Here is a 71,686-nt window from a genome sequence, read left to right as displayed (position 1 = left end):
AATTAACAACAACACAAAACAATACATAATTTAAAAACACGCAACAATCATACCATTTGAGATAGGGGCAACGGTTCTTTAGCCCCAGGCCTGTCAGAACAGCCAGGTTTTAAGGGCTTTGCGGAAGGCCTGGAGGGTGGTGAGGGTGCGAATCTCCACGGGGAGTTCGTTCCAGAGGGTCAGAGCAGCCACAGAGAAGGGTCTCCTCCGGGTAGTCGCCAGTCGACACTGGCCGGCGGATGGGATTCGGAGGAGGCCTAGTCTGTGGGATCTAATCGGTCTGGTGGAGGTAATCGGCAGCAGGCGGTCTCTCAAGTACCCAGGTCCAATACCATGAAGGGCTTTATAAGTGACGACTAGCGCCTTGAAGCGTATCCGGAGACCAATAGGCAGCCAGTGCAGCTCGCGGAGGATAGGTGTTACGTGGGTGAATCGAGGTGCACCCACGATCGCTCGCGCGGCTGCATTCTGGACAAGCTGAAGTCGCCGAATGCTCTTCAAGGGCTGCCCCATGTAGAGCACGTTGCAGTAGTGCACGACACCCCCCCCCCAAGCTTCGTTTTCACTGGCGGAGGCTCTGTGGGCCACTCCTCTGCTGTTTCTAGGGTGGCCCCATGGACCAGATCTAAGCACCTTGTGGGCCAGATCTGGCCCCTGGGCCTTATGTTTGACCGTCGTGATTTAGAGAGTTGCACTATTTTAACCATGGGCGTAGTGGCAGGCAACATATTAAAAATATGTGCTTTCTTGTATTTGAAAAAGATGAATGTATGGAGACATATGCTTGGAAAAAAAATCCATCTTGATTCAAAGCAGATCCCAGATCATTCAGTGTTAAGGGTGTTGTTGTTGTGTCCTCTTGTGCAGGCTGGTATCTATTGGTATTTGTGACTGGAATAATTCCTGTGGTTCTGATCATCCTACTACCCAAACTATCTGAAACTCCTAGATACCTAATGATCCAAAGGGAGGATGAAGATACAGCAAGGAATGGTAAAATTACTCCAAAGTGTACTGAACAGAATTAAGAGCTCAAATGTAATTTCACACATTGTGGGTCAACGTGGAAGACAATGAGAAATGGGAAAAACAGAGGGAGCCCTTTCTCAGCAACTGTTAACAGACTGTTCTTATTTCAGTCTTGTTGATCCCATGCATCAACATTAGTGTCAGTACTGATGTTTCAGATACACAACATACAATCATATATATTTTACATAGAAATGGGATGTCTTACATTGAGATGGAATGTGTGCTGATAGTAAGAAGGATTACCAAAGAGAAAGAAGAGGACAAGTAAAATCAACTGCAGATGTTTGTCCTGACGAGAATTTCCCATCTTTTTTCAACACATTATACAAAGGGGTCCGCACTTTTACTGTTCAACACCAAATTTTGTTAAATGTGAGTGTCAGTGAAGCATGTGGATCTAAATTGATCAAAGGACTATTATTTTTCTCAAAGGAATTAACCGTATTTTTTGGAGTATAAGACACACCAAGGTTTTGGACAGGCAATTTTTTTTTTTTTAAATAAAAGCTTTTGCACTTTGCAAACCTCCCCCAAACGGCCTATTTTTCATGAAAACAGGCCCGTTTCCCCCCAAAAAAAGTCATAAATAGCCTTTAGGGGGCTTGCAGAGTGCTCCTGGGGGTGCCCCACCAAATGAGCAAAAATAGCCCATTTTTCATGAAAACAGGCCCATTTTCTGTCAAAATAATTGCATGCATAGTTTTTAGGAGGCTCATACAGTACTCCTGGGGGCTGGGGAGGGCAAAATTGAGCAAAGCCCGGCCTGTTTTTCATTCATTTCTGCCCTCCCCAGTCCGCAGGAGCTCCCCATAAAGCTATGCATGGCCATTTTGGGGAAGGGGCGGGGCTTTGGGAGGCAAAAATGGTGTATTCAGTGTATAAGATGCACCCAGATTTTCAGCCTCTTTTCTGAGGGAAAAAGGTGCATGTTATACTCCACAAAATACAGTATGTGGTACCTTGCTCAATAGTGGTGATTGTGAGAGGGATCTTGGAGTCCTAGTGGACAACCATTTAAATATGAGCCAGCAGTGTGCAGCAGCTGCCCAAAAAGCCAACACAGTTCTAGGCTGCATCAACAGAGGGATAGAATCAAGATCGCGTGAAGTGTTCATACCACTTTATAAGGCCTTGGTAAGGCCACACTCGGAATACTGCGTTCAGTTTTGGTCGCCACGATGTAGAAAAGACATGATTAGGGGACTGGTGGCCAAAATATATAAAGAACAGTTGCAGGAATTGGGAAGCTCTAGTTTAATGAAAAGAAGGAGTGGGAGTGACATGATAGCACTGTTTCCATATCGCCACACTTGGAATCCTGCATTCAGTTTTGGTCACCATGATGTAGAAAAGATGTGGGGACTCTAGAAAAAGTGCAGAGAAGAGCAACAAAGAGGATTAGGGGACTGGAGGCTAAAACATATGAAGAACGGTTGCAGGAACTGGGTATGTCTAGTTTAATGAAAAGACTTCCGGGGAGTGGTCTGTCGCCGTCGGCAGCTTAACAGAGCTGCCCCCAGAATTCAGGTTCGTTATCTACTCAATATCAAGAAGATAACTCTTTTTTCAGACAAGAAAAAAGCAGTGAGGAATCTCAGCTGGTAAGAATCTTCTTTGAAGTTCACAGTTTGTTTCTTTGTGAGCTGTGGACGGAGGGGGAGGATCAACCCAAAGCTGAGTCATTCAACTCCGACCTGAACTTCGCAGCTGTTATTCTCAGCACTAGACAGGACCCCTCCCCCTCAGGACAATCTCTAGTTTAATGAAAAGAAGGACTAGGGGAGACAGGATAGCAGTGTTCGAATATCTCAGGGGTTGCCACAAAGAAGAGGGAGTCAAACTATTCTCCAAAGCACCCGAGGGCAGGACAAGAAGCAATGGGTGAAGACTAATCAAGGAGAGAAGCAGCCTAGACGTAAGGAGAAATTTCCTGACAGAGCAGTGAATCAGTGGAACAACTTGCCTCCAGAGGTTGTGAATGCTCCAACACTGGAAATTTTTAAGAAGAGGTTGGACAACCATTTCTCTGGTGTAGGGTTTCCTGCCTAAGCAGGGTGGAAAATCAACATGTAGTAGATCGTAGTAATTGGTTGTGGTATGAAATGTGGGGCATGAGCCATTCCTTTTTGCAAAGACTGAACTGAAGAGAATGCTGAAGAGGTTAGCCTTCATGGTTTCATCATTACAGTCTTTCCCATTTGTCCCTTTTAGTGGTAAAAAGGATCTTGATTCTTTAAGTTTGTTGTTTACAAAATTATAGAAGGCCCAGGTAGATTTCGTGTGCAGTAGGTTTTCCTCTTGTTTGTGGTGATAACTGATACATTCTGCCTTTAAATGTCGGCATAAGGTTATGTAGCGAGAAAATGAAGGAGCAAGAAATGGGTGGGACCTGAAAGTCATTTCTTCACTTCCATCTCAGAGCTTTTCTTCTTCTTCTTCTTCTTCTTCTTCTTCTTCTTCTTCTTCTTCTTCTTCTTCTTCTTCTTCTTCTTCTTCTTTTTCCTCTTCCTCTTCCTCTTCCTCTTCCTCTTCCTCTTCCTCTTCTTCTTCTTCTTCTTCTTCTTCTTCTTCTTCTTCTTCTTCTTCTTCTTCTTCTTCTTTTTCCCCATTCAGTCTTGTCGAGGTTAACGGTGTCTGGAAACGTGGAAGAAGACATTGAAGAACTTCGGCAAGAGAGACTCTTAGAGGAGGAAGAGAAGAAGAGCAATAAAATTAAATTGGGCACAATCTCAAGCCACTCACAGAGCCTCTTCAGCGTGATTTTCATAATGGCCGGGTCACAGATTGTTGGCTTTCATGAAGTAAGTCAGACACAGGAGTGAAATCTGGTAGGTTCTGGAGAACCGGTAGCGGAAATTTTGAGTGGTTCAGAGAACCAGTAGCAGGAATTTTGAGTAGTTTGGAGAACCGGCAAATGCCACTTCTGGCTGTTCCCAGACCGGGATGGGAATGGAGATTTTTGCAGTATCTTTCCCCTGCCACACCCACCAAGCCATGGCCACAGAACCGGTAGTAAAAAAAAAAATGAATTTCACCATCAACTTTTGCAGCCTTTCATCCATTGTGGGAATCCAAGTATTCTTCCATGTTTGTGCATTAAGCATTCTTGTTGCCATCTTTTTTTTAATCTGTTGTTGTTTTGGTTCCTTTTTGTGGGGAGAGGGGAGGAGAAAGCCCTTTACTTTTGAAGAAGTGTTCTGGGAAGATGTCATGATTTAGTCTGCAAATTTGGGGAAATGAATCTAATAGGAATAGCAGTAGCACTTAGATTTACATACCACTTCATAATGCTTTACAGCCCTCTCTAAGCAGTTTACACATTCAACCTCTTTCCCCCAACAATCTGGGTCCTCATTTTACCCACCTCGGAAGGATGGAAGGCTGAGTCAGCCTTGAGCCTGGTGAGATTTGAACTGCCAAACTACAGGCAGCTGGTGATCACCAGAAGTAGCCTGCAACACTGCACTCTAACTACTGCACCACTGACCTCTAAAACACTTGTCTTCTACTTGATAGCTTCCAGATGTGTAGCCTCTTAGTCCTAGAAATCAGGGTAGAAATTCGTTCTCTGAGCTTGGGAGTTGGTTTCCAAACATTTCATTACCAGGCTGGGTAACATCTTCAGTGCAGTTTGGGGAATGTTGATGTTGGTGTTTTTCTGCTTATCAGAGCTTCCTGTGAACAGTAGACCCTATGATGGAAGGGTCATGTCAGGTGAAGGTCTTATAACGGGTCTTGTAAGAGACTTGTGAGGAGTCAGGTGTGAGTCACATCAGGTGAGGACCTTGAGATGGGTCTTGTGTTGGGCAGGTAACATCAAGTGAGGGTCATTGGGAGATGAAGTTCTGGTGGAACGGTTGCATAGGTTGACTATAACTCCCTGCCGATTGCTGGTTGCTTGTGTGGTGGATTTGAATTCTCAAGGCCTCGTAGGCTGGTTGTAGGTCGAAGCCTGGCACTCTGCAAGCAATTCCATCCACAGAAACATCAACCCACAACCAACCTATGATTCTCTAAGAACTCAAATCCACCACACAACCAACCAGCGAAATCTCTGAGGGAACAGATGGGAGTTATCCACACAATAGTTTACCACATCTGGAGAAATCTAGGATATGGAAGGCTGGTTTCAGACAAACAATATTCTCTAGGAAATAAAGATACTCAAAAGGCAGCTGACCCTCCTGTTTCAACTGGTTTACCAGGTTCTCAAAATATTCATATTAGAAGTAGACATGGGGTAGCATTGAAGATTCTGCTGAACTCCCAGTACCCCTTAATTTTAATCTATTCTTCCTCGGCAGGGAGTTATAGTTTAGAAACATCTTGAGTTCTGTCAGTTTTCTACCAAAGCATTAAAGCTTCAGTAGATTCTTCCATTATTTATTTATTTATTTATTTATTTATTTGTTTGTTTGTTTGTTTGTTTGTTTGTTTGTTTGTTTGTCTTGTATGCCGCCCACTCCCGGAGGACTCTGGGCGGCTCACAAAAGACAAGGGAAAGGGGGGGGGAACGAGACAAAGACAACATATTAAAAACAAAACCAACATTCACAATTTCCGTGGAGGTAGATGCTTCTCAGCTCCCCCCAGCCTGATGGAACAGACAGGACTTGGTGGCTTTGCGGAAGGCCGGGAGGGTAGTAAGGGTCTGGATCTCAACCGGGAGCTCGTTCCAGAGGGCTGGAGCTGCAACAGAGAAGGCCCTCCCCCGGGGAGTCGCCAGCCGACATTGGCTGGCAGATGGAATCCGGAGGAGACCCAACCTGTGCGATCTAATTGGTCTGAGAGAGGTAATTGGCAGGAGGTGGTCTCTCAGGTACCCAGGTCCGATGCCATGTAGGGCTTTATAGGTAGCGACCAGCACCTTGAAGCGGATTCGGAGACTAATAGGTAGCCAGTGTAGCTCGTGGAGGATAGGTGTAACGTGCGTGTACGTTGGTGCACCCACAATCGCTCGCGCGGCTGCATTCTGGACTAATTGGAGTCTTCGAACACTCTTCAAGGGCAGCCCCAAGTAGAGCGCATTACAATAATCCAATCTTGAGGTCACAAGGGCGTGAGTGACTGTCTGAAGGGCCTCCCAATCCAGGTAGGGTCGCAATTGGTGCACCAGGCGAACCTGGGCAAAGGTCCCCCTGGTCATAGCCGACAGATGATGTTCTAGAGTCAGCTGTGAGTCCAGGAGGACTCCCAAATTGCGAACCCTCTCTAAGGGGCATATAATTTCGCCCCCCAGCCTGAGAGATGGAACAGTTGGACAATCTTTTGGAGGGATCATCAGAAGCCACTCGGTCTTGTCTGGATTGAGTGTCAACTTGTTTGCTCCCATCCAGACTCTAACAGCCTCCAGGCACTGGCACATCACTTCTACTGCTTCGCTGAGTTGGCACGGGGCAGACAGATACAGCTGCGTATCATTTGCATATTGGTGATACTTAATCCCGTGCCGGCATATGATCTCATCCAGCGGCTTCATGTAGATGTTAAATAGGAGGGGGGACAGGACCGAACCCTGCAGCACCCCATACTTGAGGGGCCTTGGGATTGATCTCTGCCCTCCGACCAACACCGACTGCGACCTGTCCGAGAGGTAGGAGGAGAACCACCGCAAAACGGTGCCTCCCACCCCCACCTCTCGCAACCGTTGCAGAAGGATACCATGGTCGATGGTATCGAAGGCTGCTGAGAGGTCAAGAAGCACAAGGATAGAGGGGTGACCCCTATCCCTGGCCCGCCAGAGATCATCGATCAGCACGACCAAAGCAGTTTCCGTGCTGTAACCAGGCCTGAACCCGACTGAAAAGAGTCTAGATAATCGGCTTCATCCAAGGACCGTTGGAGTTGCGAGGCCACCACTTTCTCAACAACCTTCCCTACAAAAGGAAGGTTGGAGACTGAACGATAGTTACTCAAAATGGCTGGGTCCAAAGACGATTTCTTCAGGAGGGGTCTCACCACCGCATCCTTTAGGAGGGGTGGGAAGATTCCCTCCCGGAGAGAGGTGTTCACAATAGTCTGGATCCAGCCGTGTGTCACCTCCCAGCTGGTTGAGACCAGCCAAGAGGGACACGGGTCCAGTATACAAGTGGAGGCACTCACCGCTCCCATGGCCTTGTCCACTTCATCAGGAGAAGCCCGTTGAAACTCACCTAAAACTGTTTAATTGCTCTGCTTGTCTGCTTTCAGTTATATTATCATAATCAGGACATTTTGCAAAGCACAAAACTGAATCACAACTCCGTGTGGATCCTGAAAACAGCCACAAGTTTTTTTCTCTGCCTCACATCTTTGCTTGCGGTAAGTTTTTGTTTTTTCCTTCCTTCCTCTTAACTTCTAATTCAAGAATGGATGCTCTGCATCCTCTGATTTGCAGCTTGGATCCCAAATAATATTGTCCCTCCTGATGAGATTCTACTCCTGGCATTCAATGATAAGCTATCAAAATCTTCTGTTGTTGTGGTTTTTCTCTTTGCAAAATAGAAGTGTTGAACCCTTACATATTTAAAAATATTGAAACCGAATATTGTAATTTTCCTTGGTGGCAAAATAATGCTCAGCTTTATATAGAAAGGGATATGCCAGGAGTTCAGGATGGTTTTTGAAAAGAGACAGTATTATTAATGCACATGGGATAATTAGAAAAGGTCCAAAATGATCAAAAAGTAGTCAGTATGTGTCTTGTCGATTAAAGACATTTGATTATGTTAAGTGTCAGTCTGTGGAACATCTAATTGTCCTCATGATAAATTTATATACAGGACAGGTAGCCATAGTCTAGATATAATATGATGAGACAGATAGGTTTAAGGCTGTCTGCCTCATCATATTATCCTGGAACAGTAGAAAAAGGAAATGGAGCATCTATGTAACATATTTCAACAAAAATGGATACCCACAGAACTTTATCAAACTGTCAACAGTTCCAAGAAGGCTCCACACCAATTTGCACCACTTGGGTGACCCTGATGATACAGATAAGCCTCCAAGTGACCTTAAAGTTATAGGTTCCCCTTGCACATATGTGTTAGTCATTCCCGACTCTAGGAGCCAGACCAGTGCTCATCTCCGTTTCAAAGCTGAAGAGCCAGTGCTGTCCGAAGACGTTTCCGTGGTCATGTGACCAGCATAACTAAATGCCAAAGACGCCCGGAACGCTGTTAACTTCCCACCAAAGGTGGTTCCTAATATTTTACTTGAATTTTTATGTACTTTCGAATTGCTAGGTTGGCAGAGCTGGGACAAGTAATGGGAGCTCACTTTGTTACACAACACTAGGGATTTGAATCGCCGAACAGATGACTTTTCTGATTGACAAGCTCAGCGTCTTAGCCACTGACTCACCATATCCCTTCCAAGTGAGCTTAATGATCTGCTGAAAGAATGCAAATGACCAGCTGTCTGGAAGGAGTATGAATCCTTTCATTTCCCAATATCCAATCAGAGCTGAAGCAATAGCAATAGCAGTAGACTTATATACCGCTTCATAGGCCTTTCAGGCCTCTCTAAGCTGTTTACAGAGAGTCAGCATATTGCCCCCAACAATCTGGGTCCTCATTTTACCCACCTCGGAAGGATGGAAGGCTGAGTCAACCCTGAGCCGGTGAGATTTGAACCGCTGACCTGCTGATCTAGCAGTAGCCTGCAGTGCTGCATTTAACCACTGCGCCACCTTGGCTCTTGAAGCTTCTTGGATGAGAAGTGAAATGTCTTCAAAGAAAAACCAGGAAGTCCACTTGCCTCTTAAAAAAAAAGGGCCTTTGGGACAATGAATAGGGCACTTGAAACCAGAAGTGGAGGCAATTGAAACACAAGTAGATTTGCATAGGGGTACACCTAGTTTATCCTTCTGGCTGCTACCTGCTCTTCAAAACCTTTTGTTATAGGGTTACATATACCATACTTTTTGGAGTATAAGGCACACCTTTTTCGCTCAAAAAAGAGGCTGAAAATCTGGGTGTGTCTTATACACTGAATACAGCATTTTTTGCCTCCCGAAACCCCGCCCCTTTCACCAAAATGGCCGTGCATAGCCTTTAGGAGGCTTTCAGAGAGCTCCTGGGGGCTGGGGAGGGCAAAAATGCGCAAAAAACAGGCCACTTTTTACTCAATTTTGCCCCCCAGCTTCCTAAAGGCTATCCATGCCCCATTTTGGGCAAAAAACAGGCCCGTTTTCATGAAAAACAGGCTGCTTTTTGCTCATTTTTCTCCCCCCACCCCCCAAGAGTACTCTACAAGCCTCCTAAGGACTATTCATGCCCTTTTATGAAAAAAAAAAAACAACGGGCCTGTTTTCACAAAAAATGGGCCATTTTGGGGGGGGGGGTCTGCAGAGTGCAAAAACTTTTTTTTAAAAAAAATTTGCCTCTTCAAAACCTTGGTGCATCTTATACTCCAAAAAATACGGTAGATTGCTGTTGTGTTAACCTATCACCTGTTCATGCTAATATTATAATATTTTTCAGGCATATCTTATTGACTACGTGGGCCGAAGAATTCTTTATCTGACTGGCCTTGCCGTTTGTATGGTCACTCTCATTTTGATGGTTATGGCGCTTGAATTCATGCGACAGCAGGTACAGTACCAAAGACAGAGTTGTGGGGAAGCTAAGAATGATACAAGCTCCACATATCACAGTTGGCTGTCAAACTTTCAGGGCCCTTAAAGGAAAGTTATAGATAGGAGCAACAGCTTCTGAAAATGCCTGAACGTTTGAATAAGAAGTTATGGAGGAAGAGATTGGACAGAAGGGTTGCTTTAGAATCTAACATTTGCTGCCAAAGTCTCAGTTTTTCATGTCATTTTTCAATCTCCTTCTTGTGCCATATCTGTCATCGGACGTTGATGATCCTATTTTTTTTTTTTAAATATATTTTATTCAATTTTCACATTCCATTTGCAATCATTTATATACAGGGTATTCACTATAAAAAAAGAAAAAAAAAGAAAAGAAAAAGGGAATAAAACGAACAGATAAAAAGGAAACACAACTCATCATTCACAACCCCACCTAACCCTTCCATCCTCCATACACCCCATCTACCCCCTCCAACTTTCCTTTCTCCCTCTAACACTCCCCTCCTACTTCCCTTTCCCCTCAAACCTTCCTTCTCCCCTTACTCCCCAGACACCCTCCTTACATTCCCCTTACTCCTTACATTCCCCTTACTCCTTCCTTACTCCTCCCTCTTCCTTCCCTCTACCTCCCTCCTTGGTGTATGCCTTTATTCGAGTGTTGTTTGATCTGATAAAGGTAAAATGAACCAAGGAAAAAAAAAAAGGAAATAAAAAAAAAAAAGAACCACCGTATATAAATACATTCTTGTTCTTATTAAGGCTATGTTAACACCCCCCACCCCACCCCCCCACAAATCCCCATCCCTAATCCTCCCAACTTCCCAGGGCCCACACCTGGCGCTACCTTCTGTCTAAAATATCTTGTGTACATATGGATTAAAAAATAAAATAAAAAATAAAAGAATAATATATCAAAAGAAAGAAAAAACAGAGAAAAAACAGAGAAAGAAAAAAGGGGAAAAAAGAAAAAAGAAAAGGAAAAAAAAAAAAAAGAAACCACTCTTTGTGTTGATCTCAGCCCCCCATCTTTATCTATGTTTAAATAGTATAAATCATTCTATCTATATTTTATTCTCGTCTCTTACTTCTTTGCTATTTACCCCAACCTTCTGTAGGTTCTCCCGTTCCTCTTCCTAAACCTTATGATCCCTTCCGATAAAATTTAAGCAACGTGGTTCATGCCATATATTCAAATATAACTTTACAGACAAATAATCAAACTTTCCCTTCTGGTAAAATTTTACACAGGATGAATGATCTTTCTTTACCCCCTTTTCAAACAGTAAATCTAAATAATCTAGCCAAGCTTCCCCTTCTTAGTAAAATTAAGCAGCGTAAATCAGATATTACTTTACACAGAAATCAATTTCTATCTTAAGATAATTCCAACCAGCTTCCTCTTCTAATAGGATTTAAATAACGTAATTCATTCCACATGCGTTTTACCCTTTTCCCTTACTTGTCTGAAGTTTTTCCCTTCAAGTAAAAATTAAATAGCATGGGTCATTCCACATATTCGAATACTTTCAGCAAGAGTCAGTTAACCTTCTATTTTAAAATAGTCCCTTCTAACAAAGTTTAAACAACATAAATCATTCAGCATTCTTTTTACACATTATCTTAAAATAATCCCAACCGACTTTCTGTTCTAATAAGCTTTAAACAACATAAGTTTTACCCTCATCCCTTGCTTGTCTAATGTTTATCTCAAATAACATAGTTCATTCCACATGCATTTTACCCTCATCCCTTACTTGTCTGATATTTACCACTATCAAATTTATACTAGCATTTGTTTAAAATGTAATTCAGAGCAATTTCAACCAACTTTCCCTTCATATAAAAATTAAATAACATGGATCATTCCACATATTCAAATAATACTTTCAGCAAGAATCAGTTATCCTTCTATTTTAAAGTAGTCCCTTCTAACAAAGTTTAAACACCCTAAATCGTTCCGCATTCTTTTTCCTCAAGCATTTTGAAATGTCTAAATTCTCGATCTCCGTTTTTCTACTTCTCCGAGGGAGGAGGGGCTACCCCCTCCATCTTGCAACCACATGGCCAGCCGCTCGGCTTCTCCTTCCGCTTGTCTCTCCACTCTTCCAAACGCGTCAGGAAGTCCCGCCTTCAGAATCCTACAATAGAAATCTTGAGCCTCCGAAACAGAGTTAAGATGAAATCTTTGATTCTCAAATGTAACCGTGATACCGGCAGGGGCCTCCCATCTGTATCGAATCTGTTGGCTCCTAAGCTCCTTAGTTAAAAAGGCGTAATCCCTTCTTGCTTTCAGCATCTGAGAAGGAATATCTTTAAAAACAATCAGGTCTTGGCCGTCAACTCGGAGACTATTATTATGAAACTTTTGCACAATCGCATTTCTAGATTCTTTTGTAGAGAAATGTATAATTATGTCCCTCGGGAGCTGTCGCTGTTCCGCTATCAATGAGTTCTGGCGATAAATTTTCCGAATCTGCCAATCAAAGTTAAGTCCCGGGCTTCCCAGCGCATGGCTGAAGGCTTCAGCAAAGGTCTGTTTCAAATTCTCTTGCTCCTTTTCACGGAATCCTCTGACTCTTACCGCAGATGCCTTCCTATTAAAATTTATCATCATAAGCTGTTTCTCATTGTCTCTAATTTTCTGTTGTAAAATTTCAATATTGGTAGTCAAATTAAAGTTAGCCTTCTCCAGACTTTCCAATTTGTTCTCTATTTCAGCAGAGTAATCTGACAGGGCAGACACAGCTGCAAACGTATTCGCCTTCATTTGATTAACTTTAGATTTTAAATCATCATATAATTCCAATACAAATTCCCTGATTTCTTTCTTAAAAGCGTTAAGCATTTTAAGGAGATATTCCTGTGTTAAAAGTTCCCCAGCAGAAGGCACAGGAGACAAAGGCTGTGTTTCCAATGAAGATTCTTTAAATTCTTTTGTAGCAAGACGCTTCTTTGACTTGGGTGGCATAATAAATAAGCAAGTAAGCAGAGCTTCGCTCCCCTCTATTTCCAAAGAAGAAAAATTTATTTTGTTAAGGAGCAGTCTGCAGGAAGATAACACCGGCTAAGTACATCAATCAACCACGGAGAGAAATCGCCATTTTGAGGTCTATTTAGACAAAGAAGTCTCTAAGACGAATGGTGCTGGTATTTACGATAGTAATAAAAACATAAATCTCACAGGGGTGGGACCCGCCCGTATCAATTCTAGCTTGAAAAAACTTTGTCTTGTCCTGGGGGGGGCTAGCCTGTCTGGGGCTGCCAAAAAAAAAGGCAGCTGAGAAGAAATGGCTGGAGATAAAAGCTCCGCTTCGGCCGGATCTAATCTCTTTCCACAGCCATAAAAGAAAAAAGGCTGTGGCTTACGATTAGATCCTAACCTACGGGGCTATCCTCCCTGCCCCTTTCTTAGCCAAAAAGGGGTGCTATCTATGATCTTATTTAGATATACAGACCAGATCTCTGAGGAGCTCGGTGGAGCCCTCCTCGGCAACAGGCCACGCCCCCCGGAAGTCGATGATCCTATTTTTATCGTCAGCAGCACAAAAAAGTGCTGCTGAGTTTTGTTTAGATTTGGGAGCCATGATGATTTGAGCCAGCTGCGTACAGCAGCTGCCAAAAAAAAGCCAATGGGTTATTACTGTAAGTTGTGTTATGATGGTTGTTTATGTTGCAAATTATTAGCAAAATAAACCTCTGAGTCTCAAAGTAAGAATTGTTTGTTTTGTGTTGCTGCCGTTTGTTTCTTTCATTGAATTTCCCCGGTTCCACCACAAATGTGCGAACAACAAAAGCGTGCCTGACTAAAGCGCGGTGACAAAACCGCGCCGACAAAACCGCATGACGAATGAGCGACGAATTAGCCCTGAAGCGCGCCGACAAAAGCGCGCCAACAGAAGCGCGCTGTAACGCAACCCTAAACCTAACCCTAAACCTAACTCTAAACCTAACCCTAAACCTAACCCTAACCCTAACCCTAACCCTAACCCTAACCCTAACCCTAACCCTAACCCTAACCCTAACCCTAACCCTAACCCTAAACCTAAACCTAAACCTAAACCTAATCCTAAACCTTACCTTAACTTAAATCGCGCTTCTGTCGGCATGCTGTTGTTGGCGCGCTTTTGACATCGTGGTTTTAGCGCCGCGGTTTTGTCGGCGCGCTTATGACGTTCGCACTTTTGTCGGGTCACGGATTTCCCCACCACAACCTTCAGAATGTTCCTTTCCAACAGTTCATAGGATGCTTTGCTCAATTCTGACCAATTTTCTCCCACAGATGTCCAGTGCGTCGTTATGTTATATCTGCATCAGCCTGCTTCTGGTGTTCACTGCTGCATTTAGCTTAGGACCAAGTAAGTGCATGAAACACAAGTTGTGAGAAGAGATGTGGATGGGGGGGGGGCAGGGGAGAGGAGCATCTTAGTCAATGGGAAAGAACATTCCGTGACTCACATCTTTTTCTCTCTACCAAGATATGATTTCAGTAATAATTTCACTGGAGATGTTCCTTCAGTCATCGCGTGCATCAGGTGTTGCTTTTGCAGGATCTATATACTGCGTGGTCAGTATTACCATAACATTGATGCAAGATAAAATAAAGGTGAGTGAGTTTGAAGCTTAGTGGAAATGGCATGGTTTATTAAACAGAATTTATTATGATACAGAAGGATCTTGACAGACTTGAATATTGGCTGCTATCTACTGTAACAAAATGAAATTCAATGGTGGAAAAAGTAAGGTTCTACATTTAGGCAAGAAAAACGAAATGCACAGGTACAGTATAGGTGGTACCTTGTTGAACAGTAATAACTGTGAAAAGGATCTTGGAGTCCTAGTGGACAACCATTTAAATATGAGCCAGCAGTGTGGAGCAGCTGCCAAAAAAGCCAACACAGTTCTAGGCTGCATCAACAGAGGGATAGAATCAAGATCACGTGAAGGGTTAATACCAGTTTATAATCCCTTGGTAAGGCCACACTTGGAATCCTGCATTCAGTTTTGGTTGCCACGATGTACAAAAGATGTGGAGACTCTAGAAAGAGTGCAGAGAAGAGCTACAAAGAGGATTAGAGGGCTGGAGGCTAAAACATATGAAGGAACTGGGTTTGTGTAGTTTAATGAAAAGGAGGATTAAGGGTGACATGATAGCAATGTTCCAATATCTCAGGATATTGGAACACAAAGAAGAGGGAGTCAAACTATTCTCCAAGGCACCTGAAGGTAGAACAAGAAGAAATGGGTGGAAACTAATCAAGGAGAGAAGCAACTTAGAACTAAGGAGAAATTTCCTGACAGTTAGAACAATTAATTAGTGGAACAACTTACCCCCAGAAGTTGTGAATGCCCCAACACTGGAAACCATTTGTCTGAAGTGGTATAGGGTTTCCTCCCTAAGCAGGGGGTTGGACTAGAAGACCTTCAAGGTCCTTTCCAACTCGTTGTTCTATTCTGTTCTGTTCTATTCTATCTTTCTCCTCAAATCTTTCTTCCACTTTTATCCGTTTTTCTAATTGTATTAAATTTGCTGCTTGGAAGCTAGTGATACACTACTAGCTTCTAAGAAAGAAAATGTTGTTAAGATTTTGCATTGGTGAAACGTACTAGGAATGGAACAGCTTGCATATAGCCTTTGGAGGAACACAGTGTGGGGAGGTGTCCGCAGTATTTGAAATAAAGAAATAAATTTCCATATGGGCACTGTCAGACGAATAATTTGGGATTCTAACTTAAGGCAGTGTTGTGTAAGAACCATTCAAAATGAAATCCAGACGGCTGTGAGGAAAGGGTTTTTTATTTATTCCCAAGAGTAAAGAGATTTCCCTGTGGGGGTAACTACAGAGAAAATGAGGTACAAAAGGACTGTTTTGTAGGAGAAATTGTCATTAATAAGTGTAGTAGTATGTGTCTATGCTGGTTCTAGTGTGTAGCACTTGAGGGGAATCGGCATGTGTAGCATTGGTGGGATTCAATTTTTTTTTACTACCTGTTCTGTGGGCGTGGCTTGGTGGGGGTGTCATATGACTGGGTAGGCATAACCAACTCGACATCACTCAAGCCCACACCCACTCAGTCACACGAGCAAACATCAAGCCACGCCCACAGAACCCGGGAGGGAAAATAATTGAATTTCTTCCTATCTACCTATTTTCTGCCTAGGCCTCCTCCTGCAGGCCACCCGCTCTCCCTTCACCAGTCCCGTTTCCACTCCTTCAGAGGTCATGTCCCTAGCTCCACTTCCTACCCCATGACTGCCTCTTTCTTTGGGCTTACCTTCCTCCCAAGGAGGCTGGTTGCAGAGGGGAAGGCAAGCCAGAGCTGACCCGTTGCCGATGGGCTCCCTGCCAGCCCCTTGTTGCGAGATGCTGTCCCGCTTCCTCCCTCATGACAACCTCTTTCTTTGGTCTTACCTTCCTGTTGTGGTCCAGAAGGAGCCGTTGGAGCTGCCACCAGACTCCAACAGCGAGGGCCCCTATGAGTCGGCTCTGGAGGATGTGGAGGACCTGGACAGGGTTCCGACTCTGAGCAGGGCACAGAGAGACCGGTTGGGCACCAGGTGGTGCCTGAGCCTTGGACCAGTGGGGGGGAGACAAGGGAGAGTGATCCAGAAGCCAGCAGTGAGTTGTTCCTGGATGCATGCCATTGAAGAGCTACTAGGCGTCAGGAACAATTACGCAATTACAGGAGGTGAATGTACTCAGCTGGTGGTCATTAGGCTCCTCTCCAGACTATAAAAGCTACTTGTGCACATGGTCCTCTTTGTAGAAGTCAACGCAGGAATTGAATGTCAGAGGACAGTTCTGTGAGCTTGGCAGTTGCTGCCAAGCCTTATCTGTGTTTATTGCTGCCTGAATTTGTCTGAGTTGCTGCCAAGGTCCTTATCTGTTTGTTTGCTTGGCTTTCAACCACCGAGGTTTTGGTGTTTTGCTAATTAAAGGACATTCCAGTTAAGCTTGTCTCGGCATTCATTACTGGACGGAGGAGGGGGTCAGAACACCTTCCCATCACGGTGGCTGGTCCAGACTCCAGAAAGCAAGCTCTGTTTTGCAGTGTGACTGCAGGAAGCTTCCCATCTGCCACCTCTTTGCTAGCTGCTTCCTGGCAGCGACAGCTGGCTGGAGGCCGCTGAAAACTATCAGAGGTCTCAAATGCCCTGAAAAAGCCGCTGCCGTCATCACCCTGTTCTTCACTCCGGCCGAGCACGCACATCCAAGAGTGTAAATGGGATGGGTGAGGTGGCTGGGGCAGGTGGGGCGAGTGAGCATCAAGCGGGTGAGTAAGCAATTGGGGGGGGCAAGCGAGCATCGAGGGGGCAAGCGGGGCAAGTGAGTGACGACCGAGCGACCAGGCCGTGGGGGTGGGGGAGCAGAGCCAGCCAGAGATTGCTACCAATGAGGTGACCCAGGCCAAATTTCCCCTACCGCTTTGCCCCCGCTTTGCTGAATATCACCTCTGATGTGTAGGTATGTGTCACGTGTCATCTGTGAAGTTTATTCCCATGAACATGTATTTCTTTTAGGAGACTGTTTTAGTTAAATCTACTTGTGTTCACAGACCTTCTCCTTTGATGTGTGAATTGAGTCTGGGTAATTTATTGGGGGGGTTCAAGGAAGGTTTTATTATGATTTTTTATTCTCTTACATAGCATTTTAAGTATACATTCACATAGTTGTTATTCTCCTATACATTTATCATCTTTATACATGTATTATTTCATTTAATAAGTTAACAATGTACATTTTGGGTTGCTTTATTTACCATCCCTTCTTCCTGTGGTAACACCACCACATTTTCCCTTTCTTTTCTTCCTCCTTCCCTTCTCTACTTTCTTCCTTTTTCCTCTCCTTCCCCTTCCTTCCTCCCTTGCCTTCCTCCCACTCTTCCTCTTCCTTTTCCTCTTCCTACCTTCTCTCCTTCTCTTCCTCTCCCTTCCATCCTCCTCTCCTCGCCTCTTTCTTCTTTCCCCCATCTTCCTTTCGTGTCCTCCTCCATTCTCTTTCTTTTCTATTATTGTAGCTGTCTCTTTCCGCCCTCAATTTGTATTTCCTTGAGATGGTATTTCCGCAGACCCAAATATAATTTGATATCATTACTTATTCTCTTTCCTTCACTAATCTATCCTAGCTATATTTTCCTCCCCTTTATATCTCATTTTCGGCTGTATACTTATATATTTAATATTTTCTTTCTGTTTTCCCCTTCTTTCCCCCCTTTTCCATTTAACAGTGCCTCGTCTGGGTTCTATATCTTCTCTCTATTTTCTTTTCTAGTTTCCTTTCTCTAGCCAATCAGAGAATCTTCCCCGTGTCTTGAAGTACTCCAATTCCTCTTTATCCTTTATTTTCAGTGTCAATCTATTCATCAGAGTCATGTTTTTTTTAAAGGGGCTTAGGTATGTGTCGGGTGTCATCTGTGAAGTTTATTCCCATGAACATGTATTTCTTTTAGGAGACTGTTTTAATTAAATCTACTTGTGTTTACAGACCTTCTCCTTTGATGTGTGAATTGAATCTGGGTAATTTATTGGGGGGGTTCAAGGAAGGTTTTATTATTATTTTTTATTCTCTTACATAGCATTTTAAGTATACATTCACATAGTTGTTATTCTTCTATACATTTATCATTCTTATATATCTGTTATTTCATTTAATAAGTTAACAATGTACATTTTGGGTTGCTTTATTTACAATCTCTTCTTCCTGTCTACTCGTGTTTACAAACCTTCTCCTTTGATGTGTGAATTGAATCTGGGTAATTTATTTGGGGGGGGGGTTTCAAGGAGGTTTTGAGCAAAAGATTTACCCCTATTTGCTATTTTTACTTGACGAACTTAGTTCCAACTTGACTGTCAGTTAAGTAGGGGAGGCACTACTTCCCATTGTGGATTCTGTTGATGTTCAAGGGGGGATCGAGATATTATAATGTAAAATACCTTTTATTTATTGTAAAATAAAATGTATTTTGATATAAAGCATCCCACAACCGTTTCTCTCTTTCCCTCCCCCCCCCCCAAAAAAAATTCTTTTTACGTCTATAGAAAGAACTTGGATCGTACTCCTTACTCATCTTCAGTCCATTCTGTGTGGCCCTCTTTATTTACTTCTACCTGTGTATCCCAGAAACTAAAAACCAGACTTTAAAGGATATCCAAAAAATCATGGAAAAATCGAAAAATCGCAAGAAAGTCCATGTAGAAAGAAATAAGTCGAGAAAGGTGACTGACATCAGCCTCTGAACTAATTTGGTGCCCTTTGTGTTTATTTATGTATTTTCTTTGAAATCAGAATTAAAAACGGAATCTTGTTTTTCTTTAACTGTCCAGTGTGGTTGATCTATGGAGTATTCCTTCTGGTTCAGAACCAGCAACTGATCTTAGATTTAGATTAATATTTTTTTGCAAAGTAACATATTGGTCGCTCCAGAAGATATACCTGGCCGTAAGACGCACTCCCATTTCTGGCTTCTGCGTGCCCTGTTTTCAGCCTCTGCATGGCCCATTTTTGGCCTCCGCTAAAGATGTGGAAAATGGGGTGTGCTGAGGCCATAAATGGGACCCATGGAGGCCGAAAAAGAGGTACGCAGAGGCCGAAAATGGGGCATGCGGAGGCCAAAAAATGGGGCATGCAGAGGCCAAAAACAGGACACGCAGAGGCCAAAAACGGGGCATGCAGAGGCCAAAAACGGGGCACGCGGAGGTAAAAAATGGGGCATGCGGAGGCCAAAAGCGGGGCATGAAGAGGCCAAAAATGGGACATGCGGAGGCCAAAAAACGGGACCCATGGAGACCAAAAAACGGGACATGCGAAGGCCAAAAACGGGGCATGCAGAGGCCAAAAATGGGACATGTGAAGGCCAAACCTGGGACACATGAAAGCCAAAAAAGAGGTGTGCAAAGGCCAAAAACAGGACACATGGAGGCCAAAAATGGCCAGCGAGTAGGGGCCGGTGGGTGGGGGCCAGTAGGTGGGCGGGGCTTTGGCAATGTTTGCTCCATAAAATGCCCAGACATTTCCACCCACTTTTGGGAGACAAAAAAAGTGTGTCTTATGGAGCGAAAAATACACGATACCCTCAAGTTTCCCCAGAATTGACTTCCATTGCAGACATGGCTTGCACTTTTTTTCCTCTCTCTCTCTCTCTCTCATTCTCAGGGAACTGTTAGGTTTTCAGATTTTGGAGAAATAGTTTTAGATTGTTCAAGACTTCTAGACTTTAACAACGGACCCTATCCAACAATTCAGTGGTGAAAAGAGTTAGGTTTCACACTTAGGCAAGGGGAAAAAAAACCAATGCACTGGGATATAATAGGTAAAACCTGGCTCCATAGCAGTAACTGTGAGGAGAATGTAGATGTCCTAAGGGGAAACCCCTGGAATATGAGCCAGCAGTGTGCTGCAGCTGCCCCAAAAGTTAATGAAGTCCTAGGCTGCATCAACAGAGAGATAATATGAATATCATGGGAAGCATTCGTACTGTTTTTCTTTTTGTGAGACCACACTAGGAATATTGCAGTGGTGGGATTCAAATAATTTAACAACCGGTTCTCTGCCCTAATGACCATCTGGTTGGGTGGGGCTCGGTGGTCATGTGATTGGGTGGGTGTGGCCAACTCAAGGTCACTCAGGTCGATGGGCACTTTGCCTTAGCTGTTACAATGTAGCAAGGGGTAACCAGAGAGGCAGTTTCTGTAAGCAGGTCAATAAAGATGAGGCTAGAAACAACACCAGAATGTTTCCTTCCTGCCTTCCTTACAGGATTAGCCCTGCAAAGTGGGGAAAAAACAAAAGGAAATTTCTTCCAACAACCGATTCTCCGAACTCCTTAGAAAGTTACCAACTGGTTCTCCCGAATAGGTGCGAACTGGCTGAATCCCACCACTGGAATATTGCATTCAGTTTTGGTAATGACAATGCAAAAAATAAAACCCACATTGACTCTCTAGAAAGACTGCAGCGAAAGATGCTTAAGGGACTGGAGGGTAAAAAAAAACACAACACATGGTTGCAGGATACGTACAGTAGTAGTGGGATTCAAAAATGTTTACTACCGGTTCTGTGAGTGTGGCTTAGTGGGCATGGCATGACTTGGTGGGCGTGGCAGAGGGATTATACTGCAAAATCTCCATTCCCAGTTCCATTGAGGCCTACACGTTGAGTGCGGTTGGTCAGCCGGATCACATGACCATGGGGATGCTGAAATGGTCATACATGCTGGCTTTGGTTTACTCATCTGTTTCCTCTCTACCAGTGGTGGGTTCCTACCAGTTTGAGCCAGTTCGGCCGAACTGGTACTAGTATGTTGGCCTGGGTCGCTGGAGCCGGCAGTGACCCAGGCCTGCCATGCCCCTGAACTGGTTCTTCGATCTCTTCTGCAATCGCTGGCATGCGCAGAGCTGTTTTCAGTCAACTGCACACATGCAGCAATGTGCTGTGGGTGTGCATGTGATTGAAGCAAACCGGTAGCAAACCAGTTAGGACCCTATCTCTACCATTGGCCCTCAATTACAAAAGAACTAAAAAATTATAGCAATAGCAATAGCAATAGCAGTTAAACTTATATACCGCTTCATAGAGCTTTCAGCCCTCTCTAAGCGGTTTACAGAGTCAGCATATTGCCCCCAACAACAATCCGGGTCCTCATTTTACCCACCTCGGAAGGATGGAAGGCTGAGTCAACCCTGAGCCGGTGAGATTTGAACAGCCGAACTGCAGAACTGCAGTCAGCTGAAGTAGCCTGCAGTGCTGCATTTCACCACTGCGCCACCTCGGCTCTTCTAAAGAACTAAAAAATTGTCCATCATGACATCAAAATATTTTCAGAACCCTCCCTAATGATTTACTGAATACCTTTCTAAGCTGCCAAGAGATGTGTTGTTTCTGTTGTTTCTGAATACCTTTCTAAGCTGCCAAGAGATGTGTTGTTTCTGTGCTGCTGAGACCAGTGGTAGGATTCAAATAACTTAACAACCGGTTCTCTGCCCTAATTATTTCTTCAAACAACGAGTTCATCAAACTGCTCAGAAAGTCAACCACTGGTTCTCCCGAAGTGGTGCGAACTGGCTGAATCCCACCACTGGCTGAGACCATAACAATTGGGTTAGCCATTGTGTTTTAACTAATACTAACCTGTAAGCATAAGAACCCTTTGAAAACAACAGAAGTGGCCCATAGAGCCGAGGTGGCGCAGTGGTTAAATGCAGCACTGCAGTTCAGCAGTTTGGCTGTTCAAATCCCACCAGGCTCAAGGTTGACTCAGCCTTCCATCCTTCCGAGGTGGGTAAAATGAGGACCCAGATTGTTGTTGGGGGCAATATGCTGACTCTGTAAACCGCTTAGAGAGGGCTGAAAGCCCTATGAAGTGGTATATAAGCCTAACTATTGCTATAGAGAAAACCACTCATCCCTTGGTGAAAGGTCCCTGGGAAAAATGGCGTAGGGAAAGAACTTCAACCAAAATGTCCTCAGATCATTATTTATTTGATTTTTATCCCACTTTTATCATTTTTTAAATGAATAACCGACGGCAAAGGAACCTGTACGATACAGGTTGTCCTCAACTTACGGCCAAGACTGAGTCCAATATTTCTGTTTGCTAAGTGAGACATCAGTTAAGTGAATTTCACTCCATTTAACCACTTTTCTTACGCCTGTTGTTAAGTGAATCACTGCAGGTGTTAAATTAGCAACCAGGCCGTTAAGTGAATCCGGCTTCCCCATGGACTTGGCTTGTCAGAAAGTTGCAAAAGGGCTTTAATGTGGCCCCCCAGGACACTGTAACCGTCATAAATATGAGTCAGTTGTCTGGATTTGGATCGCATGACCATGGGGATGCTAAAATGGCCATACATGTGAAAAATGTTCACCTCTTTTCCAGTGCTGTTGTAACTTCAAATGGTCGCTAAATGAACAGTTGTAAGTTGAGGACTACCTGTACTCTTTCCTCTTCCATTTCCCCCACAGAAAGTGGCCCTCTAAAAGTGGGTTAGGCTGAAAGAGAATGACCGGCCCAAAAATCTCCAGCCAGTTTTTATGCCATGGCAGGACTAGAAACAACAAAGAGGATCAGCAGAGTGGAGGCTAAAACATATGTAGAACGGTTGCAGGAACTGGGTATGTCAAGTTTAATAGAAAAAAGGACCAGGAGAGACATGATAGCAGCGTTCCAATATCTCAGGGGTTGCCACAGAGAAGAGGGAGTCAAACTATTCTCCAAGGCACCTGAGGGTAGAACAAGAAGCAATGGGTGGAAACTAATCAAGGAGAGAATCAACTTAGAACTGAGGAGAAATTTCCTGACAGTTAGAACAATTAATCAGTGGAACAGAAGTTGCCTCCAGGAGTTATGAATGCCCCAACACTGGAAGTCTTTAAGAAGTTGTTGGATAACCATTTGTCTGAAACGGTGTAGGGTTTCCTGCCTAGGCAGGGGGTTGGACTAGAAGACCTCCAAGGTTCCTTCCAACTCTGTTGTTCTATTCTAACTCACCATCTCCTGTTTTTAGGCCAACACCAAACCAGCTCACTCATGCACCTATTTTTATCCATGAAACATTGGGAGATGTGGAAACCAACAGTTTGATAGCACTTCCAGATATTTAGTGTTTCAAAAGCAAATGTAACAAAAGCCATCAGAGAAGATATGTTGATAATATCCACCCTGCTTTTGAGTTGACCAATTTTAATTTGATGCAAATGAGACCTAATAGAGACCAAAGAGTGACTTTATGCACAACTAGGTTGACTACTACTACTATTACTACTACTGCTGCTACTACTACTACTACTACTACTACTACTACTACTACTACTACTACTACTACTACTACTACTATTACTCCTTCTCCTTCCCCTCCTCCTCCTCCTTTCCCCTAATTCCTACTTTGTTTCCTTCCCCACCAGTTTGTTCTGAAACTATCATCCTAAACTATTTTCTTGGCACAGATTATCGGTCTTTTCCACTTCCAACAGTCAACAGATTCTTCTGGAACAGCCTGAGGTCCTTTACCTGATTGGTTCCTGATGGGCTGTTAGAATTTGAATTCAAAATATTGTTTCAAACCAAAGATCATTCAGCTTGGATTAATTCTAGAACCCTTCCTCATTCCGAGCTCAGAGTAAGTCCGTGTTTTCTTTGCTTATTCATGTCCTGAGAGATTGAGTCAGGTGGAATGATTCTATAGCTTCCCCTTCCATGGCAGTTTAAAGATAGTTTGGATGAATCAATTCTGGGATTCCTTCAGCTTCTGCTCTTCAAGAAATCCCAGGGATAAAGAATTAGCAAACTCCCCTCAAATAGTCACCAACAGTCAAGGGATCGTAGAAATCCCTCTAGTGTTTCCATTATCAAAATATGTCGCAATGTTCTTTCCCATACATGCATGCATGTGTATGAGTATGGGTACATAGATAGGTCTGGGTTTAAAGTAAGATTTATGCAAAATTTGTGTGGTCAAATAATCCTCCCAACGGTGTTGGACATGATGGATTTGCTTGGTTGAATTTTACAGTTCTCCAGAGTCCATCTATTTCTGAATTTCTGGTTGAAAGGATTGCTCTTTCCTGGGCTTATCTATTTCATCCCTTTTGACTTGATCTTGAAATCATATATATGTATCCTGAAAAAAAGATAGTAGAATAGATACTAGATAACCAACTGTGAAGCTTGCTCTTATTGTCCCACGGGTGATCCTGAGCTACTCTCCATTCATGGACGTCAACATGGATGAACCCAAGAAAAGTGTCCAAATACTGGCTAAAGATGTCAAGGAACCGGAAGTCCTGGAGACATCTCCAAAAAGTGTGAGTTTGGACAAATTTAACTATAGGATGACAAACAAAGCTGATAACATTGTTTATGGGGTTTCAGAGCAAACTGATAGGTAAGCCTAAAGTTTCAGGATTTTGTGTGAAATTTTAATTAAACTTTGGTAGAGTTACAAAAGTTATTAGTTACGAAAAGAGAACGGCAGGAAAAAAAACAATTACTACCAGCCTGTCTTATAGCAATAGCAATAGCAGTTAGACTTATATACCGCTTCATAGGGCTTTCAGCCCTCTCTAAGCGGTTTACAGAGTCAGCATATCGCCCCCACAGTCTGGGTCCTCATTTCACCCACCTCGGAAGGATGGAAGGCTGAGTCAACCTTGAGCCGGTGAGATTTGAACCGCTGAACTGCAGCTAACAGTCAGCTGAAGTGGCCTGTAGTACTGCACCCTAACCACTGCGCCACCTCGGCTCTGTGAGAGGAACCTTGGCATCCCAGTGGATGGTTTTGGTTTGGTTTGGTTTTATTAGATTTATATGCTGCCCTTCTCCCAAGGACTCAGGGCAGCGTACAACATTAAAAGAAACACATAATACAAAAGTTAAAAATTCCATTCCAGGTTCCATTGAGGACCTGTACATTGCATGAGTCAAAAAGAGGGCCATGAAAATATTTACTGTACAGACCACCGCACATTCTGGACATAAATTGTTTCAACTCCTACCCTCAAAACGACGCTATAAAGCACTGCACACCAAGACAGCTAGACACAAGAACAGTTTTTCCCCGAACGCCATCACTCTGCTAAACAAACAATTCCCTCACCACTGTCCAACTATTCACAAAGGCTGCATTACACTATTATTATTAATCTTCCCATCATTCCTATTACCCATCTCCTCCCACTTATGACTTCAGGACAGTAACTTTGTTGCTTGTATTCTTATGATTTATATTGATTGGTTCCTGATTGCTTATTTGTACCCCATGACTACCATTAAGTGTTGTACCTTTTGATTCTTGACGAATGTATCTTGCCATTTTATGTACACTGAGAGCTTATGCACCAAAGACAAATTCCTTGTGTGTCCAATCACACTTGGCCAATAAAGAATTCTATTCTATTCTATTCTATTCTATTCTATTCTATTCTATTCTATTCTATTCTATTCTATTCTATTCTATTCTATTCTATTCTATTCTATTCTATTCCATTCCACTCCACTCCACTCCACTCCACTCCACTCCACTCCACTCCACTCTATTCTACTCTACTCTACTCTAAAGATAATATATGTGTATGGTGATTCTCAATCATCCAGGCCATGGTTGTCCCAAAGGTGCTTTTTCAAGAAACAACTGGACTTTTTGGGTTTTCTCTGAGGACGTTTCACTTCTCATCTAAGAAGCTTCTTCAGCTCTGTTTTTCTCTCAACAACAACAACAACAACAATAATAAGTGCACTGGAATTACATTTAAAACAGTTAAAAATTGACAAAATCACCATCAGTCAAACACAAAAAGGCGCACTGCTTGGATCCGCACGCATATTACAAAAATATGTTACGATGTCCTAGGCCCCTGGGTGGGGCCCGACTAGTAATCAATGCCAAATCCGGAAAAACAACTGGCCGCTGTGATACAATTGTATAATAATGATGATGGTGATGATGGTGATGATGGTGATGATGATGATGATGATGATGATGATGATGATGATGATGGTGGTGGTGGTGGTGGTGGTGGTGGTGGTGGTGATGGTGGTGGTGATGTCGTCAGTTCAACTCACAGCGTGCTATTTTTTTTAACAGGAGCTGACAAAGTCACTTATTTGGATTTCTTTTGCATCCAGCATGCTAAGCGTGCACCATGGTTACTTTATCTGGATAGTTTATTCACCTAGTGTGGTAAGACCTTCCTTTAATGCAGATGACTTTCTAATCTAAGGGGTTTGCACACGATTCAATCCCTCAAGTAATTATGTCTGTCTGCCTGCCTGTCTGTCTGTCTCTCTGTCTCTCCGTCTCTCTCATCTATCTATCATAGAATAAAATAGAACATCTATCTATTTATAATCTCTCTCTCACCCTCCATTCCCATCCATCCATCCATCCATCCATCCATCCATCCATCCATCCATCCATCCATCCATCCATCCATCCATCCATCCATCCATCCATCCATCCATCCATCCATCTATCTATCTATCTATCTATCTATCTATCTATCTATCACAGAACATCGATCTATCTATAATCTCCCTCCCTCCCTCCAGTCTCTCCTATCTATCTATCTATCTATCTATCTATCTATCTATCTATCTATCTATCTATCTATCTGTCTATCTGTCTATCTGTCTATCTGTCTATCTGTCTATCTGTCTATCTGTCTATCTGTCTATCTGTCTATCTGTCTATCTGTCTATCTGTCTATCTGTCTATCTGTCTATCTGTCTATCTGTCTACCTGTCTACCTGTCTACCTGTCTACCTGTCTACCTGTCTACCCGTCTACCCGTCTATCGTCTGTCTGTCTGTCTGTCTGTCTGTCTGTCTGTCTATCTATCTATCTATCTATCTATCTATCTATCTATCTATCTATCTATCTATCTATCTATCTATCAATCATCTATTCTATTGTAGAATAGAACATTGATCTATCTATAATCTCTCTCTCTCTCCCCCTCCCTCCACACTCTCTCATGTCTGTCTCTGTCTCTCCTTATCCCTATCCCTATTCCTTCTCTACCTATTCCTATCTCTCTATCCCTATCCCTATCGCTCTATCCCTATCTCTATCCCTATATCATCTATATCTATCTACACATGCACAAACATACATGCAGACACAAACACCTGCCCATCTTTGTTTAACAAGAGATTATTTTTAATTTCTGGATTAAGAGTTGACAATTTCAAACCATATTCCATGGTCTTGCCTGATAGTCTTTGATTATCTTGGGGGGAGGGAAAGATGAGCTCAAGATGTTTTGGATGCTTAAGTGTCAAAAGTTGCCATCTATGTGAACAGTCATCAGTTTTGATGTTGCAAGAAACATTGAGCTTCACCTGGGCCATGTCAATTTCCTGGGAACTCATATAAAAGTTTGAACTTGCCAAAGGGAACCGAACCAATGATAAGGTCAGACTAAAGGTGCATTTTCTTTGGAGATTTGGAGAAACATGGAGGTCACCATTCCTAAATCGCAGGTTAGAAGTAGGAACAATCTAGAATGGTGTATACTTGGAATAGCAGAGCTGACTCTTTCAGTTCAGAGATGCTACCTCTAAATTGTACCAAATATCGATTCAGAACAATTTTTCATATCAAATGAACCACTTCATTAAATTGAGCAGCAAAGTGGAATCAAATTAATCCAAAACAGTGCTTTGAATCAAATCAATTCTCAACTGAATTAATAATTGAGATTGGATCATAGAGAAAGAGCCGAGGTGGCGCAGTGGTTAAATGCAGCACTGCAGGCTACTTCAGCTGACTGCAGTTCTGCAGTTCGACTGTTCAAATCTCACCGGCTCAAGGTTGACTCAGCCTTCCATCCTTCCGAGGTGGGTAAAATGAGGACCCGGATTGTTGTCGGGGGCAATATGCTGACTCTGTAAACCGCTTAGAAAGGGCTGAAAGCCCTATGAAGCGGTATATAAGTCTAACTGCTATAGCTGTTGCTATAGTTGATTTTCACAAATGCTATTGTTCTATATTATCAGTTAAACATGGTTGATTACTGATAGAAGATAGTATATTCAACATACATCTTAAACAGAAGAAAATGTAGTAGGATTCTTAAAAGTTGCAAGTTAATATGCTGACACGCTTAATATGTCTAAGCAAAGTTTGGTGATCCCAGTATTGTTACTAATCTGATAAGAGGTAAATAAATGCCTCTGATTCCCACTTTCATTTTTGCTAAAAAAAAGTTATTAAATAAAAAGGGAATGATGGTGATATAAGATGGATAATGTAAGAAAACATGTTCCATGATGTTTTTGTCAATATTCTCTGCCAATGGGGCTTTTTCCCCATGAATGTCACACTTGAGTTAGCAAATTGTAATGTTTTTTTAATCAATTAAATAAACCACAATAGCTTACAAATAAGCCATTTGTAAAGTCATTTCTAGGGACGCGGTGGCTCAGAGGCTAAGATGCTGAGCTTGTTGATCAGAAAGGTCAGCAGTCCGGCGGTTCGAATCCCTAGAGCCACATAACCGAGTGAGCTCCCATTATTTGTCCCAACCTCTGCCAACCTAGCAGTTCAAAAGCATGTGAAAATGCAAGTAGAAAAATAGGGACCATTTTGGTGGGAAGGTAACAGCGCTTCTTGCACCTTCAGTGTTGAGTCATGCTGGCCACATGGCCATGGAGACGTCTTCAGACAGTGCTGGCTCTTCAGCTTAAAAATTGAGATGAACACCGCCCCCTAGAGTGGGAACGACTAGAACACATGTGCAAGGGAAATTTTACCTTTAAGGACACGTGACCCGTCAAAACTGCGCTCGACTAAACCACGCCCGACTAAACCGCGTCGCTGACATCATCAACAGGGCGACAACAGCCAGCGCGGAGAAAGAAGGGTGCTTTAAATAGCGCTTTGAAAGCAAGCTGATTCAACTTAAGGTAAGGGTTAGGTTTAGGGTTAGGGTTAGGGTTAGGTTTAGGTTTAGGTTTAGGGTTAGGGTTAGGGTTAGGGTTAGGGTTAGGTTAAGGGTTAGGGTTAGGGTTAGGGTTAGGGTTAGGGTTAGGGTTAGGGTTAGGGTTAGGTTTAGGGTTAGGATTAGGTTTAGGGTTAGGTTAAGGGTTAGGTTTAGGGTTAGGTTAAGGGTTAGGTTTAGGGTTAGGTTTAGGATTAGGTTTAGGGGGGTTAGGTTTAGGTTTAGGGGTTAATTTTAGGTTTAGTGTTTACAGCGTGCTTCTGTCTCCGCGCTGTTGTCGCGCTGTTGATGACGTCAGCTACGCAGTTTCGTCGAGTGCGGTTTAGTCAAGCGCGGTTTTGTGGTGGAACCGAACACCACCCCCTACAGCTGGGAACGACTAGAACACATGTGCGGGGGAACCTTTACCTTTAAGGACATTTCTACCATTTTTCCAGAGGTATCACTGCCCTCCAAAATGTATTTGGTCCCCAACTTCTGTTTTTGATGCCATGTGTATGCCTTGTGTTTCTCTTCTAGCTCTTGAGAGAATATTATAATTCCACCTCTTATCAAGTGGAACGACAGCATAGACTACTTGAATTGGCAATCAATATTTCTATAGTCCCACTTGGAGCTATCTTTGCCTCAGTGATAGCTGGGTTTTTGGCTGATATCCTTGGCAGGTAAGCTGCTTTCATGGTTTATTTGGTAATATACATGTGCCAGTGTTCTATCTATGAAACATTCCATCTAGTTAACACAGTGAAATAATAACAATAACAACAATAATAATCCAAAACGAGAAGGTGAAGATCCTGAGGGACTTTCAAATACAGACGGATCATCGTTTGGAACACAACATGCCAGATATCACAGTGGTCGAAAACCAAAATGTACAAGTTATTGACGTCGCGGTACCAAGAGATGCCAGAGTGGAAGAAAAAGAACTGGAAAAAATAATGAACTACCGCATGACCTGGCCATCGAAACTACGTGATTATGGAAGAAACATGTAACAGTGTTACCCATTGTCATTGGGGCACTTCATGGATCTTCAACTTTTAACTGGGTGGGAAAACTTGGAAGCGTTCATATTCAGGTTTCCCCAGATGTGCCAATATGTCTCTCTTAATAAAATAGAACTTTGAGGAATCTTCTGCCTTTTTCCCTACCAAAAAGAGGGTGAAAACTTGGGTGCATCTTATACACTGAATGTAGCCCCACCCACCGTCCCCCACTCTTTGGCTTCTGCCTCCCAGCAATTTACCTTGTGGGCTTGTGGAGGCTGCAATAGGCTATAGCAATCCCTGCAGCCTGAAACAGCTGATAATCGAGAGAAACTGAAAGTGAAACTTGCTGTTTGCTCCAAGAGACAAATTGCTAGGAGGCAGAAGCAGATTTTTTTCCCCCCTTGTGCTAATCAGGCTGTTTGCTGCAAGGAGGTAAGTCACTAACTATAAATGCCTATAGAATGTTCAAATTATTAGACTTATTTTTTTAAAGACTGTTTTATTATTGTTCTAGACAACTTAACAAAATGAATAAACTTTTTAAAAATAAATGCTTGATCTGAAGAGGCCCCAGTGCTATTGTGCCTTCCTTTAAATAGCAGAGAATAACTATGCTTCCAGAAGGCACATCAATTTTAACAGCATCTGTACAAGTATAGTCTGAAATAGCAGTAGACTTATATACCGCTTCATAGGCCTTTCAGGCCTCTCTAAGTGGTTTACAGAGAGTCAGCATATTGCCCCCAACAATCTGGGTCCTCATTTTACCCACCTTGGAAGGATGGAAGGCTGAGTCAACCCTGAGCCGGTGAGATTTGAACCGCTGACCTGCTGATCTAGCAGTAGCCTGCAGTGCTGCATTTAACCACTGCGCCACCTTGGCTCTGAAATGTAAAACTACAAACAGTGTATATTGTCTGTGCTGTTTGTTGCAAGGAGGAAAATTGCTAGGAGGCAGAGGTAGATATTTTTTCCCTTGTTTTCCTCCCCAAAAGCTAGGTATGTCTTATACTTCAGAGCATCTTATACCCCGAAAAATATGGTACTTTTGGATGCTATTTGGAACCCTAACAGGCCCCCTTCCTGGCTGTATTGCTACTGGACATGAACCTTCCTCCTATATGTATTCAATTTGAATATTCCAAAAGGCAACAACTTTAATTGCTTTTTTTTCTTTAAAATGTTTCACTTCTCATCCAAGAAGCTTCTTCAGTTCTTATTGTTGTGCTTATTGTTTTTCTCTTATAAACATACATATACATATACACATACATAGAGGGGGAGGGGGAGGAGAATGTAATACTTTTTTATTCAATATTTTGTATTTGGTCTCAGGGCTCACAATCTCACAATGACCAAGAGATCACATGACTTGTACAGTTAACCTTTCAAGTGTTGCTTAGCCCGTAAGTCTGTAGCAGAGGTGGTATTCAGCAGGTTCTGACCAGTTCTGGAGAACCAGTAGTAGAAATTTTGAGTAGTTCAGAGAACCGGTAAATACCACCTCTGACTAGCCCCGCCCCCATCTATTCTCTGCCTCCTGAGTCCCAGCTGATCAGGAGGGAATGGAGATTTTGTAGTATCCTTCCCCTGGAGTGGAGAGAGAATGGAGATTTTACAGTATCCTTCCCCTGGAGTGGGGAGAGAATGGAGATTTTACAGTATCCTTCCCCTGGAGTGGGGAAGAATGGAGGTTTTACAGTATCCTTCCCCTGGAGTGGAGAGGAATGGAGATTTTACAGTATCCTTCCCCTGGAGTGGGGAAGAATGGAGGTTTTACAGTATCCTCCCTCTGGAGTGGGAAGGTAATGGAGATTTTACAGTATCTTTCCCCTGGAGTGGGGAGGGAATGGAGATTTTACAGTATCCTTCCTCTGGAGTGGGGAGGGAATGGAGATTTTACAGTATCCTTCCCCTGCCCAGCCTTCCATGCCCACCAAGCCACATCACGCCCACCAAACCATGCCCACAGAACCAATAGTAAAAAAATGTTGAATTCCACCGCTGGTCTGCCGGACAAATTGTATAAGGCATGGATACTGTTGCCAGTTCCAAAGAGTTCATACGTCAGATCTGACCCACAAATATAGTCGTACATATGTCCACTTCATTGCATTGAGTGTACATGGAAATAGGTAGGAGTTCAAGGATTGAGTCAGAGTGCAGACTTGCTATTCCTATCCTGATTTCTTTCCATAACAGCACCTCTGACTTATCTAGATTCAGTTTTAAATTGCTTACTTTCAAGAAAGCCATGATCAAACATGGCAAGGATGAAGAGAATTACAGGCTTCCCAAGAAAAAGATAGCAGTGAAGTGTAAAGTTAGGAGTCGCCGGTGTATAAATGCAACTCATTTCAAAGATGTAGTTGATTTCATAGCCTAGGGCTCAAAATCGAACCTTCTTTCCTTGGCAAGTTTCTAATCCCAGTTCTACTATTCAAATGGGTCTTCAGTTGGTCTTTTATATTAATGTGTCTATAGCGATGGCATGAAAACAGTTTCTTAATTCCAGCAGCATAAAAAGCACCTGTCCTTCTGTTGTCTTCTCTGAGCTTTTCTTAGGCCCATATTTCTTTCTTCTGAAATATACTTCCAGTATATTTCTGTATATATTCTATATTTCTTGCTGTATATGTAATATCTTTCGTATTAAATCCAGTGTCAGGCCTGCAGCCATCTTTTCTTTGGGATCTTTGGCCTGCCACACTTTCTATTATTCTATGCATTTTCTATTGTGGGAAAATGGGAGGGGTATCATACTATGTAGCCCTTAGAAAATTATTTCTAGAAAACCAAGGTCATCCTTTGACTTTGGACCTCTGCACCTGACCGGAACTGGACGGGTGGAACTGTCAGCATGGCAGTGGATGATTGGACCATGGGATGGACTTGTGGGTGTGGGGGCAAGATCTTGAACTTTCAACTGGGTGAGGCAAATCGGGAAGCTTTCAGATTTGGGTTTTCCCAGATGTGCCAACATGGCTCTCTTAATAAACTGGAACTTTGAACAATACTTTGCCCTGGAGTCTGATTTACTTTTGGATGCTATTTGGAATGCTGACATCCAGATCTTCTTCTCTTGGTATTCCAGCTGGGACACAGAAGGCAGAGAATTACTCAAAATTGGTCAAAATTTCCACTACCTGTTCTCCAGAACTGGTCAGAACTTGCTGAATACCACCTCTGGCTCAAACTCACCAAAAATATCACACATGGCTAAGGGTGGTTCCCATGTATTCACTGATTACTCTCCAGCCCCTTATTCCCTTGATGTCTTTTATTTTTCAGGAAAGGCGTTTTGGTGATAGCTAATCTTTCAGCAATAACTTGTGCAGTCTTGATGAGTGGTAAACATTTGGTAAATAGCGTCGAATTCACCTTTTTAACTCACTTGTTCACTGGACTATCTGCAGGTAGGTCCTATCTATGGATATAATAATTTAAGTCTTTAAAAAGTTTCGGTTACTCATCTGCTTTTATTCGTTCCATTCTGTTCTACCACAGACTGATCAGTAGCTTGCAATGTTCCATGAAGCATTTGCAAACAATCCAAAATAAATTTTTAAAAGAAACTTTGAGAAACCCAAACAAATAAATAGTAAGACCACAGTGTTTAGTCTTTATGACCACATGGGCAGATTTTGTCCGAGCAATCACGCTACACAACACAATAAAGAAATATTAGAGAACCGAACGATTTGTGATTTCGGTATAGAAATAAGGACTATAAAATCATAGCCAGGAGCCACTGTCATGCAGTGGTTAGAGTGCAGTACTGCAGGCTAAGTTTGCTGCCAGCTGGCTGCCTGCAATGTGGCAGTTCAAACCTCACCAGGCTCAAAGTTGACTCAGCCTTCCTCCTGCCCTCTGCTGCTTTGCAAAATAAGTTGGCCCGAGGTGGCGCAGTGGTTAAATGCAGCACTGCAGGCTACTGCTAGATCAGCAGTTCAGCGGTTCAAATCTCATCGGCTCAGGGTTGACTCAGCCTTCCATCCTTCCGAGGTGGGTAAAATGAGGACCCAGATTGTTGGGGGCAATATGCTGACTCTCTGTAAACCGCTTAGAGAGGACTGAAAGCCCTATGAAGCGGTATATAAGTCTACTGCTATTGCTATTGCTATTGCTATGTCCTCTGTGGCAGATCCTCAAATGCTGGAAGACTGCTATCATGTCACACCTAATTCTTTTTCTTTTCTTTAGACTAGTCACAACCAAATCCTGCAGCCGTTCTTCATATGTTTTACTCTCCTGGCCCTTGATCAACTTAGTTACTCTTCTCTGAATTTTTCCCCCAAGTCTCAACATCTTTTTTGTAGAATGGTGACCAAAATTGGTTGCAGTATTCCAGGGGTGGCCTTACTAAGGCTTTATAAAGCAGTACTAATACTTCACACGATCTTGATTCTATGCCTCTGTTTATACAACCCAGAACTGTATTAGCTTTTTTAGCTGCTGCTGAACACTGCTGAGACATGCTTAAATGACCATAAATGGTTTAGAATGCGGCTGCGCGGGTTATCATGGGGGCACCTAGGTGCTCCCATGTTACACCCCTTATAGGCGGCCTGCACTGGTTGCCGGTTGTCTTCCGGGTGCGATTCAAGGTACTAATTATGACCTTTAAAGCGCTCCATGGCTTAGGCCCAGGGTACCTGCGAGACCACCTACTGCCACCGGTAGCCTCCCACCGTCCAGTGCGATCCCACAGAGTTGGCCTCCTCAGGGTGCCGTCGGCCAGACAGTGTCGGCTAGCCACCCCCAGGGGGAGAGCCTTCTCTGTGGAAGCACCTTCCCTCTAGAATGAGCTGCCCCCGGAGCTTCGCATAATCCCCGACCTCTGGTCCTTCCGATGCGTTCTAAAAAGTTGGCTTTTCCAGCAAGCCAGCCTGGCCTGAACAAAACAAAATAAATTATTGACCATTGTTAATTTTTATTCAAATTTGTTTTAAAAATGTTATTGTCAATTCTAATTGGGTTTGTTTGGGATATTCTATTTAATTTTTTTTAAACTTTTGTAGTATGTGTTTCTTTTAATGTTGTACACCGCCCTGAGTCCTTGGGAGAAGGGCGGCATATAAATCTAATAAAACCAAACCAAACCAAAACCATCCACTGGGATGCCAAGGTTCCTCTCACAGAGCCGAGGTGGCGCAGTGGTTAGGGTGCAGTACTACAGGCCACTTCAGCTGACTGTTAGCTGCAGTTCAGCGGTTCAAATCTCACTGGCTCAGGGTTGACTCAGCCTTCCATCCTTCCGAGGTGGGTAAAATGAGGAACCAGACTGTGGGAGCAATATGCTGACTCTGTAAACCGCTTAGAGAGGGCTGAAAGCCCTATGAAGCGGTATATAAGTCTAACTGCTATTGCTATTGCTATTACAGTTTTTGAGCCAGGCCTCACCTAATTTGTATTTGTACCTTTAATTTTTCCTGCCTAAATGCAAAACTTTTCTAGTCTCCACGTTAAAATTCATTTTGTTGGATGGGGGTCTACTGTTCACGTTTCGGATCCCGAGCTTGTCTTCTGGAGCATTGGTTATTCCTGCCAGCTTAGTGTCATCTGCAAATTTGATGAGTTCCCCTTATATTCCTTCATCTAAGTCAGGGGTGTCAAACTCGATTTCATTGAAGGCCACATTCAAGTTGTGATTGACCTCTGGGGGCCGGGGGTGGGCATGGCCATCCAAGGTGAATGTGGCCAGCTTGATATAACTCATGTCAGGGGCACCTGTGGTGTCCCGAGCATTCTGTCAGCAAAAATGGACTCCTGAGCTCCGTTTTCACCTGCCGTAGCCTTCTACAAACCTCTCCCAGTGAAAACCATTTTTGCTGGCAGAAGGACCATGGGCTGGTCCTTCGCTGTTTCCAGGGAGACCTCACGGGCCAGATCTAAGTACCCCACAGGCCAGATCAGGCCCCTAGGCCTTGAGCTTGACATACTTGATCTAAGTCATTTATGAAGATATTGAAGAGTACTGGGCCTAAGACGGAGCCTTGTGATACCTCACTGCTTACTATTCTCCATGTCTATGTAGTGCCATTAAGGTCTACTCACTGAGTACTGTTTTGTCAGCCAGCTACACATCTGTTCATACATTTCTGTGCCCCAATGTAATTTGCATGTTGTGTATTATTCTTTGCTTTCTCTTCCAAACCAGGTTTAGTTTTATGCATTGTTCCCTTATATTTGGGTGAAATAGCCCCAAGGAACCGCCGAGGAGGCGTTGTTTTCATACACCAGTTCTGTTTAAATGTCGGCATCATGATCTCTCAGATATTGACAATAAAGGAATTTATAGGAAACATAAAAGGTGATTTGAAGAAATGAACTGATAAGCAATTTGTTGTGAACCTAGATCAACAGTGTCTGTAATTAAACCCGTAAACTCTAACTCTATAAATGCATTACAGGGAGTCCTCGACATATGACCACAATTCAACCCAAAATTTCTCCTACTAAGACAGTTACAGAGTGAATCACCGCAGTCTTTAAGTTAGTAACACAGTTGGTAAGTGAATCTGACTTCTCCACTGGCTAGGTTTGTCAGAAGTCACAAAAGTGGGACGCATGGCCCTGGGACACTACAACCATCATAAATGGGAATCAGTTGGCCGGCATCTGAATTTTGATCATGGGGACGCTACAATGATCCCTAAGCGTGAAAAGGGGTCATAAGCCACTTTTCTCATTGTAAGTTCAAATGGTCACGAAACAAAGTGTCGTAAGTCGAGGACCACCTGTACCAGTGGTGGGTTCCAGATCCCAGTGCAAATGGTATGTCCAGGCGTCCACCATAGGCACGCGCACAGCACGCGGGCTTGCATACTTACTGCATGTGACGCTCCATGATGCTCCAGCTGCTCGGCGGAGCGTCGTGCAGGCGCCGTACACTCTGTGCGCATGTGCGGAAGCCCCGATTGGCTCAAATACAGGTAAGAAGGGCGGGTGGGGGCGGGTGGGGGTGGGTGGGGGCGGGTGGGCCCTCCGGAGCACTGTACCAGAATGGTACCTGATGCTTCCAATAGGCACCGATACGCCCATACCCATACGCCCATATCCCACCACTGACCTGTACATAAAAACAACACAAAATCACAAGAACCAAATAACAAATGCTTCTCTACTGGTATTTTATTGGCCTTAGTTTAGCTGGGACCCCAAGAGGAACTTGGAATTCTTCCTTTCTGCTGCCACTTAGGCAGGTCCTTTGCACTCCATTCATGGTCTTAGATTTCCCACAATTCAATTTTTTTCTCAACAAAGTGCCCTACATTAACTTGGTAAAGAAGATTCCATAGTTAGCAAGCATGGGAGACTTATTAATTTAGAAACCATGGTAGGTGGGCTCAAGATCCAGATGGATCTTGACAGATTTGAACACTGGGGCCCTATCTAACGTAGAGAAAAGTAAAGTCTTTCACTTAGGCAAGAGAAACCAAAAGTACAAATATCGAATGGGTGCAAATCAGACTTAATGGCAGTGACTGTGAAGGGGATCTTGGAGTCTGAGTGGACAACCATCTAAATATGAGCCAGCAGTGTGCAGGGGCAGCCAAAAAAGCCAATGCAATCCTAAATTGCATTAACAGAGGGATACAATCAAGATCAAGTGAGATACTAATATCACTTTATAAGACCTAAGTAAGACCACACCTAGAATACCACATCCAGTTTCGGTCACCACACTATAAAAAAGATGTGGAGACTCTAGAAAGAGTGTAGAGAAGAGCAACCAGGATGATTAGGGGACTGGAGGATAAAACATCTGAAGAACGGTTGCAGGAACTGGGCATGGCTAGCCAAGTGACGAGAAGGACCAGGGGAGACATGATAGCAGTCTTCCGATATTTGAGGAGATAATAATTGCGGACAATTAATCGCTGGAACACTTGCCTTCAAAGGTTGTGGGAGCTTCATCACTGGAGGTTTTAAAGAAAAGATTGGACTGCCATTTGTCAGAAATGGTGTAGGGTCTCCTACTTGGGCAGGAGGTTGGACTAGATGACCTACAAGTGCACAAAAGAGCTACTGGGATGATTAGGGGACTGGAGGATAAAACATACGATGAACAGTTGCAGGAACTGAAAGGGGTCCCATACCTGTCCATGTGGCGGCTCCGGCCCTTTGGAACGAGCTCCCCGCAGAGATTCGGACCCTCACCTCTCTCCAGGCCTTCCGAAAAGCCGTTAAAACCTGGCTGTGTCGGCAGGCCTGGGGTCGATGAGTTCCCTTCCCCTCTCGAATCGTGTGGCTGTTGGTTGTTTTTAAATGCCCTGTACTTTTTGCTGTAGTTTTTGTGTTTCCCTTCCCCTCCTTGGGTTTGTGCGCCGCCCTGAGTCTCCCCGGGAATAGGGCGGCATATAAATAAAATGAACCTCGAACCATTCTGTTATTTTTGTTATGCAGCCCCTGCAAATATGCATCTCCTTCCCTTCCTTCTGAGTTCATGCCATAAGCTAGCATTTTTACGGCAAATGGCTCTATGGCAAATGACTCATCAGTACAATCAACAGAAAGAAAAGCTATCACCAGAACGAACATAAAATAGCAGTTAATTCTATGGAATGGAATGGAGTAGAATAGAGTTGGAAGAGACCTTGGAGGTCTTCTAGTGTCCAATCCCCTGCCTAGGCAGGAAACCCTATAGTTTAGTTTTAGTTTTAGTTTTATTAGTATTTGTAGGCCGCCCTTTTCCCTGAGGGGACTCAGGGCGGCTCACACAAAACCGGGAAGGGGGAATACAGACATTAAGATAAAAACATATAATAAAATAGTAGGCAACATACTATACCATTTCAGACAAATGATTCTCCAACATCTTCTTGAAAACTTCCAGTGTTGGAGCATTCACAACTTCTGGAGGCAAGTTGTTCCACTGATTAATTACTTTAACATCCAGGAAATTTCTCCTTAGTTTTACGTTGCTTCTCTCCTTGATTAGTTTCCACCCATTGCTCCTATAATCAGGGACAACTAACTAACTAACTAACCAACCAACTAACCAACCAACCAACCAACCAACCAACCAACCAACCAACCAACCAACCAACCAACTAACCAACCCAAGAGTCAAATATGGGCAGGTGTGATCCCTCCTCCCGGTTCAACTGGGCTTAGCTTCTAAGAAGGAAGAAGCAAAATGAAGTGGGGGAGCCTAGATATTTCTGAAGATGAGCCAGCAGTGAATTTAGAATCCACATAAGCCCTGAGCTTTGATCTGGAGAAGTTCCATCTTTGCGTGTAGCAGTCAGGTGGTTGCTATGATTTCTTTGCTGCTTCTATGTCACTGTTTAATGTTCTGGTGCAGGATGGACTACAGCGATGGGTGTGGCAGGAATTCTACCCTTGATTCAAATGTTTCTAATACCCTGCATACCTGAAACTCCAAGGTACTTAATGATTCATAAGAAAAATGAGCGTCAAGCAAGAAAAGGTAAAATAGATCTCTTAAGATGAACATCGTACATAGTGGGGCATAAATATTAGTGAGAAAGGTAGTGAAAAATTCATTCTTTTTTGCTTCTCTCACGAGGTCTCAGGTAGATGCTTTGCAGTTCCTATGATATCATGAAGATAAGTCAAGGCATGCAAAATTAATATCAATGTTTTATATAGCAGTCATTCCAATATACACTGAACGGGTCAGATCCCGAAGGTGGCTGCCCACCTTTGAGTTCCATAATGTAGGCCATGGAATACAGTAATCGTCTTTAAGTTTTAGGAAATCAGATTCCAATTCAAACTTTCTAATGGCGTCATGGCCCCGTTGGAACCGGAGTCTGCAGAGGAAGCTGGGGGAGTTGGAGCTGGGGCCAATGGAGATCAAGGAGGCAGCCTCGTTGGCTCTGGAGGAACCTGGGAAGGAGCAGGATGAGGCAACCCCAGATACCTTGGGCCTGGGGCAGCTTTCCAGCAGGGAAGCATTGGGGCACGACAATGGAGAGAGGGGAGAAGAGATGGCAGGCAGTGGAGATGAGGAGTGACAAGAGCTCAGGTCACAAACAAGGACTGCTCCCTCCTGATCCCCGAGCATGGACAGTGGAGAGGAGGTAGGAGCAGCACAGGTCACCCGACAACTTGGGGGGAGAGCGCCCTGCCCTTCTTCACAAAGGCACACCTAGCGACTGAGATTGAAAGAGACATTGTGGAGAGAGGAGCTTGTCAGGAACAAGTGCTGAATATGTGGAGTTTTGTGTGCCGTTGCCGATGTCTGGAGTTCACTGAACTTCTTGCCGTGAAGCCGTTGTGCTAAGAGTGTTTTGCTGCACTACTCACAGCCAGAGGCTGCTGGAGCTATGTGCAAGCGCTTTGCTCTGGGACTTGCCAAAAACATAGCAGCATTTGGGGAAATGTTGGAGCAATAAAGGGGAGTTTGAAATATCAGCTGGCTGTGTTGCCTCTGTGCATTGCTCCGGGTCGTCACAAATAGAGTCAGGTTTGACTTTGTGACCAGTCGGGCCTAGGAAAAAAAGTTCCTTTGCAGTTCAGTTAATGTTCATGATGACTGTGGGAAGAGAAGTTTAGAAGTTTTCTGAAAGAAAAAAAAAAAGTACCGTATTTTTCAGAGTATAAGCCACACCTTTTTCCCTCAAAAAAGAGGCTGAAAATCTGGGTGCGTCTTATACACCGAATACAGCAATTTTGCCTCCCAAAGCCCCATCCCCTTCACCAAAGTGGCCGTGCATACCTTTATGGAGGCTTTCAGAGAATTCCTGGGGGCTGAGGAAGGCAGAAATGAGCAAAACATGGGCCATATTTTGCCCCCCAGCCCCCAGCATCACTCTATAAGCCTCCATAAGGCTATGCATGCAATTTCTTTGACAAAAATGGGCTCGTTTTCGTGAAAAATGGCCATATTTTTTGCCCATTCCCTCCCCCCCCGGGAGCACTCTGCAAGCCCCCCTCCAAAGGCTAGTCATGCCTTTTAAAAAAAAACTGGCCCATTTTCACAAAAAATGAGCTGTTTTGGGGAGGTTTGCAGAGTGAAAAAAACTCTTTTTTCCCCTTTTGGAAAGCTCTTTAAATGATTGATAAGAATTAGATTGATCAAGTGCTGGGCCAACAGAAACAAAGTCTTAGGTGCTACAGATTGTCAGTGATTTCCTTCTCCAGCACATGGATAAATACATCTGGAAACATCTACCAACCTACCTACTCTCTCTTTCCATACCTAACTACTGTATTTCTCTCTCTCTCTATTTATTTCTCTCTATCCCTCTCCCTACCTACCAACCTACCTACTCTCTCTCTCCCTACCTAACTACTGTATTTCTCTCTCTCTATTTCTCTCTCTCTATCCCTCTCCCTACCTACCAACCTACCTACTCACTCTCTCCCTACCTATCTACTGTATTCCTCTCTCTCTCTATTTCTCTCTCTCTATTTCTCTCTCTCTATCCCTCTCCCTACCTACCAACCTACCCACTCTCTCTCTCCCTACCTATCTACTGTATTTCTCTCTCTCTCCCTATTTCTCTCTCTCTAGCCCTCTACCTACCTACCTACCCATCCTCTCCCTACCTACCTACTATATTTCTCTCTTTCTCTATCTCTCTATTTCTCTCTCTCTCTCTCTCTGTCTCTCTATCCCTTTATCTACCTACCAGCAGCCATGTTCAGAAGCACATTTCACACATACCTTCCTCAAGGTCGGATCTCCTATTACTGGAGCCGGCCTGAAAGGCGGGAGTTTTACAGCCCACAAAGTGCCTCATTGGACAATGTGATTAATGACAGACTCCGGGAGGCGGGGGAAACAGGGTCACAGTTGAACCGTAAATCACATGTGGCGGAGCTGACCTTAACCGGGAACAGTGCTGAGATGCTGTGCCTAATGAATAACTGGATTTCTTTTGAAATGTGGCTCAAGGCTCATGAGTTAATTGGGGCATCCATTGGAACTCTGACACTACTTTCATCTCAAAGAATGACTGATAGGTCACATGTTATCTGGGACCATCTAAATTTCTATGAGTATTATTCATTTTCTTTGAAATTATAATAGTAAAAAAAATTAAAAAATAAATAAAAGAGAATGTTTTGCGCAATTCATACAGATGGAGTGAAATCTTGGACTGAAATATGGTAATATTAGTGATGCATAGGAAAAGTTCCATTTAGAGATCAAGAGAAAGTATCAGGATAATGATGATTTAAAGCTGATCAGCCAATATAAAGCTGATTCAACTGTAAAGCTGATGAAATATAAGACTGATGCAATGAAGATGAATCAGCATTGGTATAGCCCAGGGGTTGGCAACATTAAACACTCAAAAGAGCCATTTGGATCCGTTTCCCACAGAAAAAACACCGGGAGCCACAAAACCTACAGGTCAATAAATTGCATGCCGGTCGGTGTCACACATTGATGGTTGTGACAGATATTTTGAGTGACAGAGAGCCGCAGCAGAGGGATGAAAGAGCCACCTGCAGCTCCAGAGCCGTGGGTTGCTGATCCCTGGTATAGCCAGTTTAAGACTAAAGGGGCTCCGCACAAATCTTTACCACTTTAAGAGGTGGTTATATAAGGCAGCCAGGAGAGGGCATATTTCTCTCTCTCCATGTATCTTTCTCCTTATGTCTGGTATCCATTGTTAAGTTCTCCATGTAGTTAAGTAAATATCCAAGATAATTAACCCAGAAGAGTAGCATGACTACTATTAGGAGACAACTCAGGAGCAAAACACAGCACACAGAGACTTAGACATTTAACAGTGGTTTATATACAAGACATATACAGAAATATACGTGGTAGCAAATACCTGACAAGAAGTCAGTTAAGAAGAAGATTCACCTGTCTAAGTCTGAATGAAGTAGCTGTGGCACAATTTGATCTAAATTATGGACAAGACATGGGGATTGTCTCAATTCTGGTGCCAGTAGCACCATTGGGTCAGTTATCTGAATGACTTTCTCGTTCATTTTTCCAATGCAAACTTTTTCTCTTATTCCCCCTGCCAAACCCAGTCCTGAAGATGCTGAGAGAGAGAGATGATGTGGAAGACGAAATTGAAGAGCTGAATATCGAGGACCTCGCTGAGGGTAATAACAAAAACATGAGCCCACTGAAATTAATCAGGACTCCAAGTATGCGGTTGCAAATCATCACTGTAGCTGTCGTCACGGCTGGTTCTCAGCTCAATGGCATAACTGTGGTAAGCAAGGCTTTATGTAGTTTGAAGGAATGTTATTAATTTCTTGAGACGGAATGCATATACAGGAAACACTATTTTTGTTTTGTCTTTCTTTGAAATGACTCCATACCTGTCGGGCTAAACCTGAGAATAAGGCTAAGCCATTCATCCAGAGTTCAGTTCTTTATTTGCTTACATACAGTAGACAGAATCTTGCCAGGGTAAAGTCTTGCTGCTCCCTCCTATGGATACACTTTGGGAGATTCTCAGGCACTTCTAGTTTACTCTCTTCCTCTGTCTCCTATCCAGCTCTGGACTGTGATGCCTCTTGTCTCCTTCCACTTTCTGGAATGTGCTCCCTTCTTCCTGGGAAATTGCCATTTTCCTGTACTGTGTCAACCAATGCTCCATGGGCATCATCTTGTACAACACACCTAATGGCACACCACTATCAGTGATGTCACTGGCTTTTTCAACTTTCCTACCCCAAAACATTTCTGTCTGGAGCACAGATTCCATTCTATGTACAATCCCAAAGCCCACGGGTAGGCAAAATACATACAGTTTGACCTAAGCTGTCCATTTGGGTTTCATATAAACAAACTCAGAAAATGGGTCATCTTGAAAAGGCCCTCTCCTGACCATCTCAACATTTAGAAAGGTTCTTGTCAGAATCCCACTTCAATCACATGTTATAATTGAAGTTGAGGGAAAACCCCACTGTAGCAACATCATATCACATTCTTCATCTACTTTCCAGTCATATGACAGAACTTGGACAAAAGACACACGGGTGAGACAGGAATCTAGGAACGTACAATTGATTTACTTGATTGATTTACTTGAGAGACCGCCTACTGCCAATTACCTCCACGCGACCTATTAGATCTCATTGATTAGGACTCCTCCGAGTTCCATCTGCCGGTCAATGCTGACTGGCAACTACGCGGAGGAGAGCCTTCTCGGTGGTAGCTCCGACCCTATGGAACGATCTCCCCGTGGAGATTCGTACCCTCACCACCCTCCAGACCTTCCGCACAGCCCTCAGAATCTGGCTATCCCGTCAGGCCTGGGGCTAAGACTGTAACCCGCCCGAATGGAATGAATGTTGTGGTTTTTTTTAATTATGTATTGTCTTATATGTTAAAAAGTTTGTCTCCCCCTCCCCCTTGGATTGTGAGCCGCCCTGAGTCCCCCCAGGGAAAGGGCGGCATATAAATAAACTTCTATCTATCTATCTATCTATCTATCTATCTATCTATCTATCTATCTATCTATCTATCTATCTATCATCTATCTCAAAGCAGATCTCAGCAGGAAAAAAATAATAATGGTCCAGTGAGTTGAATGAGATCTGTATCCTATCAGAAGCAATTGGGAATCTATGTGGAATGAATTATGCGACTTATGATTTATCTGTCAGGGTTCTGACGGATGCCCTAATTAACTCATGAGTCTCAAGCCAAGTTTCAAAAGAAATCCAGTTATTGATTAGAAGTAACATGTCAGCACGTACCTGAGTGAAATCAACTCTGCCCCAGATAGTTTATGATGCAACTATGACCCTGTTTCCCCCCTCCTCCTAGGGTGTGTCATAAATCACATTCTCCAACAAAGCCCTTTCACGGGCTATAGAAAACACGTCCAGCTGGCTCTGGTAACCTGAGAAACAGCCTTCAGAAAAGTATATGTGGAATGTGCTTCCGGTCGTGGCTGCTGAGCTGCTCCATCAGTTCTCCCCCCTCCTACCTATGGCAACTTGAGAGCAGGCCAGGAATGCTTTACAAGTTGACATAGTCCTTGACTTATGACCACAACTGACCCCATCCCCCAAATTTTTGTTGCTAAGTGGGACAGTTGTTCAGTGAGCTTTCCCATATTTTATGACCTTTCTTGTCACCGTTTTTAAGTGAATCCCCACAGTTGTTCAATTAGTGACATGTTGGTTAAGTGAATCTGTCTTTCCCTTTAACTCTGTTCACGTTTGACCCCAGGACACTGCAACTTTCATAAAATGCGAAATGCTGCAACAGTTATAGATGCGACAAATGGTCATAAGTCACTTTTTCAATGCTGTTATAACTTCGAATGGATACTAAATGAACTGTTGTAAGTCAAGGATTAGCTATAGACTGCTTGGACAATCCAACTCTGAGAGGTCTGGTTTATTGAGAGAATCCAAATCTGGAGCATTCAGGAGAAGGAAATTGAAGTCTTCCCCAGTCTCATGCTTTTCGCATGCATGGATCCCTAAATCCCACCTACCTAGTGAATCCTGGGAAATATAATCTCTTATATTTGACCGAGAAAAAATGAAACTCTTTATTGATGAAAGTTTTTTTTAATTTTTTTTTAAAAAAGAAACTTCTGTAAAAAGAAAAAAAAGGAGTTCACCTCCAGGCTCAGTGGTGGGTTTCAAATTTTTTTAGAACTTCTTCTGTAGGTGTGGCCTGCTTTGTGGGAGTGGCTTGCCAACCATGTGACTGGTTGGGAGTGGCTTGCCAGCCGTGTGACTGGGTGGGCGTGGCCAACTTGTAAAATGTGGTGAAACTCACTTAACAACGCTCTTGCTTAGCAACCAAAATGCTGGCTCAAAAACTCTGGCATTTGAAGCCCGCAAGTCTTAAAGCTCTCAAGTTACAAGACCCTTGCACCCCTAACCCTTTAGAGAAAAAAAACCCAGGGGTGTTCAAACTTGACAGCTTTAAGACTTGTGGACTTCAACTCCCAGAATTCCTCCTCTCGCTCTTCATCTTGATGATGTGCGGACGGACGGGGGGGACAGAGCTGGAACCAGTTCTAAACAGCACTGTAGATTTGTGGAACCTCTTCTATAGAAGAGGTTAGAACTGGCAGGAACCCACCCCTGTCCAGGCTCCAATAAAGAATTTTTCAGTTTCTCAACCAACTCACTCACAAATAGGTCATTGTGTCTCTTGAAACTTTGGTAAACCATCATTCTTGGTCTTCTTCACCAATGTCCCTATTCCAGTGGTGGATTCCGGATCCCGTTGCAACCAGTATGATGCAATGGGGCCTGGCATCTCCCACATGAATGTGCACAGCACGCACATGCGTCCTTACCTCCGCGATGCCTCCACAATGCTCCAGCTGCTCAGCAGAGCCTCACACAGGTAGTGTATGCTCTATGCGCCTGTGTGGAAGCGCCAAAGAGCTCTAATACAGGTAAGGAGCTCGGGGGGGGGGGGTGGGCCCTCCGGAGCACCATACCAGAATGGTACCCAGTGCTCCTGGTAAGCACCAGTACACTTGTACCGGGGCGTACCGCCTGCAACCCACCACTGCCTTATTTCTTAGGAAAGTTTGCTGATATTTCAGCTTTTGAAGGATTTCTCAACCCAGCTCTGAATCTCTAGTCGGTTTTTTGTTTGTTTGTTTGTTTGTTTTTAATCCATTCACTTTTTATTTTGCTCTGGTCTACTTTCAGGCCTACTTTTCTACAGAACGGATTTTCTTGATGATGCCTATCGATGCCAGCCAACTGAAGTACTTAAATAATGCAGCAATCCTTATTATGACCTGTTCTGTTCTGTTAGGGGTAAGAAAAATACCTCCTCTCTAACCAGGTCGTTCTAGTGGTTAAAGTACCTAGCTAGAAATCTGGAGGGTTCTAGTTCCACATTAGGCCTGAAAGTCAGCTGGGTGACTTAGGGCCAATCACCAGGCGATGGTGAACTCTAGTCCTATCTTAGGCATGAAAGCTAGCTGGGTGACTTGGGATCAATTACTCTCTCCCAACCCAGCTCACCTCACAGGATTGTTCTTGTGAGGAATATAGGCAGAGCAAGAAGTACTAGGCATGTTTACCACCTTGAGTTATTTATAAAAATAATAAAGGTGTGATATCTGCATACGTCTTTGGAGAGAACTTAGGATAGCTCTAGAGGGATTCATTATATATTCTGCATAATAGGGTGAATCTTCTCAGCCTAGGTCTTCCTGGTTGTTGTGAATCACAATTCTCTGTAGTCCTGGCATTTAATTATCATATTTTTTGGACTATAAGACACACTTTTTGGCCTCCTAAAAAGGGGCTGAAAATACCTGTGCCTCTTATAGACCAAATATTGCTGAAGTCCTGCCCAATTGCCAACCATTTTTGGCCTCCATTTTCACGTCTTTTTTCAGTCCATTTTTGGGGCTTTTTTCTGGCCCGTTTTTGGTTTTTTCCCCCAGCCCATTTTGAGGCTTTTCTTGGCACATTTTCAAGGCTTTTTCAGCCCATTTTTTCAAAACAATGGGCCCAAAAGCCTCAAAAACTGGCCAAAAAAGCCTCAAAAATGGGCCAAGAAAAAACCTCAAAAACAGGTCAAAAAGCCTAAAAAATGGGCCAACAAAAGCATCAAAAATGGGCTGAAAAAATGCCCCCAAAATGGGTCAAAAAAGGTCTGAAAATGGAAGCCAAAATATGGTTGGCAGATGCCTAGAAAACAGGCTGAAAAAAAGCCTCAAAAATGGGCCAGGAAAGCCTCAAAAATGGGTAGAAAAAAGGCTGGGAAAGAGCTGAAAAAGGCCGCAAAAAGGGCCGAAAAAGAGGTGCATTGAGGCCCAAACCCTTTTTTGTTCTTTTCCTCTTCTAAATTTAGGTGTGTCTTATAATCAGGTGCATTTTATAAACTGAAAAATACGGTATTCAGACATGATTGGAATTATTCACCTCACCTAGTTTCCTTGTGTCAGCATTATGTTCCTCATAGCTTGTGGATAAACTCATCCTGAAATTCAGATCAGTCATTGTTCAATTTCTGATGGTTGAAACAGATATTGAGAAGCAATATCACTTAGACTTATATACTACTTCATAGTGCTTTTGCAGCCTTCTCTAAGTGGTTCACAGAATCAGCATATTGCCCCCAACAATCTGGGTTCTCATTTTACCGACCTCAGAAGGATGGAAGTCTGAATCAACCTTGAGCAGGTGGGGGTCAAACTCCTGGAAATCATCAGAATTACCGTATTTTCAGAGTATAAGAAACTCTGGAGTATAAGATGCACATAGCTTTTGGGGAGGAAAACAGGAGGGGGGGAGGAATCTGCCTCTCCCTCATAGCAATTTGCCTCCTTGCAGCAAACAGATGATATAAACTGTGGTTTTACATTTCAGACTATACTTGTACAGATGCTGTTAAAATTGATGTGGCTTTATTGAAGTATATGTTATTCTCTGCTGTTTAAAAGAAGATACAATAGCACTGGGGCCTCTTCAGATCGAGCATTTATTATAAAAAGCTTCTTCATTTTGTTAGGCTGTCTAGAACACTAATAAAGCAGTCTTTAAAAAAATAAGTCTAATAATTTGAACATTCTATAGGCATTTATAGCTGTTTGCAGCAAACAGCAAACAACCTGTTTCAGTTTAGCCTGATTAGCGCAAGAAAAAAATCTGCCTCTGCTTCCTAGCTATTTGCCTCCTTGCAGCAAATAACAAACAGCATGTTTGACTTTCAATTTCAGTTTTAGCAGGGGCCTCCCAATGATCAGCTGTTTCAGGCTGCAGGGATTGTCATAGCCTATTGCTGCCTCCTCAAGCCCCATTTTCCCCGTTTGCTGCAAGGAGGAAAATTGCTGGGAGGCAGAAGCCAAAGGGTGGGGCCAGCATGTGGGCGGGGCTACATATGGTGTATAAGACACACCCCAATTTTCACCCTCTTTTAGGGGGAGAAAAGGTGCGTCTTATATCTGAAAAATATGGTAGCTTGCAATACTGCATTAAATACATGAGCTGAACAGCACAAAATTAGGATATTTTGTCTTTCACCTCATTGACCTATGATTAAAGGCTTTTTCTCACACCTTCTCTTCGTATTCTCTAGATGTACCTGGTTGATTCTGTGGGACGGCGTGCCCTTTATCTTTGGACTTTTTCAGTTTGCATCATCACCTTCGTTTTGTTATTAGTGTCCCTTCGACTTCAGGTTTGTAATTTGGAACATCAAGCATGGGGAGAAGTAAGGAACTAAGAATATTCCAGGGATTTGTTTGCTTTCCCCCCACAATCTATGCAATGGAGTTCCATGTCCATTCGCATCTGGGTCCAACATCTGACTAATTCCTTAGCAGCAAAGCTATTTTCGATAGAAAATTTGTTTATTTTCCATTTTCATAGCATATAATTACATGTATACAATTACATAGTCAATATCATGTTGTATTAATAAGTAATTACATCAATTCATCTTACCATCAACTACCAAAGAAAAAAGAGAAAAAAAAACAGTTATTGGCTCTTCTGCTCTCCATACACCATATTTATACCTTATACGACACTTTCTTCCCCCTCTCTCCTCCCCCTTTCTACATTCTTTCTTCCCTCCATCATTTTCTACTCTACTTCCCCTTCCTTTCTCCTTCTCCTCTCTCCCCTTACCACTCCTCCTTGTACACCTCATCTTCCCCCCCCCAACCCTCTCTCCTGTCCCTTTCTTCCTATCTTTCTTCTCTCCTCTGCTTCCCACTCTTCCTCTAATTCACTTGGTGTATTTCAGCTTCTGAGCAAACTCCCTTTTGTGTTGATGGTATTTATAATTCCATTTCAATATACATAAAAAAGAAAAAATAGCAGTATACATGTACAATCATAATACCTTAAAGTCCTACACCCAACATCTCTGGTTTTAAAACTATCACCTGGGCCAGTGTATCTCAATCCTGGCAGCTTTAAGCTGAATTCTCACCCTGAACAATTCCACACCCCTTCAAGCAGCCAAGACTGAGGTAGATTACTTGAAATATGGCGTCCACAATATACCCCACAATTATAAAAAAAAAAAGATGATGAGACTCTGGAAAGAGGGCAGAGAAGAGTAACAAAAATGATTAAAGGGCTAGAGGCTAAAACATATGAATGGTTGCCGGAATTGGGTTTGTCTAGTCTAGAGAAAAGAAGGAGTAAGGTTGACATGATAGCAAGGTTCCAACATTTGAGGGACGAAAAAGAGGGGATCAACCAGTGGTGGGATTCAGCCAGTTCGCATCTATTCGGGAGAACGGTTGTTAACTTTCTAAGCAGCTCAGAGAACTGGTTGTTGGAAGAAAAGTCCTTTTGTTTTTTTCCACTTTTCAGGGCTAATCCTGTAAGGAAGGCAGGAAGGAAACATTCTGGTGTTGTTTCTAGCCTAATCTTTATTTGCCCTGCTTACAGAAACTGCCCCACCAGTTAACCCTTATCACATTGTAACAACTAAGGCAAAGCGCCCGTCGACCTGAGTGACATTGAGTTGGCCTTGCCCACCCAGTCACATGACCACCAAGCCCCGCCTACCCAGCTGGTCATTAGGGCAGAGAACCAATTTAATTGCTAAATTATTTGAATCCCACCACTGGGAATCAACCTATTTTCCAAAGCAGCAGAAGGCACGGCGAGAAGCAATGGGTAGAAACTAATCAAGGAGAGGACCAGCGGAGAACTAAGGAGAAATTTCCTGACAGTCAAAACAATTAACCAATGGAATAGCTTGGCTCCAAAAATTGAGGGTGTTCCATCACTGGAGGCTTTTAAAAAGACACGCGGCTGCCACTAGTCTGGAATAGTATAGGGCTGTGATGGCGAACCTATGGCATGATTGGTGCCCTCTGCGGGCATGCACACACACCTCCTACCTGCCAGCTGATTTTTGGGTCTCTGCCGCACATGCGGGAGACAAGAACACATGTGTGTGGGGGGGTCACGTACACGTGTGCGGGGCTGTGAGGGAGTGCGTGGGGGCCCAGTTTTGATCCCAGGAGGCTTCAGGGAGGCCTGCTAGGCCCAAAACGGGCCACAGGGAGAAAACACTGTATTCCTCCCCCCCCCCCGTGGCCCCTTTTGGGCTTAGGAGGCCTCTCTGAAGCCTCCTGGGGCCAAAACAGGGTGCGGGGAATGCAGAGGGGGAGGGGGGGTCACACACATGCATGTGGGGAAAGGGGAGCATGGGAGGTCATGTGCACATGCACAGGGGGCGTGGTGCATTGCATTATGGGTGTGGGGCACTTGTGTGTGTGCTGTCGTGTGCACACACACACAATTTCAGCCCGCGCGGAGAAAAAGGCTACCCATCACTGGTATAAAGTTTCCTGGTTGAACTTGGGGTTTATATTAGAACAGTGTTTTTCAACCTTTTTTGTGCAAAGGCACACTTTTTTTCATGAAAAAAATCACGAGGATAGAAAATGTTAAAAAAATTTAACTCTGTGCCTATATTGACTATATATAAAGTCATTCTCTTGAATCCTCCGCGATTGTTGCTATGGGCGCACGCATGGGACGTCAGTGACGTCCCTGCGTGCGCTACCTCCTGGCGGTCCCCGCGTTTTTAAAGTAAACGCGGGGCCGCAGGGACTTAATAGAGGCATCCCTGTATCCCGAAAGCAACTTTCGGGACACACACAGAGATGTCCCGAGGCAAAAACACCCAGCGGGTGTTTTTCCCACGGCACACCTTACACTATGTCACGGCACACTAGTGTGCCGCGGAACAGTGGTTGAAAAACACTGGATTAGAAGACCTGTAAAATCCTTTCCACCTCCATTACTCTGTTACGTTTCTGCCAGGTTTGTTACCTCCCCTGGCCTAGATAAAGAAAGCCGATTCCTCCAGCCCGTCATTGAAATGCCTCTCACTTTCCTCCAACAGAAAATTTTTAAAGATTTGTCCTATTTCACCTCCTTTATACTCGTCCTGTTCATTTGTGCACATGACATGGGACCTGGTAAGTAATGCAATGCCGGAAGCCCCTCTGGGTGACGATCCAGCTCCCAACCAGGAGAAAGGATCTTGCCCCTGAAAAGTGATGCTTCGTTTCTTGCCTTCTTTCTGTCTACCAAGCACCCCTTCCACATATCATTACACTGGAGCTGTTCTCGCAGTCGTCAAGAGCTTCGGCCTTTGTGATTTTGGGGGCTGTGTTTTGGAGCATAAGTTTCCTCACGGGAATATCATTCTTCTACCTAGAGGTAAGCGAGTGGGGTGTGTGTGTGTCCTTCGGTGTTCTCTGAGCTTGGTTGTTTCATGACCTTCCTAGGTAACATCATCAAGAGCTAGAAGGGAGAGAGGTTTGCTCTCTGTGTAAGAATAGCGAGTCAGTTTGAAGAGCAACTTGCTGGGAAAAAGGGAATTGGCTTAAAGTCTACGGAGATTCCCAGACATCCAGGTCATGGTTGCCTCAAAGATCAGGGGTGGGTTTCAACCGGTTCGCGGCGGTCCCTGCGAACCAGTTGGTCGCCGAACCCGGAAGTAAGTAACTTCTGGGAACGGCGAAGGCCCCCCCCCCGCGCCCGCGCGCGCCCGCTCCTTACCCGGTTTTGATGAATTCTGCGCTTCCACGCATGCGCAGGACGCATACAGCGCCTGCGCGATCCTCCAGGAGCAGCTGGAGCATCGCACAGACGCTAGTACACATGTGTGTGCCGTGCACGGGCGCGCCGCATGCGTGCGCGAGAACACCGCCGGCCTTGTTCCAACCGAACCGGTTGGAATGGGGCGAGAAACCCACCCCTGTCAAAGATGCTTTTTTTCAGGAGGCAACTGGACTTTCTTGTTTCCCCCCCCCCCCTTTTGAAGAGGTTTCGCTTCTGCTCCAAGAAGCTTCTTCAGCTCTGACAGGACAGTGGGGAAATGGAAGGATTTATATTCCTTGCAGACAGCTGGTCATTTGCATCCTTTTAGAGGGTAATTGAAGCACTTGGTGGTTTATCTGTGTCCTCAGGGTCAACTGTGTATAATACCAATGGTTCCTGTAGTCTGCAATTTTTCCCCTTGGAAATCCATTCCTACTCCTATACCATTCAAAGGGTGTTCATCCCAAATTGTATAGCTGAAGGTCTGTGGAGATTCTCAGCCACTGAAGTCATGGTTGTCCTAAAGGTGCTTTTTCTGGAGGCAACTGGACTTCTTCAGCTCCGACTGGATGGTGGGGAATGGAAGGATTTATACTCCTTGCTGATAGCTGGTCATTTCCATCCTTTTAGATGGTCATTGAAGCACTTGGAGGCTTATCTACAGCATGTCCTCAGGATCACCTGAGTAGTGCTCCTGGTTACTGTAACCTGCAGTTTTTGTCTCTGGGAATCCATTCCTACTCCCATACCATTCAAAGGATGTTCATCCCAAATTGTATGGCTGAAAGTCAAACGTTATTTCTAGCCTATCATTGAAGCTGCATATTTATTTACTATTTACTTACCCATATTTTTCGGAGTATAAGACGCACCGGAGTATAAAACGCACCAAGGTTTTGAAGAGGCAAATTTTAAAAAAGTAGGAAGGTAGTTAGAGGGATAGAGAGGGAAAGAAAGAGAGAGAAATACAGTAGGTAGGTAGGAAGAGAGACAGAGAGAGTAGTTAGGTAGGTAGATAGGTAGATAGGTAGGTAGGTAGGTAGGTAGGTAGGTAGGTAGGTAAGTAGCTAGGTAGATAAAGGGAGAGGGAGAGAGAGAGAGAGAGAGAAATACAATAGGTAGGGAGAGAGAGAGAGTTTAGGTAGGTAGAGGGATAGAGAGATAGTAGGTAGGTTGATAGGTAGAGGGATAGAGAGAGAGAAATAGAGAGAGAGAAATACAGTAGATGGGTAGGGGGAGAGAGAGAATAGGTAGGTAGGTAGGTAGGTAGATGATGGATGGATAGATGGAGAGAGAGAGAGAGAGAGAGAGAGAGAGAGAGAGAGAGAGAGAGAGAGAGAGAGAGATGGGCAGATGGAGAGAGAGAGAGAGAGAGAGAGAGAGAAATGCAATAGGTAGGTAGGGGAAGAGAGAGAGAGAAAGAGTAGGTAGGCGGGTAGATGTTTCCAGGTGTATTTATCCATGGGCTGGAGAAGGAAATCGCTGACAATCTGCAGCACCTAACGCTTTGTTTCTGCTGGCACAGCACTTGATCAATCTAATTCTCATCAATCAGTTAAAGAACTTTCCGAAAGAGAAAAAAAAAGTTTTTGCACTTTGCAAACCTCCCCCAAACAGCCTGTTTTTTCACAAAAATGGGCCCATTTTTTGTCAAAAAAAATTGCATGCATAGCCTTATGGAAGTTTATAGAGTGCTGCTAGGGGCTGGGGGGCACAAAAGCCTGTTTTTTGCTTATTTCTGCCATCCCCATCCCCCAGCAGCTCTCTGAAAGCCTCATAAGGGTATGCACGGCCATTTTGGTGAAGGGGGCAGAGTTTTGGGATGCAAAAAATGCTATATTCAATGTATAAGATGCACCCAGATTTTCAGCCTCTTTTTTGAGGGGAAAAAGGTGCGTCTTATACTCTGAAAAATATGGTACTTACTTACCTATTTATTTACTTATTTACTCGTTCGTTCATTCATTCATTCATTCTGCATGCAACTCATCTCATCAGAGGTGAATCTAGGAGGATGATAGGCATCCAACTGAAATGCACCAGAAAACGTGAAAGCAATAAATAAGGACCATATTTGACATTGCGCAGGGGAAGAGAGATGGTTTTCCACAGAGAACACAAGCACATGACCATAATTGAATACATTGTATTTCTTTTATTAAACAACGGGGTTGTTAAGGGAGTCGTATCCAATTTTACAACCTTTTTGGCCATGGCTGTTAAACTCATCCGTGCAGTTGTGAAATGAATCACACAGTCTTTAAGCAAATCCGGCTCCCCCCCCCCCCCGCCCCGTTGACTTTGCTTGCTGGAAGCTGGATGGGAAAATGGGAAATTGGCAATCATGTGACCCCAAGATGCTGCCACCATTACACCAAATACATGCCGGAATCCCAGCGACCAAATTTTTGATCCTGTAATCGTGGGGATGGTTGCAACAGCGAGGACTGGTTGTAAGTCACCTTTTGCAGTGCTGTTCTAACGTTGAACGGTTTCTAAGTGGAAGTCTACTTTTAGCTTTCTCTCTGTCTGGAATTGTGAACGGCAATGCAGAGAAGATACAGATGGGAACTGTTGGTCCCATTAGGAGTAGCTTCCTCCTGTATTTCTTGGACATTTGGCCAGCATAAGAATCTCAGCAACTAGAGGCTAATATGGAAGGATAATAAAGATGCCAGAATGCTATTTATGGGGTGAAAGGTGTATTTCTCTCTCTTTCCTTCTCTGAATTTCCCATGAATTCTTTTCCATTTTCAGAAGGCACTTGACATCTACAGCTGTGCCTTCTTCTGGCCCTTCTGTATAGGAACCCTTGTATACATCTACAAAATGGTTCCGGAAACCATGGGGCAATCTTTTCCGGATATCAAGAAATCCATGTCATTCAAGACAACCAAGAGGTTCCATTCTAGAGAGTCAAGGAGAAGAATGAACCTCAGAAGACATGTCTGAATTCTTCCCTCTCTCCCTCCTTCTCTCTCTTTTTCCTCCCTTCCTTCCTAAAAAGAGAATCCCACTTTATCCTCAATCTTCTTCAAATGTTGACATAAATAAATATAGTATTTCCTCCTGATTAAATAAGACACCATCTCTGTCTTATTTTGATGTATATTTGCTAAAATGTGTTTTCCTGTTTTAATAAAGTTATACGTTTCAATGGATTTATTATTACTATTATACAATTGTATCACAGCGGCCAGTTGTTTCGCCGGATTTGGCATTGGTTAGTAGTCGGGCCCCACCCAGGGGCCTAGGACATCGTAACATATTTTTGTAATATGCGTGCAGATCCAAGCATTGCGGCTTTTTGCATTTGACTGATGGTGATTTTGTCAATTTTTAACTGTTTTAAATGTAATTCCAGTGCTTTTGGAATAGCACCCAATGTGCCAATTACCACTGGAATTACCACTGCTGGTTTGTTGTTGTTGTTGTTGTTGTTGTTGTTGTTGTTATTTTTATCATCATCATTCTGTGCTTAATCTTTGGTGAGATTCACAGCCTTTGGGGCTGGCTCAACAGCTCGAGTCTTAACCAAGGACCCAGGAACTGTTAAGGTAACGTCGGAGGATATAAGCTGTTCCAAGATTTTTTTGTAGAATCAGAATGTTCAAGTCTGATAAATTTAAAATTTCCAAATAGCGAGGTAGCCCTTTAGGTATTGCTCCAAGGGCTCCAATTATAATCAGGACAACACACGATTTCTTTTTCCACAGTCGCTCAACTTCAATTTGCAAGTCCCGGTACTTTGTGATTTTTTCTTGCTGTTTATCTTCAATTCTTTGTTTGTTTTGCTGATACAATGCAAAGATTAAGGACCATACATTTATTATTTATTATTAAGATGTATTGTTCAAGACTATACATAAGAATCTAGTCCACTGTTTGATACTAAATTGGTGCGAGATAAGGGTCAACAGAATTCAAGAGTGGTTGGATTTAGACTATTCCTGGTAATATAATGACTTTAGGCTGATGACTTAATTAACTTTGCCCTCCCCACAACTGCCTGTTTTGTTCTACATATTACTCTCTAATACCATAATAATGTAGATATTCGTCAATATACACTATAATTCAGCTATGCCTCCCATTGGTATAACTCTTAGGAACAAGACATGTAGTACCACTTTCATCATAACTTACAGGAGAGATTTAGAGATATAGATAGCACCTCTATAATTAGATACTTTCAGCTCCCTTTTCATGTAAACTCTATAGTACAAAGTTTTTAAAAAATATATATCCTAATTTTAACTCGTAAATGAAGTAGAAAATTAATTACACAGAAGATTAATGCAACGGTGTTCTAATAAACGGACACCATGGAAAAGTAGAATGATTGAAAATGTAATGCAAATCAAATCTGTTTGAAACCAGAATCCTTAATTTTGATATGATTCACTTAATAGAGTCGCAATTTATTCCAGGGCACATCAATTTAATAAGTAAGTGAATGCTCTGATTCCAGACAAATTGATCATATTTTTAAAAGCTTCATTACGCACTTTATTTTACTTGAAGAAGGATTATGTCCATGAATGAGCAAATATCTGTCATACTTATGCACCTGTTTCTTTTTCTCTTCTTTTTTCAAATATTGGATCCTGTCTAACAGACTGAAATTCAATGTAAATAAAAGTAAAGGTTTTATACTTAGGCAAGAAAAACCAAAAGTACAGCAGAGGTGGGTTCCTACCAGTCCGCACCTATTCGGTAGAACCGGTTCGTCAAATCTACCGGACCGGTTAGAAGAGGTTCCACCAGTGGACCCGGAAAGCAGGCCACACCTACAGAAGAGATTCCAAAAATGTTTGAAAGCCACCACTGCTAAAGGGTTAGGGGTGGAAGGATCTTGTAACTTGACAGCTTTAAGACTTGCATGCTTCAATGCCAGAGTTCCTGAGCCAACGTGACTGGGGGAGGAATTCTGGGAGTTGAAGTCCACAAGTCTTAAAGCTGTCAGGTTTGAAGACCCCTAGTTTTTTTTTTCTAAAGGGTTAGGGGTGCAAGGGTCTTGTAACTTGACAGCTTTAAGACTTGCATGCTTCAATGCCAGAGTTCCTGAGCCAACGTGACTGGGGGAGGAATTCTGGGAGTTGAAGTTCACAAGTCTTAAAGCTGTCAGATTTGAAGACCCCTAGTTTTTTTTTCTAAAGGGTTAGGGGTGCAAGGGTCTTGTAACTTGACAGCTTTAAGACTTGCATGCTTCAATGCCAGAGTTTCTGAATAGATACTTGGACCAACCTAAGTACTAATTCATAATTTCATATCCGGTCACATGGGCGGCAAGCCACTCCCATCCAGTCACATGGGTGGCAAGCCACTCCCACAAAGGAGGCCACACCCACAGAGTAGGTTCGAACAATTTTTGAAACCCACCACTGAAGTACAGGTACAGATTAAGTGAAACCTGGCTCAATAGCAGTAACTCTGAGAGCTCGTTCCAGAGGGCCGGAGCAGCCACAGAGAAGGCCCTCCTCCGAGTGATCGCCAATCGACATTGGCCGGAGAGAAAAGGAAGAGATAAGAAAGAAAGAAAGAAAGAAAGAAAGAAAGAAAGAAAGAAAGAAAGAAAGAAAGAAAGAAAGAAAGAAAGAAAGAAAAAGATAGATAGATAGATAGATAGATAGATAGATAGATAGATAGATAGATAGATAGATAGATAGATAGATAGATAGATAGATAGATAGAAAGAAAGATAGAAAGGAAGGAAGGAAGGAAGGAGCTGGGTGAGGGAAAGAAAGAAAAAAGGGGATAAAAGAGAGAGAGGAAGTAGGAGAAAGAAGAAAGAAAAAGGAGAAAGAAGATGAAGGAAGAAGACAAAAGAGAGGGAGGGAAACTCCATGGAGCTCTGAAAATATTCATTGATATGCAAAAATCCAGGAAATAATGTTGAGTATAATGTAATGTCTGGTGAGTTCATAGGTATTTCTATGTGTTGTTGTTTTTTTAAGCAACTGGCTTGCCGTTCCTTTTTCTTTTTGTACCTTTTCTTTTTTTAAAAAAAATCTTTCAATCTGGCCTCTAATTTTTCTATGGATCCCCGGGAATCCATCATTCAAATCCCAACCCAATCCAACCCTCCTTAGCTTCATGGCTTAGGCAAATCCATCTGTTGAAACTTTGCACGCAGCCCTGCTGCTAGGTGAGATTCTAGACAAGGACTTTCCATTAAAAAAATAATAATAAATACACAACTGAAGGAGGAGAAAACAATTGTTGTTTGTGCAGTTGAAAGAAGAATTATATTTCTGGGCCTGGCATACTATGGTTCATGGGTCCTGAAGAGTTGGACATGAACAACGACTGAAGAACCACAAGCCTTGGAGAGACCCATCTGAGAGCTCAGAAAGAGCCCGAAGTTACTTCTGCTAGAGTGATATTATAAATATCTGGATTGAGTCTTTATCCTTATGTGCAATTAGATGCCGAGAGTTTGATGCGATCATTAAATATGCAGTGAAAATAAATGCAGAAGCTTCTGTCTTTGGAGCGATGCCACAGTGAAATAATATTCCAGTTTGGTTGGCAAGGTTCTTGATTGGAAGGGGGCGAAGAAAGACAAAATGTCCTGAAGTAAGCCTCCCACAGGGAGAGAAATGAGCAGGAGCAACCCCAGAGACATTTTAAAAAAATAAACTGAGTTACGCAAAAAAAAAATTGGAAGCCAAGAAAGCTGTAGTAATATCGTTCAGTACATCCTAAGGGCCTTAACTTCCATGCAATTGTCTTGCGAGTATTCCAGCCCTTTCATTTCCTAGAATGATATTTCTTTTTGACCTTCATAGCAATAGCAATAGCAGTTAGACTTATATACCGCTTCATAGGGCTTTCAGCCGTCTCTAAGTGGTTTACAGAGTCAGCATATTGCCCCCAACAATCCGGGTCCTCATTTTACCCACCTCGGAAGGTTGGAAGGCTGAGTCAACCCTGAGCCGGTGAGATTTGAACAGCCGAACTGCCGAACTAGCAATCAGCTGAAGTAGCCTGCAGTACTGCACTCTAACCACTGCGCCACCTCGGCTCCACCTCGGCTCTTCATGTCAAAGTTCTCTGAGCAAAACATGATGACCAACAGAATCTCTTCTTATGTTTTGGAGGACTCAAGATGACATCAATCCCAGTATTCTGAAACAAGAGCCATGTCCAGAAGATAAAACATTCCCATGGGAAGTATCCTATTTTTGCAATGATTATTCTTCTCCTTTCCTCTTCCTCCTCCTCCTCCTTCTCTTTCCCTTTCCCCTTCCCTCGCTTGTCCCCTCCTCCTCTTTCTCTTCTCTTTTTTTGGTCCTCTTTCTCTTCCTTTCCCCTAATTATCATCAAGCTGATTTCTGATTCCTTTTTAATACGCTTGTCAATCTACCTACTTAGAGGTTACTTAGAGCAGGGGTCGCCAACCTTTCGGACCTCAGGGACCACTAAATTCATACTTTTGAATCTTGCGGACCTCTAATACAATCTCCCTAATGACCGGCTGGGTGAGCGTGGCTAAGTGGTCACGTGACTGGGTGGGCGTGGCAAACTTAATGTTGCTCACATCAAGGGGCGCCTCGCTGGTCTCTACTCACCCATCCCGCTTCCAGTTATTCCTTCCCTACCTACCTGGGCTCCTTAGGGCCCCAACAGGAATCAGTTTTTGGAGATAAGCAGCCAGCAGGAGAAAGAGTTGGCAAAACAGCTCAGTTCAAATTGGATCTGACCGAGAAGGAGGCTCAGCAGAAGCACCTCACTGAGGACTACGAGCATAGGCTTTCCAAGCAGAGGGAAGACCTGCAGGAGTTCAAGGCTAGGTACCGACTCCTGGAGGTTCAGTGGGCCGAGATGGTCAGCCGGTTCCAGGCCATGGTGCAGTCCCACTGCAGTCTCCATCAGAAGTGCTTTCCTCCAGCCTTCGCCCAAATCCTTGAAAAAGGAGTCTGAAGCAGATCCCAAGTCAGAATTTCTGCCCCTCTCTGACCCACACAAAAAGACCCCAAAGGGGGAGACTCTCTGCAGCAACACGAACATTCATTGCATGCATCCAGCCCAGGGGCCGTAGTTTGAGGACCCCTGATTTAGTGCAGTATAAAAAATGTAAGTAATTTTTCTATGAACCACCAAAATTTTCTCGTGGTCCACCAGTGGTCCACGGACCACCAGTTGACCACCTCTGGGAGTTGAAATCCACAAGTCTTAAAGTTGCCAAGTTTGGGAACCACTGACTTAGAGCATCGTTCCTGAGTTTTCACTCATGAAAGCTACTGAACATTCATTTATTAGTTAAACCCCAACTTCCGCACATCAACTGAAGGCAGTGCACATACAGGTTATGTGCATTGCAACCATTCAGTCTGAAGCCATTCATACATGTCACTGAAAAAAAGTGACTTATGGACTGGTCCTTACACTTATGACCATCACAATGCCTCCACTGTCGTGTGATTAAAATTTGGGTGCTGATCACCATTTGCAAACTTCCCTGATGGCTTTTGACGAGAAATTGCAATCTGTGTGTGACTCTGTTTCTCTTAGTTACATCAGATTAGCTTCCCAAACATCCCTTTACATGCTTAATCCTGTGGCAATTTGTTGTGTTTCTCAAAACAAACAAACAAACAAACCGAAAGGTTTTGAAGTTGAAGAGGGGTCTGCCAACCCCAGTTGTTCAAAAACCATTAACTAAAAAAAATGATGTCACTAGGATTTGCTTTGCAGAATGCATGTAGGACTGTAAATTTTATTAACCCAACCTTTAATAACCTAATCGTTAGTGTAGAGTAGTACACGACATAGATGTAATCTATGTTTAAAATGGATGGCTAGCAATTGGGACTGGGAGGGATTTCTTTTTAATGTGTGGAAGGGAGGGAGGAAGGGAGAAGGGAAGGAAGGAAGGACATATAAAGAGGAAGGATGGAAATAAAAAGAAGAAGAAAGGAAGGAAGGAAGGAAGGAAGGAAGGAAGGAAGGAAGGAAGGAAGGACATACAAAGAGGAAGGGATGGAGGGTGGGGGAGAGAGGGAAGGTAAAAGGGAGGGAGGGAAGGAGGGAGGACATAAAAAGAGGAAGAATGAAAGGAATACAAAGAGGAAGGAAGGATATAAAAAGAAGAAAGGAAGGAGAGGAAAGAAGGAGGGAAGGAGGGAGGAAGAAAGAGAGGAAGGACGGGAGAGAGATGGAGGGAAGGAGGGAGGGAGAGAGGGAGGGAGGGAGAGGGAGGGAGGAAGAGAGAGAGGGAGGGAGAGGAAAGGAGGGAGGGAGGGAGGAAGGAAGGAAGAGAGGGAGAGAGGGAGGAAGGGAGACAGAGGGAGGGATGGAAGGAGAGTGGGAGAGATGGAAGGAAGGAGGGAGAGGGAAGGAGGGAAGGAGGAAGAGAGAGGGAGGGAGGGAGAGGGAAGGAGGGAGGGAGGAAGGAGGAGAGAGAGAGGGAGGAAGGGAGACAGAGGGAGGGAGGGAAGGAGAGAGGAGAAGGGAGAGATAGAGGGAAGGAGGAAGGAAGGAAGGGAGAGAGAGGGAGGGAAGGAGGAAGGAATGGAGGGAGGAAGAGAGAGGGAGGGAGGAAAGGAGAGAGGGAGAGAGGAAGGAAGAGAGAGGGAGGGAAGGAGGAAGGAAGGGAGGGAGAGAAAGAAGAGGAAGAAGGGAGAGAGGGGGGAAGGAGGGAGGGAAGGAGGAAGGAACAAAGAAATGAAGGAAGGAAGGGAGAACCATCCTGAGACACATTAAAAAGAAATCCCTCCCACTCCTGACTGCAAGCCATCCATCTGAAATATAAATTGCATTTATTAGTACCGCTCTGCCCTGATAGAATAACAGTTACAGTCTTGCACATCCTGCTCAGAAAATCCCTTTTTTTTCCTTTTAACACTTGAAAAGCTACAGCAAGAGGGCAACGAACCATGAAAGCAACAAGATCGAACATCTCCAGCCAGCAAAATGCACCACTGACTGCCTCTTAGAATATTAGATTGGATGAGATTGGAAGGTTATCCATTCAACCTCATGCCCTGCAGACGCCACGCGGCCTCTCGTTAAACACCTCTGTTCAAGCCACAGAATGCAAGAAATGAACCGAAGGAGGCTCACGTAAATGAGCAGGCCAAGGGCAAGAAAGTGCTGGATTTGTTTGTTTGTTTCGTTTGCCTTTTCAACACATGCTGAAGTCTTCAGGTCCATTAGCCACTGAGCCACTGTGTCCCATGCTCTTAAGCCTTATTCAAATCCCTCCTCAAACATGTCCCCCGCCCGAAGTGGAATGAAAGAATAAACAAACACACAAATCTGTCACTATTCTCTCCTTTTTCTACATCCAACTTCTATGCGTAGTCCATAAAGTTTTCTGTTCTCTCGCGTGTAGATTAATAGTAGATAAATGCTGCAAAGGAACGTCGCTGATGTCACCAAATGCACAAATGGACCACTGTTCTTTACGTGCAGTATTTCTCCAGGTGTGTTCATTGATTAAAAATAATTTTTGAGCCCTGGGAAACAGAGGTCATAAATTGAGAAGGCTTTACAGTTGATTGCATCAATATTTTCAGAGAATTTCACTACCCTTCAAAAGCGAACGGTTTTCTCCAAGCAAACCCAAAAGTCAATAACACACATCGATTTCTAAATATTACACTTTAAAAAAAAGAGGGGGGAGAGAGAAATCCTAAAGAGAATCTTGCCGTACTTTCTGCAAATTATTTTTTTTTTAAAAAAAGAACACCAAATCAGAACAATGACAAGATGAAAGGCCATAAATTAAAAGCGGTCCAATTTCAATACAATAATTTCAAAGCCAAAAGATTTTACAACCTGTCCAAGAGCGACAGAGAAAAATGTTAAGTATACTTCTTGGAGGGAGAAGGGGAAGAAGGGGAAGAAACTTGGACCTTCTGTCAATTTGATAGTCTCTTCTGGAAGATTTGGATTCAGGAGATCAATGGATGACCTTTAAACCTACTTACAAATAGTTCCTGACATACAGTAAAACTATAGTGGAGCCAGTACATTATGGCTGCATGTCATGATGGAAGGTATGCAAGACAGCAGCACTTAGAACATAGAATAATAGAGTTGGAAGGGAACTTGGAGGTCTTCTAGTCCAACCCCTTACTCAAGCAGGAGACCCTATAGCAATAGCCATAGCACTTATATACGGCTTTACAGCCTTCTGCAAGCAGTTTACAAAGCCAGCCTATTGCCCCCAACAATCTGGGTCCTCATTTTACCGACTTCGGAAGGATGGAAAGCAGAGTCAACCTTGAGATGATGAGAATCGAACTGCCGAACTGCCGACAGTCAGAATTAGCCTGCAGTACTGCATTCTTACCAGTGTGCCACCACAGCTCTTCAACCATTTCAGTCAAGGGGTAGTCTGGTCTTTTCTTTAAAACCTACAGTGATGGATCACCCACAATTTCTGGAGGCAAGCCATTCCGCAGGTTAATTGCTCTCAGTGATAGAGAATTTCTCTTTAGTCCACGTTGCTTCTTACTGTTCTGACCGAGGCTTCCCAAGAGCATGAAGCAAACTCCTTGTCCCAACAAAAAAGCCTTTTATTAATTTGCTGTAAATTCTGCTCTTTCACATCCATCAAAGTCTTTCAAGGGAGGATTTACAGTCACAGACCTTATCTGGCTTGGAGAGCTGCCAGGCCGATATCTGCAAAACTAGGCAAGGAGTCTCGGAGAGTCACGAACCGATTAAGGGAACTAATTGTCTCCTGCAAACTCCACTCCCCTGTTGCTCCTCTTTTATTTCCTCTGGGAGGGGCCGTTCATCGTCCACCTGTAGCCTTACTCCCAAATCAACCCTTGTTCCTTAGCTGTTCCCTTCATCTGGAAACTCTGCACATATGCGCACCGGGAACAAGATCCAACTGCTCATCTGCCTCACTGACGTCCGACTCTGAAGGCAGTTGATAACTGGCATACGGCTCTGGCCCCCTCTCTGCCTCCGACACAGAGTCCTCCTCAGAGCCTTCCCCGGACTCCAGGACTGGCCCTCTCCAACTTCCTCACTGTCTGAATCTGCTGCCAGCTCTGCTGGCTGGCCACAACACTTTCCAACATTAGTTTCCGTCCATTGTTTCTGGTCCTGCCTTCAGGTGCCTTTGGAAAATAGGTTGGGGGTCTTTGAGGCAGCCCCTCAAATATTACAATTGTTTCCTTGCCTTCATAAGTGGTCCCCGTTTTACAAGCTCCGTGTCTCTCCCCCAAGAATTGTGATCGTAGAGGTGATGTAAGACTTGTCAGGTGGCAGGAAATGATTGTTGTTGTTTTCTCTATTATTATTTTTTTTGCAGGAAATTACACGAAGTGCCCATATCCGCCTGCAGACGAGATCTACAATATCCTCTTCTCAGTCTCAAGCAGATGGGGAATTTGATATGTGTTCAGCACCTCCCATTTTTTTGTTTTTTTCTATCAGGTTGCACATTGTCCCTCCCTCCTCATAAAAAATGCAAAAAAAAAAGTAAAAGAAAAAGCTTTTCTTCCTATTTGGCTAAGCACGATGAAGCTGAAAAGGCATAGAGTGGGAGGCCATCTGGGAAAGAATACTGGGCTGATTCAGGATGCAGCAGCCGAACACAAAGCTGCTATTTATCTTCCTCCAGCTTACAACCTGTTTCAAGGAGGACAAAAGATTTTGGCCTAGCTCACCTCCTCCCTCTCTCCTCTTTCCTCGACTAATGCAGGAAGGATACTAGGCAAAGGTGGGTTCCTACCAGTTCGCACCTATTCGGTAGAACCGGTTCGTCAAATCTACCGAACCGGTTAGAAGAGGTTCCACCAGTGGACCCGGAAAGCAGGCCACACCTACAGAAGAGGTTCCAAAAAATTTTGAAACCCACCCCTGGTCCTTGGATATGATTATTCTACACTATCATGCTCCTATTTATAAAACTCAGTGCCTCTGTGAAAGGTAAGGATGACTACTGCGTTTGTGGTGCAATCAGAACATTGCGGGTGTTGAAGTTGTTTTAACGCAAACCAAAGATGCCTTTTAAAAACAAGTTTACATCATATTCTTATGCATGCCAGTGCTGTGTGTGAGGTAATTTAAGGTGGTTCTGACAAGTGTCGTCGGCATCTTCATATCCGGTTACAGGGGAGGCAAGCCACTCCCATCCGGTCACATGGGCGGCAAGCCACTCCCACAAAGGAGGCCACACCCACAGAGTAGGTTCGAACAATTTTTGAAACGCACCACTGATACTAGGATAACAGAAGAATAGAGTTGGAAGGGATCTTGGAGGTCTTCTAATCCAATCCCCTGCTCTGGCAGGAAATCCTATATTATTTTCTACAAATGGTTGTCCAATTTCTTCTTAAAAACTTCCAGTGTTGGAGCTCCTACAACTTCTGGAGGCAAGTTGTTCTACTGATTAATTGTTCTAACTATCAGGAAATTTCTCCTTAGTTCTAAGTTGCTTCTCTCTTTGATTAGTTTCCACCCATTGTTTCTTCTCTTTGCTTCTGGTGCATTGGAAAATAATTTGACTCCTTCTTCTTTGTGGCAGCCCATCAAATATTGGAATACTGCTATCATGTCATCCCTAGTCCTTCTTTTCTCTAGACCAGTGTTTCTCAACCTTGGCAACTTGAAGATGTCCAGACTTCAACTCCCAGAATTCCCCAGCCAGCATTCGCTGGCTGGGGAATTCTGGGAGTTGAAGTCCGGACATCTTCAAGTTGCCAAGGTTGAGAAACACTGCTCTTGACCGACCATACCCAATTCCTGCAGTGGTTCTTCATATGTTTTAGTCTCCAGGCCTTTAATCATCTTAGTTGCTCTTCCCTGCACTTTTTCCAAAGTCTCAACATGTTGTTGTTTTTTTGTAATGTGGTGACCAAAACTGGATGCAGGATTCTAGGTGTGGACTTACTGTGGCTTTATAAAGTGGTGCAAATACTGCACGTGACTTTTGATTGTACACCTCTATTTATACAGTCCAAGATTGTTGTATAAAAGTAAGCAGCCACACACGGCTGGCTCATGTTTAAGACATCCCATATTGGGACTCCCACGATCCCTCTCACAGTTACTGTTTTTGAGCCAACATTTTCTAATTTCTACATCATTGCGAGGAGCATAATACAAGCTCCGTCAGATTCCCAGAGTCTTTACTCCACCTGACCAGACCGATCCTTCGATTATATTGGCAGCCATCTATTTCTATTTGTATTTATTAGTTTGTCAAACATGTACAAAATAGCAGGTATAAATATAAATATGGGCATGAACAAAGGAATTGAATACAAAGAAATGGGGACAGTACGACAGGGATGACGGGCACGCTGGTGCACATGCACGCCCCCTTTACAGACCTCTTAGGAATGGGGTGAGGTCCACGGTAGACAGTTTACGGCTGAAGCTGTGGAGGTCAGAGGATGTAACAACGGAGTCAGGTAGAGGATTCCAGGTGTTGACCACTCTGTTGCTGAAGTCGTATTTTGTGCAACTGGGTTTGGAACAGTTTCCCTTGAGTTTGAATCGATTGTTTGCCCGTGTATTATTGAGGTTGAAGCTGAAGTAGCTGTTGACAGATGGGACGTTGTACCAGACAATTCTGTGTACTATGCTTAGGTCAGACTCTAGGTGGCGTAGTTCCAGGTTGTCCAAGCCCAAAATTTTGAGCCTGGTGGCATAAGGGATTCTATTGTGAGCAGAGGAATGGAGGACTCTTCTCGTGAAATATCTCTGGACCCGTTCAATCTTATTAATGTCTGATATACAGTGTGGATTCCAGGCAGATGAGCTGTATTGGAGAATTGGTCCGGCAAAGGTTTTGTGTGCCCTAGTTAGCAGTTTAATGTTGCCAGAGAAGAAGCTTTGCAAAATTACGGTAACAACTCTTAATGCCTTTTTGGCAATGCTGTTACAGGGAGCTCTGGGGCTTAGATCGTTTGAGATGAGTTCTCTTAGGTCCTTGACAGAGTCAAGAGATGAGCGAGACGGAGAACAAGATATGTTCACCTTTTTTCAGCAAGTCAGGACATCCTGGTCTTCTTCTCGGAACGAACAATAGCCCAAAATGTTCGAACGAGAACTCGTGAAAGGAAAAAATCAAGCTGAACTCCACAGGAACATGCACAGAAATGCGGCTGTTGCTTTCTTCTCCTCTCTGGCCTCGTCAGGCTAATCCTTCCCCCTCTTTTCTTTCCATTCTTCCGCGTCTTGCCTTTGTCGATTGAGAGCTGGCAAACAGGGCATGTCCTTTCTACATGAAAGACTCTTTAGTTGGGAGATTATAATGGCCTGAAAAGGAACATTAAAATGCTGCAACTCATTAAATCTGAAGCCGGCTGGTTAGATTTTGTTAGATTTCCACCACCCCTTTGCATGTTTTGTAGGACTGGTAGAATTAGGACTTTCTTTTTTAACACTAAATTGACAGAGGAAATAAATGTTCATTTTTTTAAACAGTTAATGGTTGTTTTTCATGGTGCTTAACTTTGTAAAAGGCAGTTCCTTTGATTTTACTTTTTTTATTTATACAAAACTAGTCTATCAATGCATGTTGTAGCATCCCTCCCATAACTATCATGGGGAAGATTGTCTGGATTGAGAAGGTTGATGATGGGCTATTGGAGAACAACACCAAGATGTATTTTTTTTTCTTAATTTTTATTTATTTGAAACAATTTTATAGCTATTTGTCTTGAAAACAAACTCTGTGCGGCTCATAATCCCCAAATAAGACAGTCGACCACTTGATCAGTGGGTGCAGCAAAATTTCACAAACTGACTACCTACAACGCCATGACCGTGTTGCTATGATTATTCACTGGAAATTGTGCCAAAAGTTTGGATTTGAGTACAGCAAAAACCACTGGGTCTGCCTGTCCGAACATTTGAGATTTGAGATTTGAGAAGTTTATTTATATGCTGCCCTTTTCCCTGGGGGGACTCAGGGTGGCTTACAACTCGAAAAAAGGGGGGGGGGGAACAAACATTTAACACGTAGGACAGTACGTCATTAAAAAACACAACATTCATACCATTCGGGCGGGTTACAGTCTTTAGCCCCAGGCCTGATGGGATAGCCATATTTTGAGGGCTGTGCGGAAGGTCTGGAGGGTGGTGAGGGTGCGAATCTCCACAGGGAGATCGTTCCATAGAGCCTGTCCGAACATGTCTCTGTGGTCATGTGGTCGGCATGACTAAATGCCGAAGATGCACAGAACACTGTTACCTTCCCACCAAAGGTGGCCCCTATTTTTCTACTTCCTTTTTTCATGCTTTCGAACTGCTAGGTTGGCAGAAGCTGGGAAAAGTAATGGAAGCTCACTCCGTTACGCGACGCTAGGGATTCGAACCGCTGAACTACCGACCTTTCTGTTCGACAAGCTCAGCGTCTTAGCTACTGAGCCACCATGTTCCTTTGTTACGAAGAGTGTGAGAAAAACAAGAGTAGCATGTTAGAAACATAGAAAACTGACGGCTGAAAAAGACCAAGTGGTACATCAAGTCTGCCATTTGAGGTTTTTTTTTTAATTTTGATTTTTACATTTTTTATCAGGTGATGGACCTGTCTTTATCCCAAGAACATTTAAACTTATTTACTGAGGATTGACCCAGTAGAGTGGTGGGATTCAATTTTTTTTACTACTCCTTCTGTGGGCGTGGCTTGGTGGGCGAGGTGTGGCTTGGTGGGAGTGGCTTAGTGGTTGTGGCAGGGGAAGGATACTGCAAAATCCCCATTTCAGCTGGGACTCGGGAGGCTGAGAATAGATGGGGCGGGGCCAGCCAGAGGTGATATTTACTGGTTCTCCGAACTACTCAACATTTCTGCTACTGGTTCTCCAGAACTGGCCAGAACCTGCTGGCTACCACCTCTGACCCAGGACCTCCACTGGAAGTTGCTTCCAAGCTTTCCCTGCTCTTTCTGCGAAGTAAGACCTTCTATCGTTCATTTTCAATTCGCCTCCTGTCCGTTTGCGATGATGCCTTCATGTTGTTGATTTTGTCTTAACGCTGAGAATACGGTAGCTTGAAATATTGCTTAATATTGAAAATGTTCTCTTTGTTTTCCTCTTGTCAACCCATCAAGAGGCTTGTGGATTTTTAATGTTTTTTTTTTTTTTGACAAGTTATCTCCCAACCTTCTGCCAAGATTGCTGGGCCCACTGTGTAGATCAAAGCTATCTCAGAGGGCTGTTTATCTAACCATTTGTTATGATGTGAAATAAGCCCCATGAAAATGGCTGAATCTAGATAATCAGCCAAGGCAAGACAGCCTGTCTTAAGTACTTTGATTGCTGGGTGATAGGCTAAAACATACATAATTATAAACAATTTGCCAGCTTCTTCTTATCCTGGATCTTTGTCTGTCTGTGTTGTTTTTTTTTGTGTGTTTTTTTTTTTACCATTTCAGATATTCATCAGCTGCTTTCCCCCAGAACAAACTGTTGTAGGCAGTGGTGGATTTCAATTTTTTTTTACTACCTGTTCTGTGGGCGTGGCTAGATGGGGGACATGTGACTGAGTGGGTGTGGCCAACTTGATGTCACTCACATGCACTCAGTCCCATGACCCCTTAACCAAGCCACACCCACCGAAATGGTGGTGAAAAGTTTTGACAGGGGACGGGCTCCAGCCTCACTGGAGCTAAGGGAGCATGTACAAACTACCCAGTAAGAAAAAAAAACATTTTTGTCTTCCCCGGCCCCCAGGAACATTCTGCGGGCTTCAGCAGGGCTGGGGGAGGGCAAACATGGGTGGGAAACAGGCCATTCTTCACATAAACGGGGGCATTTTCCCTTCCCCAAGCCCTGCTGAAGCCTGCAGAGTAGTTCTGGAGGCTGGGGGAAGGCAAAAACACCTCCATATTTTGCCCAAAATGGCCCATCTCTGAGACTGGCATGCACACACCATTAAAAAAGGGAAAAATTACATTTTTTTTCAATGAAGTTTGTTCTGTGCATGTGGAAAACAGAAAATAAAGATGGCGCCACGCAGGATAGAACCGGTATGGTCATATGTCCGGGCCAAGGTACTTCCTATTCAGCTGAATTGGTAGGAACCCACCTCTGTCTTTTTTGTAGGTGCTTACAACCTTGTAATGAATGAAATCTTCACAATGTTTTCCTGGAAGTTAAAAATTAAATATCACCACAACTCGGGGGGAATTTTGGGAAGACTTTGCATTGTGGGAAGCACACCAGTTCCGCCTGAAATGAGTTTTGCAATTAACCTGCAGTCATATTCCTTTTAGGATCTTTGGCCTGCCACACACTCTCTCTCTTTCTTTGCTATGCTGTTTCATTAGTGGGGTAATTGGGAGGGGGAATAGTAAGATGTAGAAGGTGGTGTTGTCAAAATAAAATAAATCCTTTCTAGAAGCCCAAGGTCATCTTTTGTCTCTGCATCTCTGCACCTGACCGGAACTAGATGGGTGGAAATGCCAGCGTGGCAGAGGAAGATTGGACCATGTGATGGACTTGTGGGTATGGGGACAAGATCATGAACTTTCAACTGGGTGGGAACCCCAGGAAGCTTTCAGATTTGGGTTTCCCACAGATGTACCAACATGTCTCTCTTATTAAATTGGAACTTTGAGGAAAGCTTTGCCTTGGACTCTGATTTAATTCTGGATGATATTTGGAACGCTGACACCTGTGTTGTAAGAAATATCCATCTGGTTCTGTTCCAAGCCGGGAGAAAGACACTGGAAGCATGGAGGCTGATTGAAAAGAGGATTTAATGGTGAAGCAGGACCACAAAGCACATGGTTCTCGGGGACGGTAGGCACACTTATACATCCCCCTTTATGGACCTCTTAGGAATGGGGTGAGGTCTATGACAGTAGAGAGTTTAAGGTTGAAGCTGTGAGGGTTAGAGGATATAACAGCGGAGTCAGGTAGAGTATTCCAGGTGTTGACCATTCTGTTGCTGAAGTCGTATTTTGTGTAATTGAGTTTGGAGCGGTTCACCTTGAGTTTGAATTAATAGTTTGCCCGTGTATTCTTGCGGTTGAAACTGAAGTAGCCATTGACAAGTAGGATGTTGTAGCAGACCTCTGCACCCGCTCAATTGTATTAATGTCCGATATACAGTGTGGATTCCAGGCAGATGAGCTGTATTGGAGAATTGGTCTAGCAAAGGTTTTGTATGTCCTAGTTAGCAGTTCAATGTTGACAGAGAATAAGCTTCACAAAATTACGATAACAACTCTTAATGCCTTTTTGGCAATGCTGTTA

At 43.5% G+C, this 71,686-nt stretch overlaps 2 protein-coding genes and 1 long non-coding RNA gene across 4 annotated transcripts in view; all 3 read left to right on the top strand.

Annotated features, from left to right (window-relative positions):
* Window positions 1-9,698, top strand: part of LOC148049118 (solute carrier family 2, facilitated glucose transporter member 7-like) — a 14,249-nt gene extending 4,551 nt beyond the window's left edge. Inside the window, exons 3-6 of the mRNA XM_087703564.1 lie at window positions 868-993; window positions 3,646-3,833; window positions 7,222-7,332; window positions 9,498-9,698. Of these exons, the coding sequence (XP_087559690.1) occupies window positions 868-993; window positions 3,646-3,833; window positions 7,222-7,332; window positions 9,498-9,698 (626 nt within the window). The remainder of the gene's footprint in view (window positions 1-867; window positions 994-3,645; window positions 3,834-7,221; window positions 7,333-9,497) is intronic.
* Window positions 9,699-13,889: 4,191 nt separating this feature from the next.
* Window positions 13,890-18,841, top strand: LOC148049117 (uncharacterized). The gene is made up of 3 exons (XR_015695376.1): window positions 13,890-13,965; window positions 14,086-14,213; window positions 18,648-18,841. It is a non-coding gene; the product is annotated as an uncharacterized LOC148049117 (long non-coding RNA).
* Window positions 18,842-26,192: 7,351 nt separating this feature from the next.
* LOC148049116 (solute carrier family 2, facilitated glucose transporter member 5-like) lies at window positions 26,193-55,617 on the top strand. 2 transcript variants are annotated; one of them, XM_087703842.1, is made up of 11 exons: window positions 26,193-26,282; window positions 29,563-29,708; window positions 33,327-33,451; window positions 36,196-36,348; window positions 39,346-39,471; window positions 43,005-43,192; window positions 46,620-46,730; window positions 49,006-49,107; window positions 51,805-51,880; window positions 51,997-52,124; window positions 55,315-55,617. In XM_087703842.1, exons 1-11 carry the CDS (start codon window positions 26,229-26,231, stop codon window positions 55,438-55,440), a joined length of 1,335 nt encoding a protein of 444 aa, XP_087559968.1. In that variant the 5' UTR covers window positions 26,193-26,228; the 3' UTR covers window positions 55,441-55,617. The 2 variants fall into 2 exon arrangements, with proteins under 2 accessions (XP_087559968.1, XP_087559967.1); XM_087703841.1 differs by having other exon boundaries at window positions 55,266-55,617.
* The last annotated feature ends 16,069 nt before the right edge of the window (window positions 55,618-71,686 follow it).

Source organism: Thamnophis sirtalis, unplaced genomic scaffold, assembly GCF_051295495.1.
Source record: "Thamnophis sirtalis isolate CommonGarterSnake01/CBP01778 unplaced genomic scaffold, rThaSir2_p1.2 scaffold_2, whole genome shotgun sequence".
Lineage (NCBI taxonomy): Eukaryota > Metazoa > Chordata > Lepidosauria > Squamata > Natricidae > Thamnophis > Thamnophis sirtalis.
This window is presented reverse-complemented; position numbering and strand designations above follow the sequence as displayed.

Bases quoted from the DNA above. Each gene is read 5' to 3' on its own strand.
- LOC148049116 (XM_087703841.1), top strand. From the start codon at position 26,229: ATGCTAAGCGTGCACCATGGTTACTTTATCTGGATAGTTTATTCACCT. The intron at 49,108-51,804 runs GTTTGTAATTTG...TTCCTCCAACAG, and splicing joins TAGTGTCCCTTCGACTTCAG to AAAATTTTTAAAGATTTGTC. The intron at 52,125-55,265 runs GTAAGCGAGTGG...TTCCATTTTCAG, and splicing joins TATCATTCTTCTACCTAGAG to AAGGCACTTGACATCTACAG.